Source organism: Cupressus sempervirens, chromosome 7 (assembly GCF_028749045.1).
Source record: "Cupressus sempervirens isolate cs-2001-9-10 chromosome 7, ASM2874904v1, whole genome shotgun sequence".
NCBI classification, from domain to species: domain Eukaryota; kingdom Viridiplantae; phylum Streptophyta; class Pinopsida; order Cupressales; family Cupressaceae; genus Cupressus; species Cupressus sempervirens.
The window spans coordinates 440,031,610-440,103,698 of record NC_143124.1 but is presented as its reverse complement, the minus strand read 5'-3'; positions in this window follow the sequence as shown (position 1 = coordinate 440,103,698).

Sequence of the window (72,089 nt, the reverse complement as noted above, 5' to 3'; positions counted from 1 at the left end):
CACAATCTCACACATTCAATCCATCAATTTGACTTTATACGCATATCATATACATTGTCAAGTTGGCTTGAATAAAACTTAAAACAATTAATATCCATCTCCTTTATTGGCTAGAACCAAAAAATAAATACATTTAACTCAATATATAAAAACAAAAAAATCATTTGTTATCTGACCCAGCTAGGTAGATACTAACTCAAAAATGATTTTCCTATGTTAACTAAGTGAGCTTGGTTAACAATGCAACTTTAGAAATTTCCATTGGTAATCAAGTGAGCTTGGTTAATACTAGTTCCATGCCAACTTTCTTTTGTTAACCGAGTAAGCTCAATTAACACTAAACTTTTGTAAACTTCTCTTTGGTGCCCAAGTGAACTCGTTAGACTCTATCTTTTAAACTTGGAAAAAACTAGAATGCTCGGTAGAAAAAGGAAATTGTGTTCATCACTCAAGTGAGTTTGGTAGACACTGAGTGGTAAAGATATAACATTTTGTGTAACTTCAAAGACAATACACAATTGAACAATTTTTTTCAAAAATCTCCCTCTTTGGAATTGATGGTAACACAACATGTCATAATATAATGAAATTTTAGAACTCTCTCTATCAGTGTGAGCTCCCTCTTACATCAGTCTCTCCCTCTAGAATGATTCTTTAATTTTAGTTTCTCTCTTTGTTAGCAAACTCTCCAAAAACTCTTCATCAAACTCTCCTGCTCAAATTCTCCCTCTTTGACATCTTTAAACATTTATATCAAAGTTTTCCTCATAGTCACATCTTACTCATTACAAGTATGACATGATCAAAATCTCCATCTTTATCAACTTATGCCAAAGACAATATTTAGTGAATTTTAGTGTACCTTGTGTACAGATACATATGCAATCTACCCTTTCATTACTACATTGGCTTGGCTGATTTTCAAGAATACTTAGTTGATGCATCACTAAACGTTGAGGAATAACCCTTAGCTTACCTCTTAAATACAAAAATGCATCCTTAGGTAATAGCTTGGTGAATATGTCTACAATGTGTTCTTTAGTATTCACATATTACAATCTCACCTCTTTTTCTTGCACCAATTCTCTCAAGAAATGATATTTTATTACAATTTGCTTTGTCTTGGTATGCATCATAGAATTCGTTGATATATTAATTGCAGTGGTGTTATCATAAAAGATAACTGCTAGATCCTTGAGTTCTACCTTCATACCTACAAATAGTTTCTTGAAGCAAACAATATTGGAACAATTGACTTCTATTGCAACATATTTTGCCTCTTCTATAGATTGAGAGATGCTATTTTTCTTCTTACTTTTCCAAGATACTAGTCTCCTAAGAAGAAAGAATGCTCCACCACTAGTGCTCTTCCTATCATCAATACTTTCTACCCAATCTACATGAATAAAGGCTTTCAAATCAAACTTACTTCATTTCTTGTACCATAGTCCATAATCTTCAATACCCTTTAGATACCTCATGATTCTTTTTATTGTCATCACATTATTTTCTTTAGGACTTTTTGAAAATCCTTCCACCATACCAACTGTAGGAGCAATATCAAGCCTAGTATGCACTAGATACTGAATTTTTCCAATTATGGATCTATATATGGTACTATCTACCTCCTTGGAATCATCATTTTTCAAATCTTATGTCTAGTAGACATAGGTATTCCAACTGGTCTTGAATCCTCCATTCCAAACTTCTTTAGTATCTCCTTGATATACTTTGATTGAGTAATTTAGATACCATCTTTCTTCTATTGAATATGCAAGCCAACAAAGAATTTAATCTCTCCAAACATTGACATCTTAAATTCCTTACACATTTCTTTAGAAAAATATTTACGTAATTCATCATAACCAGTAAATAGTATATAATCTACAAATATTTCTACCATCAATATCTCTTTCTCTTGTCCTTCTTTAATATAAAGATTGTTGTCATTTTTCCTTTGAAGACCAGTCTTTATTAAATAACTATGAAGTCTTTCATGCCAAGACCTAGGAGCTTTTTTAAGACCATATAATTCTTTTTAGAGTTTATAGACCATATCCTTTTTACTAGGATCTACAAAACCTTTTGGTTGCTCTATGTAGACTTCTACTTCTAGAATTTCATTCAAGAATGTAGATTTCACATCCATCTAATACACTTTAAATCCTTTATGTGAAACATAAGAAATTAGATTCCTAACACCTTATAATCTTACAATAGGAACAAAATTTTCACCATAATCAATACCTTCCTCTTGAGAATAACCTTTGCAAACTAACCTTGCTTTGTTTCTTGAAACTTCTCCATCTTCATTCATTTTAATTTTGAATACCCACTTTGTGCCAATTACATTATTATCCTTGGGTCTAGGAACAAGAGTTCAATTCTTATTACTTTCTATATGTTCTATCTCTTCATTCATTACTTCAATCCATTTTTCATTATCCAAAGCATATTTAATAGTTCTAGGTTCAAACAATAAGCAAACATGTACCTTTCAATTTGTTTCTTGTCATTGCACCTTCTGACTTGTCTCTAATGATCTACTCATGTGCATTGTGCCTTTTGACATATCTTGCAAGTATAGTTATTTTTTACTTAAAGCTTGTTCCACTTGTCTCATCATGATCTTCTGCATCATGCTTGGGTCCCACTGTCTATGACTTAGGTTCTTCAAACTCTAACTCAAGTTGCACTAGCTATAGTTGGTTGCTTCTGACTATGACTTGGGTCCTTAAGACTATGACTCAGGTTGCACTGGTTACAAATTAGGTACTTCTTGAGATTTTGAGGACTCAGGAGGTGAATTATGTTGACTTCCAATTGGATTAGGAAATATATTAGGTTCAAAGTAAACAAACTTTTTGTAGTCTTTAGGTTCTTTACTGCTCTCTTCTTCAAACTTTTTTGCCTTGTCAATCTTCACATGTGCACTTTCTATGATATGAGTAGTCATATTCAAATGTTTATATTCTTTGTTTCTTTCGGAGTATCCTAGGAATATGCCTTCATCACTTTTGATATCAAATTTACCTTTCCTAGACTCCTTCGGGATATAACATTTTCTACCAAATACTTTTAACTTACATTAGGTTTATAGCCATACCATAGTTCATAAGGTGTCTAATTTGAGTCTTTCTTTAGTTGTACTCAATTTAAGGTATAAACTATTGTACTAATTGCTTACTTCTAGTAATTGATTGCAACATTTTTCTATCATCAAGGTCCTTGCACGATCCATGGTAGATTTGTTCCTCCTTTCTTCTATACCATTATGTTGAGGTGTACTAGGGGCTAATATTTGTCTTTTGATTCCTTTCTCAGTGTAGAATTCATTAAATTCATTTAAGATGAATTCACCTCCTCTATCTAACCTTAAACACTTTAGTTTCTTTCTTGTTTCTTTCTCAACTCTATCTAGATACAACTTGAATTTTTGAAAAGCTTCAAACTTATCTTTCAAATGCATTATTATTAGCATTCTAGAATAATTATCAAAAAATAAAATGAAATACTTATCTCTATTGTATCCCTCTATGCTAATAGATCCATAAAGGTTTGTATGAACCAACTCCAAGACTTCTTTAGAATGATAGTTCTTGCTTTTGAAACTTGTCTTTCCCATCTTCCCAATTTGACAATTTTTGCACGTGTCCATATCAAATTTCCTTAGACTAGGATTACCTCTCACTATCTTGTTTTTTCTTATCTTGATCAGGTTATCAAAGTTTACATGCCACAACCTTTAATGACATAACCAACTTTCTTCTACTTGAGCAATGAAACATAAACTTTCACTTAAATCTAGGTAGAATAGGTTACCTTTTCTTTGATTACTAGACCCAACTAGATTTACTTTTACATCTAGCAACTTGACCTTCCTATTCATGAATTCCACCTTGAATCCAATGTTATTCAATTATGCCACACTTAGTAGATTATGCTTTAGTCCTTCAATTTAGTTAGCATTTTCACATATGAGTTCATTTTTTAGTGAAATACAACCTTTTCCTTTTAGGAAACAAGTTTTATTATTTCCAAATCTAACACTCCCACCATCATAGTGTTACATACGTTCAAATTTTGTTTTATCAACATTCATATGGTGAGAACAACCACTACCAATAATCCATGTATCATTTTTACTAACATGAGAAATAAGTGTCATCTTATAATCATCATCATCAAATTCAACTTTTACAGCAATGTAAACTATTTCATCATCATCACTACTATCAGAATCTTTAGCCATGAATTAGGTCTTCTTACCTTTATCCTTTTAGTCTTTTTAGTTTTTGAAATCCTTCCCTCCTTTCTACTTTTTTCTTTTCTTTTCTTCTTTTCCTTCTCTATTTAGAAACCTTGTAGCAATATGACCAACTTCTTCACATGAAAAATAGATTACAATAATTTTACCTTTGTACTTTCCTTTTCCTTTGGGATATCTTCTTGCAAGCATGGCTTCAATGAATTCAAGATCACTATCAGAAGTGTCTTCTTCTTCATTTTTAGATTATCTTCCTTTTGGTTTTCCACCTTTCTTTTTGAGTGAAAGCTTAGCTTCAAATGCAGACTCAATGTTTCTGGAGTTAGCAACATAGTTGTCATAGTTATCCAACTAAAAAGATGTCAACCTTCCCACTAGTGCATCCAAAGTTATGTCATTCTCTAGATCACATCTCATTTCTTGAATAGTTGATAATCTAATCACATAGATAGGAAGAAGAGTTCTAAGTACCTTTCTTACTACTATGAAATCATCAATTTTCCCTCTAGAGGCTTTGATTGCATAGATACCAACTTTGATTCTTTCACTATATTTTGCAAAATTTTCATCCTCTCTCATCTTCATCTAATCAAAATGACCTCTCAAGATTTCTTCCTTGGCTCTTCTTACATCGTCATCACCTCCATAGATAGCTTTCAGCTTGATCCACATTTCATGAGTAGTCTCACAATCTTTGACCTCATCAAATTTAGCATAATTAAGAGTAGATGCAATGTCGATCATCATAATGGTATGATTCTTCTTTTCATCATTTTTTTCAATAGTCAAAGTTCTAGTAGGAGCTTTATACTTGGCATTTAAATATTTTAGACCTAATTCACTGATGGTTTCTAGATGTAGCTTCATAAGTTCCTACCATGCCTTGAAGTTATCTTTGTTCAACTTGAGAATCTCTCTTTTGTAAGACATCTTGATCTTTAGCTTAGATCCTTGAAATCTTCTCTACAAGACCAAAATCTCTTATACCAATTGTTGGAAATATAAGAGTAACTAAGAGGGGAGGGGTGAATTAGTTACCACAAAAATAAGTCCTATATCCCTTAGATGTCAATGCAAATCAAAACATAAATTCTACTAAAATTGATTTATTGTTGTAACTCAGTTAACATAGAGACACTCTGTTGACACTAGCAATTTATTGTCACTCAGGAATCACTGGAATATCAATTGTAACTTGGTAAATACTATATTAAGTGTGATTAACCTTAATTAACTTAGTTGTATACACATAAAAGAAATAAGATGAATATAAGTGACACCAAGATTTAACATGGAAACCCAATTTGGAAAAAATCACCAATTCCAACTAATTATTTTTCACTCTTCTGAAGTGAACCCTATTAGGAGCCAACCCTATTATAGGTTACAAAACACACTATTAGGTGTGACCCTATTAAATTATTTAATCACCCTATTAGAAGTGTCCTTGTTAGGGGTATTTTGACACTTCAATCTAGAAATTCCACCTTGTTAGAGGATTTACAAATAGATGTTAGGATAACTATGTTAAGAGATTTGATTCACTACTATAATGGTTACAAAGTAATAATGACTTGACCTTATTGTTGATGCAACTATCTTTGCTGATTTTAGATCTCAAATTTGGCTTGAATACTCAATCATTCTTGATCAAATAAATCTTTGTAGCCCAACAAGGATATTATGCTTATCCTTCCAATTCACTTCCTCTAAGCATCTTCTTATCTTCACACACTCTCACACGTTCAATCCCTCAATTTGACTTTACACTTATATCATATACATTGTCAAGTTGGATTGAATACAACTTTAAAAAATTAATATTCATCTCCTCGGTTGGCTAGAGCCAAAAAAGAAATCCACTTAACTCAATATGAAAAAACAAGAAAATCCTTTATTACCCAACCTAGCATGGTAGATACTAACTCAGAAATGATTTTCCTATGTTAACCAAGTGAGCTTGGTTAACACTGCAACTTCACAAATTCCCTTTGGTAATTGAGTGAGCTTGGTTAATATTGGTTCCATACCAACTTTCCTTCATTAACTAAGTAAGCTTGGTTAACACTAAACTTCTATGAACTTTTCTTTAGTGCCCAAGTGAACTTGGTAGACACTTTCTTCTAAACTTAACAAACACTGGAATGCTCGAAAAACACAAGAAACTATCTTCATCACTCGAGTGAGCTCAATAGACATTGACTGGTAAAGATACGGCATTTTGTGTAACATCAAAGATAATATGAAATTGAACAATTATTTTCAGAAGTGGTATCTAATGTGTTAGCACAGACAAATTGACCTATCAAAATTGTCAAAAGTAATGAAATTGTTTCAAGTTTTAATGTGGCAATAAGTGTGGATATCCACAGAAAATTTGATGATGTAGAAAATTTTAAAGTTATAAAATTCCATGGAGTTGCAAAAATTGTCAAAGTTGCAAAAAATGATGGAAATGAAAATGATCCCAAGGTTTGAGAGATTTTTGAATCAGGAAGTCATCAAGTTGAAGATACCAATGCTTTCTACTATGATATTGATTCTTCATTGGATAATGATAAGATACCTTCCTCAAAACAAGATACTTCATAAGAAAATATGGATAGAATGCTTAATTTGTTCTCAATCTTGACTAAGGAAATGTTTATTTGTGGGTATTCTACAAATATATCAAACCATGCAATAATTGAGTCATGTAAAATCCATCCATTTGGGTTCCATTCAAAGGTAAGTTGTCTTGATTTCTTGTTAGCCTAGGATATTGAAATGGAAGGTAAGAATTATTTTGAACATGCTTCTTTGGGATATCATAGAGAAAAAACCCTGATTAATGATATTAATGAACCTTGTAATTCAAAAGGAAGGCTTATGATTAATTTTTTTTGTTCCCAAGGAGCCTAAAGTTGACAATTCATGGTTTGAGGCTAGTGATGGTGATAATACGAACCATAAAAATAATGTTCTATCTTTTATGTCTTGTTTGAATAGCTATATTACATTGTCAATTCTTCTATTTCCATGTGTGTGTGGAGTTTTGTACCATGAGATAAGACCACCAAAATGAGAAATTACAATGTGTGAGTGTACCCCTATGGTGGGGGACTCACTAGGTTAGGTGATATCTTTCCATTATCCCTCTTATTTTGATGACTTTCAAATTGAATATGATGTTGAAGGTAAGAGAACTTGTTTTTGGATTAATCATAGCCATGGAGAGTTACCACAACTTTTGATTTTGTGTGATTTGTACCCAAAATTTGAACCAAGATTGTCCAAATTCTATTTTTCTAGGTACAAAGACAAGTTATCATTTTTTAGAACTATATGGGTTGGGTTATTACCATTACACAAAATAAGAAATATACTGACAACCACCCCACATTCTTATTATTCAGAGTTTTTAGTATACAAGTTTTATTTTTGTCTTTTTAGTTAGGTATTAGTTTTCTTTGTGTCAAGTCTATTTTGTTTGGGTTTTGTGTCTTTTCTTTTTCTTTTTCTTTTTCTTTTTTAGTCTTTGACTCAAGGAGTCATTGTATTTGGTTTGGGTTGTTCCTAACATGTAGTCCACCCCAACTATTCTTGACTTTAGGGAAGAAGTATTTCTTTTTCAAAGCACTCAGATGATTTTGTTTATTGTGCCAACAAAAAATAGGTGTTGCTTATAGTTGTAGAGGACTTCTAGTCTTAAAATTAGAATCACTGATTAATAGCTCTTAACTCTTTACAAATTAAATTTTTGATTATCTAAGTGTTTTTCAAATCTAGGTTGATAGTAGTGAGGGATAATTCAAAATTTAACAGTTCACACAGAGGGTCTCTTCAAATGACTGGTAAGATCACTATTTGGCATGAGAGTTTCCTAGATGCTCATTAAAAGAGGAATGCAAGGGTTATCAAACTGAACAAAAAATATGGAAAATGACATCAATGTCTTGGCCACATAGTCTAAGCATGGTCAAGTTACAAAAGAAACAAAATTTCATTACAAGTGGTGCTAAATCTAAAGATCCTAGACAATTCAAAAAGGTAATCAAATAAAAGGGGATATGTATTCAAAAAGGGATATCCTATTCTATGAAAAAGCACTCCAAGGAAGAATCAAGTGAAAACACAAGAGCTTTGTGAAGAAATTTAATGAAGACTACTGAATAATTTAAAAAGCAAAGAATTGATAACTCACCAAGAGCTCTCAAAATGGATTATCTCATCTGGTCAGATAGTGATTAATAAATAGGTTTTATGAGGATTTCCAATGTTTGGACTAGGGGAGCCAAATATTTTCTCCAAGTTGCTAGATACTCATGATAGATCACACCTTGAGACATCAAAGAAAATTGGAACACTAAGCATACATTGAGCCTGAAGATTCGAGATTCTAAAGTTTTGACTTCCAAAGGACTTGAAGGTTGCCTAAAATATTTGAAATTAAGTTTTCACTTGACACATGTTAGAGGATTTCTTGTTGATTAAGAAATGTCTTTGTCATTTCTTTCTTTTTATTGGGGCTATTTGGAAGGTGTGCACATGTGCAAGGTGCCAAGCTATGAATGTGTGAATGCATCGAGGTGCACAATTTGAAAAGTCTTGAAGATACCCAAAGTGCCTAGGTCCACTAGTGTATAATTTGAAGATTCGGTGCATGAATTGTCCCTAGAAGGTGTGTAAGTGTGAAGGTGGGAAGTGTACAAGGTGTTCATGTGAACATTATAATTTTGAAATATTCATAAGTTCAAGAACTCTAGAAGGTGCGCATGTGCGAAGATGTGTAGGTGCACAAAGTTACAAGTTTTGAAGAGTAAAGTACATAGGTGCACAAGGTGCAAAAATATGCCTAAATCATCAAAAAGATCAAAGTAAGTACACAAGAGTGATCTAAAACCCTATTTCAGTAAATCCCAGAAACCATTTTCAAAACTAAGAACTTTGATTTTTTGGTGAATTGGGTACCTTACACAATTCCCTAAAGGTGTGCTAGTGCATAGGTACACAATTATAAGATATGGTGAATGAATTATCTCTAAAGGTGTTTAGGTGCACATATCTAAAACATCTATAGGCCCCCTTAGGTCCCAAACATTACCATGGCTTCCTAGTCTTCTGTGGCAACTAAGATCACACTCAAACCCATGACTGTCAAGTTCTAGGGAATGCCTAAGAAGTCACACTTTATGATTTCCATAGAGAATTAATAGTAAAGTATGAAGCTTTAGACTTAGTAATAGTAAAGTATGAAGTTTTGACAATTAGAAAAAATTTTGGATTTTTGGATCATGTCATCAAGGTGCATAGTTGTGCAAGTACACATGTGTGTAGGTGTGTAGTTGCACATGTGCGTAGATGCAGTTTTGAAGATGTATTTTTCCAAGGAGTGCTTTTCTCAAAGGTGCACCAACAATTTTTGAAGAAGAAGCAGTGCATCAATAGTTAACTACCAATTGCTATTTTAGAGCATTCCATGCATCAAAAACACATTTTGATGATAGTTCAACTCCTATAAATGCATAGAGAAGGCTAATATTCCATTTTTGGAGCTCTCAAAGACTCCCAGATCACCTCATGGCTTCTATCTTTTTATCTTTTCATTCTTTTATTGTTTTAAGTCATGTAAAGGCTCATGCACCCATTAATTGATATAAACAAGGGTGGAGACCTACTTAGCACCATTTAGAGAGTTAGTTTCTATGTAATTAGCTTTATTTTATTATTTTTTAAGAATTAGTTTGCATTATAAGAGCTTTCACTCTTAACATCAAGGGAGGAGATGATTTCTTTTAAATAAATTGATGTAATATGTACTTCAGGCTGTTATTTTGATGCAATAATATATACTATTGGTGCTCTCATTCTGAGTGTATTTATGCTTGTCGGAGTGTGTTATTTTTTTGAATGAATGTTCATGAATAATAATGGATACAATGGTTTTATTATTTTTTTATGATTGTGTGACCTTTTAGTATTGGTGTTTTCTTCAAGTTAACGAATTCTGCTAACATACCAAGCTGGAGAAAAGATCACCTATTGTTCCTACATAAAGTCTTGTCTTGCATGAGTGAACCTTCCATGGCCTTGCAAATTGATGAGACATGAAACATTTTTAGGTTTATACTGAGTTCTCATCGACAATTGCATTAGTATAATTGAGGAAGCATTGCTCCTACTATAATTGGCTTCCTACCCAATTTGTTCGACGATTTAATTCACCAATGTGTTGTTAGTTCATGGTTTATATCTATTAGGATTTTCCCTTTCAAGTTATTTTTTTTAATCTCTCATTACCCTATCTTCTTCTTTTTTTCTAACAATTGGTTAAAATAGGAATTCATATAGTTACATCAATAAATTGCATTCATCATAAAAAAAAATACTAAAAATATATCTCATTTGTGGCTACTTTTTAAAACAGCAACAAATAAAATAGATTATCCAAAATTGGTTGGAAGGAACTAGAAAAGTCCTCCTTGTGAACATGCACATTTATCTGCAATTGAGTGGATCATAGTAAGGTCGTAAGACCACCCAAAACCTTGGAGTTAATCCACAATTAGCTTTTCAAGAGAGGGGTTGGAAAGGATCCCTTTCATTCAGCATCATGGAAAAGGATAGCTCAACACTATCCTCAAGATTTAAAAAAAAGTATTTTATCCCCTTTTAATGTGTTTACGTCATTTTTCATTTCTTCCTAACACCTAGGTTGTGCATTTTTGCATTAGACACAAAGTTGTCATGAGCAACTTTTGCAATTTTTTCCCTATGTTGCTTTTAAGACTTGAAACACCCTTGATATGATAGGGTAAGGCATATTATTGTTAATTGGGACTATTTCACTCTTTTTCCATTATTTTTATCACCTTTTACCAATCTTTGACCAAGTTGCCCTACATGAGTAACATTTGCCTAAATGCACAAAAACTTCCTAAATGACCATGTCATCTTTACCAACCTATAAAATCAATCAAACCTATTGACCCAACACTTATGGGACTTTATTCTAGTCCTTAAGCCCAGGTGGTTGGTATCTAAGACCGCCTACAAGCCAAAATCAAGTGTAATCACTAGGTTGTCCTACACCACTCTTCTCAGGTTGGAACTATAATGTAATTAAATGCTTGACTAGCTAACTTGTGGCTTAGCTAGCTATATAAGAAGCTTGATTAGAGGTAGTTATGGGTACTAGAAAATAAGAGTAAGGATGATATGAGATGTGAATTAGTAGGATAGATGTGAATTTGGATTTCTAACTTCATTATTTCATTGTATATTGTTGAAACCTAGAGGGCCTCATAGTCAACCATGTTGACAGGCTTCTCTTAATTATTACATCAGTTTGGTTGCCAATTGCCTAGCTTTGTGTGAAAATGTGTTTCTTGTTAACTATATGCAAGTAGAAGTTTGGGATTTTTCCTTATGTACATTTTTTGTATGTTGCTTCCATGTGTAACTCTAAGGAGGATTCTTTGTAAGCTTAAGCTGAGCTGATTCTACTTAAGTTTTCCTATCTCCCTAAATTAGGTGGTATTAGAGAGATTTCTTTCCTATGGATTGGATCATGGGGAACCTTATGGATTAGTTTTAGGGTGGAAAATTTGAGATCTTACCTATAACTTGTAGAAGGTTACAATCTTGCAAGAACTATTGTCAAGATGGTTTGTGGTAGAGGAAATGGTTATAATGTTATAATGGATATATTGAGGCAGATTTCAACCATACTTGATGCTATGGAGATAGCCTAGAGAAGAGGATTATATCTTGAAGATGTTAGTGATGAGGAAGAAATAGTACCTAATCTTGACCCTGAACCTGAAGTTGAACAAGATGAAGAAAGGATTATGAGATTTTGGTCTAGAGAAAGTGCTAGAACTATTGTTGAAGTTGCTTGCTATGATGGAAAAATTGAGACTAATGTGGTATTGGATTAGATTTCTAAAATGGAGAATTATTTTGAGTATGAAGGTACTCTTGATAATAAGAAGGTTAAGATAGCAATTACAAAGTTGAAGGGTCATGCGTCTCTTTGGTGGGATCATTTGAAGATGATAGACAGAAAAGAGGGAAGGAAAATATTAAGACATGGATGAAAATGATTGGAAAGATGAAAAAAGAAGTTTTTCCTTATAGATTACTATCATGCCCAAAGTTATAGGCCAAAACACAACCATAATTTTTTTTTTAAAAATTGACAATGTTAAATTATACGTCAAGGTTCATCTGACATGACGGTCAGTTTTGAAATTTTATACTGGAATTAGGTTAAGGAAACCTAAGTGGTATAACTGTTATGACTTAGTGTGAAAGTATCAAATTTTTGGAGACATACCGGCCACTAGTCAACCATCTTTTAAGATTCACAGCCATCCTATATTATAATCTGAGAGGTAGGGAACTTTACCAATACATCACCAAATATTTTAATTCTTTCATTAATTAAAACCATGACATTGGGATGAATCTTGTATGTTTCCTTTTGAATCTATACCTAGAGAGGATAAGTTCATTCATTTGTCATTAGTTTCACTAACTTACTAAATTCACCTAAACTTCAACTAGGTAATGGTAGGTAATCATTTATTCTCCAATGCTCATCAAATAAATTTTGTATCCATAATCTATTGTAATTGCACATTATAGTTCTAGATGTGGAATAATGTAGATGACTTAGAATCTATGACTTAAGAAAGGATATATCTAGTTACATAATTAAATCTTTATTAAGTATATTAGCAATATGGTTAATGTGTATTTGTGAACATGACCCCTTGGCATATATATATATTTGACGTTAGATGATATGTAACACTATGCCTATACATATTAATCTCCTAACATAAACATCTCAATATGAAGAACATAAATAATGTTCCTAGATAGTAATATCTAGACCCACTAGTATTTAGCCTTTATGCAAGTATCATGATATACTTTATACTAAATATTACTACTACCAGAATTATTAATGTTAACTACCTAACAACCAATTTCATTCTTCCAACTATTACTAAATTTTTAAGATTAAACACAATATTCATTGATCATCTTCTTAGCAGATCACTTATTCAATTTTACTAATCCTCCAACCTTTAACTGTAATAACTTGAATTAATTAAACCTCTAATTTATTCAAGAAGTAATTATTACTTCACATTATTCATCATTTGACTCCTCAAGTCATGCTCATTCTAAGACTTATTATATTAATTAAATTTTCAAAACATATATTTATTATTTAATTATCTTCCTTCACAATTCTAAAATTAAATACCCTAATATAAGTTAAACATTAGATACCCATTGAACCTAGTTACTATTTAATTTAATTACAACATCCATAATTTAAGAAATTAATTAACCAGCTAAATAATTTATTAATTAATATTACTTGCTAACTACATTAAATAGATAAATATGCTTATTCTAATTATTAACTATTTACTTATTACTCACAACATGTATTACTAAGTGTCCTAGATTATCCAACTTTAACATTACTTACCCTGCCCATAAACAAACTTCTTCCTACAAACACATTTCCTAACTCTACTTACTAACTTACATCTAAAAATATTCACCAAAAGTATCCGATCTAAAATTATTAGCACTAACTAATCTAATTTTTACTAGCCATAAAAAAAACATGCATATTAAAATTGATACTCCCAACATCCTACTAAATTCTACCCGTAAATCTACCTAACACCATACTAATTTTCCCCTCCAAATTTGGCACCTAGATCTCACATTCATGGCTCCCCACTAACTCACCCATGCTTAAATATAACCATATTTAAAAACTGAAAATAAACTTTATTATTTATACTTTACTCACACCCCCACGTAAATTACGAACATTTCCCTAAACACTTAAAACTAGGGGTCTTATCTTCCATGATTAAAATGATGCAGGTTGTCATATCACACAACCCAATTCCAACTACCCCTCCCTCTTTCCATGTGCATGTTTCTCCTAGGCGAACGAGATATGGGTAGATTTTGTTTGCATAACAAGCACAATAAAATTGATTTTATTTCTACCATGTTGACTTGCCATGTTAACACCTAGGTGTGAGTGGAGGTAGGTGGGAAGGGAGTGGAAGAGTGTGCATACTCCCCAAGGCACCCTCCATAATAAATACCTTTTCCCATCTGGGTATGGCTGCCAGGTTGGCCAAAGGGTCAAGGAAGTCTCTCTTTTTTATATTTTTTTTTCATAAATTTGAAAAGAAACCTTCTTTTGGCCTAACCAATCTTGTCATATTAAATGTACAAGTCACTCCTAGTTGGAAGATTATTATTTTTTATTGTTATTATTTTATTTTATTTTTTGTATTGTTTTCCTGTTCAGTGATTTATTAGGGGGTCTGACAAAGGACTAGTCTTGTGACAATCTCTTGTAAAACCATATTAATAGGATGGTGACTTTTCTTTGATTTGATATGGGGAGGAGTATGTTATTTTATTCTCATATTATTATTTAATTGATTGTATCTTTTGAAGAGAGATACAAGTTATTATGCACTTTCGGGCCTTAGTTATATAGTTGAACTTATTGTCTAAATTTCTTCATAATTTCTTAGGATTGTTACAAAGTCAAATGATGATCTTTGGTCATTGCACATTCCAAACTAATGCATAATCTATGGAGTAAACCTAAGGGTTGTGTTCATAACAAATTTCTTATTGCTATCAAACTAAATTCAAGATACTTCTTTATCAACATAACTAAAATACCTTGCATGCAACTTTAGAAACAGCTAGTATTCAAATTCCATAATATTTTCTATTTTAGGATTTAAACTAAATATGAATCCATTATCGAACAAATGCATATTATACTCTTATATATGAAGCAAGATTAATTGTAGAATGCATCTACTTATTTCTATGAGAATGGAGAATAAAAGGATAACAAAGAGGTGGTTATATTTGCATCTTACTAATATCTACTATGATACTAAATCCATTTTCCCAATACATTCATATTCATGATAATAGATCTACAACAACAATACAATGGCATTCTCTCTTCTATTTCTCCTTTAACATACAACATGCTTATCACAATTGGACATAAGGTGGTAGACTCTTCTTGTCAACATTACATAATGTAAGATCTCTACACAAGATGATGCACAATCCTTCTAGTGACAAATGAATAGGAGCAATATCAACATTCTTACAATCACAAACAGAAACACATGACAAGATAGAGTTTTTTGCTCCATTATCAAACTAACTACAACAGTATTTCCTTCTCTTATGCAATGAAATCTTCATGACTTCCAAATATCCAAGTGCATCAAAAACCTGCAAGATCAAAATTATAGAACCATGGAGGCTCACCTCCCAACCTAGGCCTCAAGGAGGCCACCCACTGCGCTAGGGTAAACAAGGCTCAAACGGGATACATCCAAACAACATATCAAAACAAGAACTAACATGAACACAACATTTTTGCAACACATTTACAACCCCAACCAAGGTTTGCACAATGATTCAAAAATGGAATCATAAACATTGGGTGAAGGTGGACTCTCCAAGGAGGAGAATGCCATATCCTTATGCATTAACAAATCCTACAATTGCAATATGCCCAACAAGGCTTCCAAGAAACACATGTCATCCAAGGCTATCAATACATGCTCCTTTCAGATATCCTCCGTTATACCTCCATAGAACAATAGAAAGGCATATGGCTTTCAATGAAGCCCATACTCCATGAAAACTATCCTCTCACCAAGAGAAGGATTTCTCAACTTCAATGTAAAGCCCAACTAACCCCTTCACCCCAAGGCTTCTCTTCCCTCCCAAGGGTGAGTGAAGCCTTCACACCCAACACAACTTTCATTCCACCACAACATCTCAAAGAAAAAAAAATCAAAAGCAAGTAAATCTAACATGCTTATTTACATACACAAGCAACTACAACATACACCATATGCAAGAGACATAAATCCTACAAGAACACTCTTAAAATTTCCATCTTTCAAATTTCATGAGATGAGAAAATCGATGGCATGAAACACTAACCTCCTTCCAAGCTAATGGCTATGAAATGGTGATGAAGAGTTTTCCTTCCTTGGCTTCCAAGTTTCTTCCTCCAAACCCCAAGTGTCTCTACAATTAGAGAGTGGACAAACAACCACTAATTTTTGCACAAGCTCCCTAAAAGGACCTCCACTTCCATCCCCACCTACCCCTCTTACACCCTTGTACCTTTCTACCAATAGGAACTTAACCAAGTGGAGATTTGAGGAAAGAAGTCATGTGGTACTCTAATTTTCGAATTGGCTCGAAAATGACTAGTTTAGAGGGTCTCCTAGGTCCCCTAGACCAACTTATGGTTATATTTAGACCCCCAACCTATACTACTACCATGTGGGTGACTTATTTTCACCAAATTAACACTTGGGAACCACTCTTATGCTCTCTAAAGTCCCTACCAAGTTTGAATTCGAATTACAACAAGATGGTGACTCCTCCTAACACTCTCCAAGGTGGGTTAACTTAATTTCATAATGGGATTAAGTTTAGGTTAAGTGACTTCATGCCCAAAAATCCTATATGACATGTCATTTACACATAGATAACACAAGTGTCAAATGACACACACACATTAAATACTTTACACTTCACAATGACATGTCACTAATTAATCATGATCTTTAAACTTATAACACCCATGCACAGTCACATTACGAAATAAACACAATACAACAAGGTTTTGAATCTTCCAGAGATTCACCTTGGCTTTATCGTGTTCACATAGGTTTGAACCTTGTTTCCCTGAATAATTTCCATGGTTCAACTTTCTTGCACACTTAACTTAACCATCAGGAGCCCAATGAAATATTATAAAAATACATACATATAAGTGTAGAATGATCCAATATCACATAATTCACATTAACATATACAATTATCTTTCATCTAATCATTTCCAACAAATATTTAAAACATTTCAATATCAAAATATGTGTATCCACATTTATCTTTCTTAACATAATGAAATTACCATTATAACACTATTACAATACTTTCTATCATAACCACGAAACACTGAGGTCACATCTATTACATCACTAAAACAAATAAATTGTTTCTAGTATATGTTTTAAGTGGAGATCACTATTACAGAAACATGTAATTAGTATTTTTTTTAGTCAAGTTAAACATAACAACACTTCTAGCAATACCCCTTATTACATTATGAGGGTGTGTGTGTTCTAGGGTTAATCCCTCAAGCCATTAGAATGTTCTAAAATTATGTCATCATGATTTAAAAACAATCTACAAATGCAACCATTTATGTTTTCTTGATGTTATAAGCTACATCCATTGTTATTTCTTAGGAGAGAAAATGTTAATTCATCTTTCCTAATTTTGGCTAGTGAATCATTCTATAAATTTCTTGATCAAGTCTCTAGCTTGAACATATAGAGTTTCATTTTCATGTGATCTTATCTATTCAACCTAATGTTATTGAATATTTATTACACTGATAATAACCAAAATTTTCTTTAGTCTTTAATAGGTTCTCATAAATCATTATTAGTAACAAAAATTTCAATCATAACCTAATTAATTGATAATCATATTTATTTCATCAAGATCTATAATAGGGTACTAGTGTGGGCCTTACAATTACTAGGTTAGTTTGCTACGAAAGATGAAAACTTTAAGTAAAAATGACATGAGTGTGAAGGAATATACTAAGGAATTCTACAAACTAGATATTAGATATGGACATGTGGATGATGAAGTGGAAAAGGTGGCTAGATACCTGAATGGCCTAAGAATGTTAATTCAAGATGAGATCAGCTGTGTTAAGATGGACAGTATGGAGGAAGCATATCATTTTTCCTTGAAGGCTAAAGAAATATTGACAAAGAAACATGATCAAAGACAAAGAGGAAGAGGTGGTAGATTTCAGAGAAGTACACGCAAAACTCATGGAGAAGGTAGTAGAGCTAACAATTTAGTGCAAACTAAGGATGGAAGGATGAATCTGTTGTAATACCCCAAAATTAGTGCACTACCATACTAAATTAGTTATGGTCTATTTAATCATTCATAAGTCCTATTTCACTAGACAATTCTAATGTTGATAATCACTACTTGACCTAAGTGTCAAATGCAAAAAACCCTAATCTGCATTAATCACACTCTTTATTTAATTCCTAAGTATCAACTCAAATTAGCTACATTAAACCTATTAATTGATTCTAATTTAATTATAAGTGTTCATACTTTAATCAAATTAAAATTACCTCTTTAGCTAATGTACAAAGGAATTAAATGTATTTAATTTAATAAGATAATGTCCTTATTTTAATTATTGACTTTAATTATTCAATTAATTAAAATTATGAATTTATGAGGTCATGTCCTATTTTATTAAATTACATATTTTCTCCAAAATCTTCTCTTCAGTTTAGAAATGGAAATTCTAAGTGAACTAGAATTTGAAATGGAATTAACTTAGTTAACTATTTCTCACACTCAGAAGAGCCTCAGTTAATTCTCCATGACACTCAAATCTGAAATAGTTAACTTCACCTACATAGGGAATTTTCCATTCTAATTGAATCTCATCTTCAATCTTGATCGTTCATTCTAATTGATCTCGATCATCAATCGATCCTGAGATTCTATTTAAGGATCCTTCAATTCCTCATTACAGAGGTGGAATTGATTTTTGTATCAAATTTATGCTGAAATATCTATCTATTTTCTCATACATCCATAGCTTAAATTTCTTGCATTATAATATCATCTTAGTGTTAAAATGCATACATATAATATAGTTTTCTTTTCTTTATTCTTAGATTAATTGCATCTCATCTAGTATAACATTGCATTCTCATATAGTTTAATCAAATCCTTCGTACTAGAGGTTCCTAGCTTCTCATTCTAAGAGCAATAGCATAATCCATCTAGTTAGGAGGCAATAGATTAGTTTGCCAAATTGTTTCATGTGAATGACTGAACATTCATTTTGGGACAATTCCACATATAAGGATTATGTTGAAGTGTGTGTGAAGAGAAAGGCCCACATTTCCCACATACATTTCTAGCACCCACCATGGGACCGAGAAATCAAATTTCTGGCCTCTTTTTTTTTCCTACATTTTTTAATATTTTTTCACTATTGTTCATATAGTATTATAGATTCTCATGTGAGAAATCTCATTTTTGCACAAAGAAACTAAGATTTTTCCCCTTTCACTACACTTCCTTTCATGAAAAAGTGTATAATTGCATGGTCTCTCATGCGGTACACATTATTTCTCGAGTGGACCTATATAGGATTTTGCACAAAAATTTGCATTAGATAATACAAATGCATTTTTTAGAATTCGATTTTTCATCATGTTTTGACTAACAAGTTGTTTTTGAAGCAATTTCATTTCTAATTTCTAATTTTAAACAACTTAATTATGGTTTGTAGGACACTTGTTGAAGACACCTTATCATAAACACTTGAAACATTATTGGTTGTTTGATTGCAGTACATTTTTCAAAGATACACATGTCAAAGAAATCATTTCAAACCCACTTAAACATTGCGTTTTCCTTTATTGTTTTCTTACACATAGTATATATAGGACCAGTGAACTTTGTAGGGTGCAAGACAAGGGAATAGGGGAGTATTCTCTTTACTACTTGGAAGTGATGCCCAAGAGTAAATTAGAAACCTAGATGCCTTTGAAAGATGGTACCCAAGGGAGGCAAGCAAGTTAGTGGTTCTTCTGTATGAGTCTTTTCTATGAAGGGAGGATGATTTCCTTTAAGGAAATCAAAATCTTGAGAAAGGACAAGTCTGGATCAATAAGCTAATTTGGTGATGAACATGTCTTGTTTCTTTGTGTAAGGTGAAAAGGTAGAGGAGTATGTTATTTTCCCTTGAGGGAAATTAGAAACTTGGACCCTTAGATCTGAACGACCAGTCTGAGTCAACCTTTAGAGGGTCTGTTGGAGTGATCCAACGTCTATGAATGACCCAAGTGAGCACACTCCTTTCATTGGAGATTCTAACTTACTATAATAAAGAAGCTTTATAGAGTCAAAGACTCAAAAGCCATATTAATTTCTTCCTCTTGATTGTTGATATCACATATCAAGAGGAGGCTCTATCTATTGAACTAGTTGGTGCCAGCCCCAGTGCTACTAGTCACGTGTGTGCACTTTTAGATTTTGGCATGCGTTGTTGCCCTCAACTTCACTTGTGAAGCAACTGAGGATTTATATGAATGGAAACCAAGTAGAAACCTCTTGATTAGTTTCTACCTAGTTCACCTCCGAAAGGGGGCAAAATCTTTGTGCAAGGGGGAAGAATTTCTCCTATAGATTCTCACCGTAGGCATGTACCTAGATTTTGGAAGGTGGTATATGTGCTTGACCCTTGCCACAAGGGTGAATATTTAGTGTATATGTTATTGAGTCCTTGGAATACACCAAAAACATGGGTGCCCTCTAGTGGGGTGACATGATTGTGTGAGGTGAATGCATACACATAAGTTGTGAGACAAAGGTTTTTCTTCTTCTACCATTTTCGGTTATAGGGATAAAGCATGTCTTTTTTAGTCTTCAAACTTTTCCAAATTTGTCAAACAAATAGAAGTTCAAGACTCTCCTATCCCTCTGAGTTTATTTTCCCTTGATTGGATTATTTGCAACTATTGCTTGCTTCCTATGTCTATCTAAAAAAAAAATTCTTTTTGAAAACTAAAATGCTATCCAAAACTTGAAAACTATCCTAATATATGACTAAAAATTGTCAACAAAATCAACCATTTGTTTAGAACTGTTGAAAGCATTGAAAATCTCTTCAAAATCAAGTCAAATTTTTTCAACCTATCTAGCTTCTTGCACCTAGTTCTGTGAATTTTCACACAAAAAAATACCCTATCAGCACATCCTCATGTGGCTCTATGTAAGTCCTCGTGCAACCCTCTCCAAATCTCCACATGAGATTTTGCAAAACATTGTCTTTTATGCCAAAATTTTGTCATCTTGTTAGTCTTTCAACTCCTCATGTGGCTCTATACAAGTCCTCGTTTGAGAAAATTGGTCAAAATTTTTCATTCTAAGTCTTTGATTATTCTTTGTGCTTTCTCAAATGGCTCCCTAAGAATCCTCATACAGGATATTATCCTAAAAACTATCAAATTGTCATGTCAGATATATCGGTAGTCTAAGTCTAATCTATATCTGCAACATTTTACCACTTCTCAATCTACAAACAGTGTCAAATTGTGACTTCTTGATTAGTTGAAAACTTGCGACCTACATGGGAACTAGTCTCCTCACTTTTTTATCCTATTCTATCCTTTTGTGTTCATCATACTTGGTATCATGATAATCATAAACCTTGGTTTTTCTAGCCATTACTCAGACAACTTGTACCTAGGTATACAACACCCATATCTCACTTTTTGAGGCTATGTTCTAGTGTGGTCCTTGTCTAGGATTTTTCTTTTTGTCCTTGTTTATGACTTTGGCAACAAAAAGAAAAAAATTATTTTATCCCTATAGAATTTGATGAGGTAGATCTAGGGGTCATAATCACAATAGAGGTTTCTCCTTAGCTTATACATAGTCTATGTTAGTTACATTTAATGAGGAGTCCTCATGATTTCCTTCACCTGTTAGATCACCTCATGTTCAAAGAATGTTTTCCATAAACTTACAACAAACTAGGAAACCCTTGTATCAAGAGGATCCTAAAACTAGCAAAGGTCATACATCTCCAAAAAAAATAGTTGAATTCTTATTCAAACAACATTTTCAACCAACATACATTGAAACTTAATACATCCCTAAAATGGATGATCAAGACTAAGAATATGGAGAATATAGTGGAGAAAAAGATCACCACAGGAATGAAAGACATAAGGAACCTTTTACTAATGAGAATGAGGAAGAGGTAGAAATACTTCCCAAACATATCAAAAAATGTCGTAGAGACAAAAATTTCTAGAAAGTCATGGAAATCTTCCTTAATGAAGAGAAAGAAAAATACTTTTTCAAACTTGCTCAAGAGGGAGCCAAGCTACCTCATCACTTTAATGTTCAAACTATCATTACACCTAAAGAGGAAACTGAAACATCTAAATTGTAAAAATAATTGAATATCATGCAAGAATAGTTAGCCCAAATTATGAATGATAAGGACAAACTTACAAAAACATACACCTTAGATGCTCTTTATCCATTTCCTTTTGACAAGAGTATAGACATGCCTCCTTTTCCAAGAGGACTTGAGTTGCCCAAACATAATAAATACTTTGGAACTTCTTATCCCCAAGATCATTTGCAAGAATTTGATGCCTTGTCTATGGAATTTATGCATAATAAGACATATCTCGTGTGGTTATTTCCATGAAGTCTAGGTGTTAGGCTATGGAATGGTTTTCACCCTTTCCTACTAGTATCAAAACATTCAATGAGATTGCTAACCTGTTTGTCCAATAGTACTCCCACAACATACAACACCCAATTAACATACGAGACTTTTGTAACTTTAAATAGAAAGTTGGGGAACCTTTCCTCACATTCCTTTAGACATGGAGACAACTTTACACCTAATATTCATGAAATATTCTTGAAATAGAAAAGCTTGACATCTTCACTCATAATGTTTTTCAACTTCAAGGTCCACACACCTTTGAAGACATGGTCACACAAGCTATCTGGATAGAGGAATTCATGGTTTCAAAAGGGTAAATTAATCCTTTATAATGACACTAAACAAGGATCTACCTCTATTAAGGACAAATCCAAGTATGTGAACAAGAATTGAGAAGTTGTGCATGATGGAGCTATTGACAACATTACTCCTAAACCTACTAAGATAGCTTTTAATCTTACATACAATCTCAAAGCATCCAAGAATGTTGAGAAACCTCCTTCTAATAATAAAACATTTGCAAAAAAACCAAGGAACTCATCTTGGGTTATATGCCAAAAATGAGAATATACACCTCTTAGTGAACATTTAGATGTGGTCTATAAGACCTTGCTGCAAAACAAGCTCATTTCTCCATTGGATAACTCGCATCCTTATGATCCACAACCACGACCATCATGGTGGAATAAAACTAAATTTTTTGAATACCACCAAAAAAAAGGTCACAAAACTTGCAACTGTATTAACATGCATCACAAAGTCCAAGACCTTATCAACGATGGTGACATTGTTGTAGATGGACATAACAAGAACTTGGATCACAAGGCTTTCAAGGAACCATTCCTATCTTATGAAAAAGGAGAAAAATCAAAGAAAAAATCTCATAACAAGGTCAACTATACATACTCTAATGATGATGATGTAATCGACATGGTTGAACCTGTGGATTCTCAATATTGTGATGTTATCACTATTAAGGGCAAACAAGATAACACCAAACCTAAGACACCTTTTGTCTTAAGAGGCCCTATTTCCAACACATCTAACAATGAACCATCACAATCTTGTGCCAAAATTGTTACACATTCTCGTGCTTAATTAGTACTCAAAGGCCTTGCACCTTCTGCTCCTAATCTAGAACAACACAAAGAAAAACCTCTTGCTAGACCATCTAGAAAAGGAAAAATGTTACAACATCATCTGCAACTACTAGCTATAGTATCCTCAATCAATTAAAGTGAACAAATGCTCAAATCACAGTTTTTGAATTGCTAAAATCTCACCTACTCATAGGTAGATTCTTGACAAAGCCCTCACTAAGGAAAATGCACCTCAAGATCTTGATCTTGATAGGTTCTAATCTATGGTAGGTCATTTGACCTCACCTTACTATATGTCCTTCACTAAGGGGAAGACAATTCACTAAGTCATCCACATAACCAACCACTACACATCGATGTCATGATACACCAAAAATGTGTTCGTCGTGTTCTTATTGATAATAGAGCTAGTCTAAACATTGTCTCTACTGCTCTACTCAAACAATTGGACTATTCTGAAGAGTCCATTTATCCCCATTACAAGATAACTATCAAGGCATATGATGAAGTTGAACATAAATCTTTGGGTCTTATTGTCTTTTTTCTCTGTGTTGGTCCTATAGAAAGGAATGTCACTTGTAAAGTCCTTGACATTCCCTTAGCTTACAACATTTTGCTAAGAAGACTATGGATACATGAGATGTGAGTTGTACCCTCCACTTATCATCAATGTTCAAGTTCCCATTTCATGGCTCTAAAGTTACCATACCTACAAATACTAGCTATACTTGTAACATGCTAAAATTTGTTGAAAGATTTGTACCTACTAGTAAGGAATCTACAAACTAGCATGATAACAAGCTGAAACAAATCGAGCAACCAATCAAGCTAAAAGAAATTGGAATGGGTAAATATCACATAGAACCAGTTTTTTCTTTGATATCTCTTCCCAAGTCTCCTTCTCATTATGGGAGGCCATCTAAAATGAAGAGAAATTTTGTGTTGACACCTCAAACTAAGTACAATAGTACCTTTGTCAAAGCTATTGTACCTCTCAAAGAGGAAGATGAAAACAAAGCCATTGTCACATGGATATGCAAAGAGGAAACTCTAGTTGACCTCACAAAATAGTATCATGAAATTACTAATGAAAAGTATGGTCTAGGTCTAAAACTTATGAAATGCTTTGGTTATAAGGGGAATGATCCAATCAGATGCAACAAAAATGGTTTGGTTGATCCTGTCAAAGCAATAGCTAGAAGGAATCGAGATACATCCGGTCTAGGCTTTAAGAAGATTCCCTTCCATCTAGGGATTAACAAATTTATACTAGAACCTAAGATTTCACCTAAACATGAGTCATAAGCTAAGTCCAATGGCCATGAAGATAACACTAATAATGAGGATCCTTATCCTTATCCAATTCCTGATGATCTTCCTAAATTCTTCATAGAACCAAATGACTTTGTACCATGTGTTAGCACTATGGATGGTGATAGTGATTCTTCTGATGATACCACTAATTCACATCATATCCAATAAGAACAAAGAGAGTTCAGTTAGGCTTTACTCATTGAGAAACTTTTTAAAAGTCTAGAGGATGAAGGAGAATTTGTCCCTATCATTGTTGGGGAATTCTATAGTTTGTCCCCATGTAGCATAGATTCTCGAGAGTATGAAATTGACTCTCTCTTAGAAGAAACTACATAAAAAGACATAGATCAAGTCCATATATGAAAATCAACTTGACATAGGTAAATCATCTAGGGTTAGGTTGGACAAATCTTATCAAAGTAGTGTCATCAAGTCTTTAATTAATGATGTTAGCACCAAAAGATATTCGAACAAACTTATGGATGAATTCACTCTACATCTTGAATTTCTTGACCACACATATGATGATTATACTGTGAATGCTATCAAACCTTCCGCATCTCTTTCACTCACCTATCTTGAGCTCATAGAGTAGAATTCTAATGCATCTAGTGAAGTCCCTATATTCCATAATGGTTATGCTCTTGCCTACTAGTTAAACATTGTCAAACCTATAACATCTTCCACCAATGAAAAAACTATCAATGTAAGTGAATCTAACATCAAATATCTTAGTCACACAATCATAAGGAAAGGAAATAAAAGGTTTGATGGTGAAAACCACATTGTGGCAGTATCAAAACCTAAAATATTAAAATAAATGACATACCCAAAGGTGAAAACCTCAGAGGCACCTATGGATGAGATATTTGATGCACTTCCTAGTCATTTTTAGGAAAGATCGTCAGTGTTGGTAGAGCCAACACAACTAATCAAATTGGGAATAGAATAACATCCTCACATGATACATCTTGCATGGTCATTATCTCCTAAAGAAAAAGAGTATTTCATTGCTTTCTTCCAAGAGAAAAAGATAAATTTTGTGTGGACATACTCAAACATGCTAGGCTTGGATCCTAACTTCATAATACACCATTTATCTATTATGCCAGGAGTTAAACCAGTCAAATAGAAACTTAGGAAAATGCATCCTCATGTCACATTACTTGTCAAATCTAAATTGGAAAATCTTTTGAAAGATGGTTTCATCCATCCTATTGATTATGCTAAATGGATATCAAACATTGTTCCAGTCGCCAAGCATGAAAAATCTATCAGAGTCTATACAGATTTCTAAGAATTAAACTTAGCATGTCCAAAGGATGATTTAACACTCTCCAACATTGATATGATAATGGATATGATGATAGGATATGAAATTTACTCACTCATGGACGAATTTTCTAGTTATAATCAGATCAAAATTGCAATAGAAGATTAGGAAAAGACTGCTTTCACTTGTGCATGGAGAACCTTCTATTAGAACATGATGCCATTTGGTCTTTAAAATGTTGGTGCCATGTATCAGAAAATAGTTACTACAATTTTTCATGACATGATTCATAAAATAATGGAAGACTATGTGGATGATACTTTGGTTAAGAGCACAAAACACAATACTTACCTTCAAGATTTGGGACCTATCCTAGACTACATGGAGAAATTTAGTCTGAAGCTCAACTCCAAGAAATGTGCATTTGGTGTGACATCTAGGAAACTACTTGGTTATATTGTTTCTACAAAAGGAATTGAGGTTAATCCAAAGAAAGTTCAAGAAATCATGGACACGCCTCCACCCCACAATATCAGTTAGATGAGAGGCGTACAAAGAAGACTGCAATCCATTCACAAGTTCATCTCACAATCGATAAATAGGTCACAACCTTTTACTGAGACTCTACACAAAGGTGTGAAATATAACTAGAGCTTAACACAGATAAATAAATACCTTACTAATCCACTAATCTTAATGCCTCCTATCTATGGGAAGCCTCTTATTCTATACATCTTGGCAACAAAGTCATCCCTTGGTATTTTGCTAGCTCAAGAAGATAATGATAACAAGGAAAGGGCTATATATTATATGAGTCGTACGTTGATTTCTTATGAAATGAATTATAGCATCATTGAGAAGGCTTGATTGGATGTTGTCTTTTCTTCCCAAAAGCTAAGATACTACATGCTCACTTATACTATGTGAATGGTTGCTAAAATTGATCCACTAAAATACTCACTCAGCAAGATAGCTCTAATAGGAAGGTTAGCTAAGTGGGTCATGATACTAAGAAAGTTTGACATTCAGTATGTTGAACGAAAGGCTATCAAAGGAAAAGTGATCACTAATCAATTAGCAAAAGTACCAATGCATATTATTCTTCTGCTAAATGTTGACTTCCCTGATGAATCAATTCTAGTGCTCACACATCAAACTTGGGTGATGTTCTTTGATGGTTCCTTCACCCAAAAGGGATTCAATGTTGGGCTCTTATTCATAACACCACAGAGGTAATCAAATCCTAAGGTGTACAAATTTTTTTTCCTTGTACAAACAACATTTTAGAATATGAAGCTTTGATTAATGGCATAAATATTATAGGTGAATGGAGAGTGGATGAATTAAATGTCTTTGGTGATTCATATCTTATAATCAACTAGGTAAATGATGTATATTAGAAAAAGGATGAGAAATTGATCCCTTATAAATGCATGGAGGATGACCTAAAGAAATACTTTGCTCATATCACTTTTCAAAAAAATTCCTCGAATAGACAACAAAGTGGTTGATGCAATGGCTACTCTTTCTTCCATGTTATAGATGCTAGAGAATGATCTTCAACACAAGTTCCTAGTGGAAATGTTACTCTACCATGCCTATAATTTCATTGAATCTCAGATAATCTATTTTATTATGGTACATGACTCATCCCGCTACCACCATATATATTCCTAGTTGGGTGACCAAACCATTCCAGACAATCTAACTCAAAATGAAAAACATCACCTTATTTGCAATGCTTAACAATTTGTTATTATTGCTAACAACTTGTTTAGGAGAGGTCTTGATGGAACACTCCTTAGGTGTCTAGAAACTAATGAGTCCAAATATTCCTTAATGGATGTACATGAGGGTATTTTTGTATCTTACTCTAACGGTTTGATAGTAGCTTGTAAAACTTATTAGAGCTAGTTACTATTGGTTGAATATGCAACAAGAGGCAATCAAATATGCCAAGTTCTGTAAAAAATGCCAGCTCCATGGGAATTTGATTCATGCTCTAGCTAGAGATCTCATTCCATCTATCATGCTATGGCCATTCCAATAATGGGCCTTTGAACTTGTGGTTCAAATTCACCTATCCTCTTCAAATGTACACAAATTCATCATTATAGCTATTGACTACTTCACTAAGTGGGTAGAGGAAATCCCTCTCTCTATAAAAAAAATGGAAAAATTGTAGCTCTGTTTATTATGAATTACATCATATGCAAGCATGGTGTACCTTCCTCCATTATTACTGATAATGGAGGACAATTTAAGAATAATTATCTTAAGGAGTTATTCAAAAAGTTCAAAATCACACAAAATTGGTCTTTTATTTATTATCCCTAGGGTAATGGTCAAGCAGAGGCATCTAACAAGGTGATCCTTAAGATCTTGCATCATATAGTTAATAAATCTAGAAGGGACTGGTACCTTTAGATTAATCTACCTTTATGGGCTTATAGAACAAGTATCAAAAATCCGATAGGTACAACACCCTTTGCTTTGGTATATGGAGTGGATGTTGTGCTTCCAATTAAAGTTGAGATTCCCACTTTGAGAATTTCCATGAAGGGCCTCATTACTGATTATGACTATAGAATACCTTGACTTTAAGAGCTAGAATTATTAGATGAGCATCAACAAGTGGCACGTGATCATCTTTGAGCTTAACAATAGTGTATGTCTAAAAGCTACAATAAGAAAGTTAAGCCATGTGACTTCCAACCAGGTGATCTTGTTCTGAGAGAAAACCCTAAGAATCAACAACAATGGGTACAAAAAGGGAAGTTTGAACCCAACTAGCTTGGTCTATACATAGTTACTATAGTATTTGGATCTGGTTCTTACCAACTTTCAACAATCGAGGGAGAGGTGCTAAAGGATCCCATCAACACTCTCCATCTGAAGCAGTTATATAGCTGATTTGATTTCAAAAGCTCTTTGTGTATACTTAAAATCCTGAAAAAATCATTACCTTGATGAAAACCTAGCAATAGGCACCTTGGTAATACCAAAAACATTTGAAATTTCAAAAATACTAGAAATTGAAAAACAAAAAAGTGTCACTGACGAAAACCTAGCAAACAAGCATCATGGTAGCCAAAAAAGAATCTTTGCCAAGAAGGTGAAAACCTGGTAAACAAGCACCTCTTATTTCAAATGCTATAACTTGCAGTGCATCTTCTAGCTCTTGTACAATTTCTTTCTAGCTTTAGTTTGTTGCATTCATTCATGTATCCATGGATTGAATCTTGTCATAACTTGGGGGCAACACCCTATAGTGTCATAGGAGTCTCTTTCGCAATAGTCACTAGTTGTTCTAACTACGTCTACCTAGTATTGCTAGTGTCACTTTAGAGATTCCTCTCATGGAAAATCTTTCGTGATAGTCACCAGTTGTTCTAATTGTGTCTGCCTACTATCACTTGTGTCACTTAAGAGATTCCTCTCATGGAAAATCTCTCACAAAAGTCAGCAATTTTTCTAACTAAATCTTCCTACTATCACTATTGTCACTTTTGAGATTCCTCTCATGAAAAATCTCTCGCAATAGTCACTTGTTGTTCTAACTACATCTACCTACTGTCACTTGTTTTAGTTTAAAGATTCCTCTTGAAGAAGATCTCTCCCATATTAGTCAATATTTTTTTCTAACTACATCTACCTATTGTCGCTTGTATCACTTTTGAGATTCCTCTGAAAGAAGATCTCTTTCACATTAGTCATCAGTTTTCTAATTGTATTTGTCTACTATTGTCAACCTACTGAAGAGATTTTTTTCATATACATTTTGAATATTGACACTTGACCTCAATCCTATAACACAAAAACTAAACTGAAAAAGATGAACTTCTTTGGGATATGTTGAGCTTTTCTTTGTTTGTTTTGCTTTCATTTTATCATGTCTCTTTGAGTGACTCAATATTGTCACTTTCGACTAGAGAAGTGAGGACTGGGGGCATGATCTTTTCTTTGCTTTTAGTTTGTGGTTTAGTTCTAATAATTTGAAGCATTCATATAAAAGGGGTGTCCACTGTAAGAGCCTCTATCTCATATTGGATGGCCATGTGTACCTTGACTCCTTTTATATCAACTCTTGATTAAGGTTGTTTCTTCTCCTTGCTTGTTGGAGTGAACTCTTTATGCTATAGTAAATATAGATACTTTTCCTGCTAAGTGAACATATGGGTCACTACAAGTATCCTTAGCACATTTTTTTCTCAAGTTAGAAATGCAAGGGTCATTATGGATAAAATACTTAATGATTACTTAGCATAAGATGGATCTCTCATGTGTCTGGTGTGTCTACATGCAAGAAACAATTTGGCCATCCTAGCGTTTATGCTCTGATGCTTATGTTTGCTTTCTAGATCAAAAGGGACAAATTTATTGGTCATTCTACCTTCTTATCCCTTGAACGCTTGCATTTAATCCTGAAAAAACTAGAACATGTCCTATTCATATTTATATGGTTGCAATGTTAGTGGGAATTGTACGACATGTGGGATTTCGTTGAATACTCCGTGATGATAATTGTTGAAGCTTGGTAACCAGACTTAGGGTTGCATTGCATAAGCATATGGTTTGATCACTAATTTACTTGAATCCTTCATGATGAGGAATTGTTAGCTTCTTCAAAAGTATCACATATCTTTATGACTACATAAGCATTTTTTTTTTGGTTTGTCCTCTTGATCTTCCAAGGATACCTATCACTATCAACAAAATAGAACACTCCATGAGATGTTAGTTCATTCATCACATTTTACATTTCATACATATTTCCATAATTCATCTCATCTACACTACATTCATACATCATATCAAATGTGCATGCATAATCATAACATAAACATCTCATATACAAAAAACTATAATCAGAAAGAAAGATGACACATGTAAAAGGTACTCGAATCAAAAGTCTCATATATATATATATGGAGTCAAATGTATACATCATTGTAAAATTGGATGCTACTTGAGTGCTATCGATCTCAAAATGATACAAAATGGTGTTGTCACACCAATCAATACATATCCAAAGAAAAATTAGAACAAAAAAGATCTAACTCTCTCCTTCCCCCTCACCTCCAGCTTGAGGAGGAAGAGGAGGCATAGCTGGTCTTGCTAGGGGTCTTACACCCCCTGACTCTTGTGTATACTAGGAAAATCAAAGCATTTACTCCCCCTCATATGGCACTACCATTTCATATACTAAAAATAGTATGTCACTCTTGCTGATTGCAGCCAAATCTCATCCTATTAGTGCTATGATCTTCAAGCCTCTTGCTCCAACTGCTCTTATAAATCGTGGATCTCTTGATCCTGCTAAGCTATCTAGGTATCCCTCTTTCCAACCTATATGTGTAGCTCTACCAACTACCTTTGTGTTGTCCTCACATGCTCTTGGGACATCCTTAAAGCCTCCTAATTCTTCTCCAGGATATCTCTGCCCTATGGTCCTATAGGCTAATCATGTATCTCCTTGTCACCCACACCCTACTTCGTTGGTTGCTCTACCTCTGTATGTAGCCTCTAGGTGTCTCCTCTAATGGCTCCTAGGGAACCCATCTCACCTTGAGGATGTCTCTATCCTATCACACTCCCACTAGTATCTAGATGTAATCTCATCTTTCATGGTGGAATAGGCCCTGGCATGTCCTCTACCTGACTCTCTCCTACTGTGGTTGTTGCAATGGTGCTTGTGGTGCCTATACCGAATGAACGAGCAAGGCCATCTCCACTAGATATGCAAACTGAGGGAAAGGATGACTCACAAAATATGCCTGGTAAGCTAGAGTCATCCCACCATCTACTAACACTAGTAGATAATCCCACTAGATCACCACTATGGTACACACGTCGATCATTGACTATCCTAGGTCTAATCTTGTCGACCACCCCTGATCTACATCTGTAGCTAGCCACACATACAAACAATACTCTTGTGATATATCTTGTGGTTGACCATATTATTGCCATACCCATGTTAGTGGGAACCTCTCAATGACCTGCACAAAGCAACCTATTAGAAGTCAAGATGTAAACATGTATCCTAGCTCTCGATTTGCATCATCCTAGGCCTCTATTTCCCTCCATGGTCTCCACACCATAGCTACCAGGTCATCCAATCAAGCTCTCCCTTGCTCAATCTTCTCGAGAGCTACCTAGGTCAAATAGCCTCTATATTTGCATATGTAAGGCCCCATAGGTTGCCTCTCATCTGCAAAAATGGGTTTCATCACAAGAAAATGCTCCCATGCCCATACCTAAAGAACACAGACCCCAGCAGCCATGCTCTTCCTATCATGATAGACAATCTCATGCATCCTATAGATTATTTGGGTGAGCATGCACTAACTCCATCTGTAATGCTTAGGTGCCCCTAGCATCATTAGTAGCATCTATCCCCATCCGCACTCTAATCCATGATGACCTTTGTCTAGCATTAGGAAGCAGCAAATGAATATGCCCAATACTATTGGCAATTTGTGGGTGGGCCTGTATGTGTGTACTAGCTCATCCCATGAGATGGCTCTACCCATGAACAAATCCTCCTAAATATGGCCCTCAATGCCTCTATACCTATCCATGGTACTGTGTCATAAACAACTCATGGCCCATGGAATGGGATGCAAAGTATCCCATAGATATCCTCAGGTGTGATGGTCATCTCTCCCTGGGGTAGATGGAAAGTGTTCATCTCTAAATAGAAATGCTCAACCAATGCAGTCAAAAGGTCATGATTCACCAGTAATCCTAGAATCTAACAAAGATATGATAGTCCCAAAGCATCAATATGTGTCATGTCGGCATCATCTAACTATCACAACAAAGCTCCATAAGAGAGATAATGGGATTTGAATCCAACATCAAGAAAGGTAACCTGCATGCATGAAAACAATAGGCAAATGATCAGTCTTAGATAGTCGAAATGACAAAATAAACTGCAAAATATTGACAACAATCAAATTTCAAACACTCAACTTGCAATTTACACCAGATTTTAGCATGAGAATTCATCTTCTCGTGCAATTTTGCACATCTTCATGCAAGGAAACATTTTCTCACGTGAAAAGTGATCAAACAATAAGTGAAAAACCACTATATTTAGTGCTTCTCACATGAAACATGGGTATCTTCCACACAAAGCAACCCACATGACTAGTCAAAGAAGCACTTGCCTAGTACTTCTTCACATGAAGGACAATTGGACTCATGTGAGGAGAGGCATCCTGACGTGAAAATTGACATTACAAATTCAAAAATGACCTAAAATATGCTTTAAATGACTTGAAATGCATGAAAATTAAAATGTGAAGCAAGATTATCAATTACTCACCTGATATCCATACTTTGTTAGCCTGCTATGTCAGCTAGAGAGCTTGAATCAATCCAATGCATGGGGACTAGCATCTTTCTCCTTAGAGCTCTGTTCTCCACAAAAGACAAAAGCACAAATGAATTGAAAATGACCCTTTGGCCCCTTATATAGGTTTTGACCTAATTTTTCAAAGTGCTCCAATTTACGTGAAAATCACCCCTGGCTAATTTGGCTACTCTAATTCCATTTTTTGGGATCAAATTTGAAATCTGACACACTTAAATAGCTCAAAATCGCATTCTAAAATTTTGGGACCAATGCGATCAAACACTTGTGTAGTCCAGTTTTGATACTTTGTGCATCTTGGGCACTTTTCAAAATGACAATTTCTTCAAATTTTTCAAAATTTCTAGAAAAAGTCAACTTAGGTCAACTTTGGTCAAATTTGGTCTTTTGGACCTCGAAATCATTCCAAATTTACTCCAAATTTTCTTCTGATTCTTCTGATCTCTTCTATATTCTTCTAAATCTCAAATTTTTATAGTATTCCTTAACATTCTACTCTACATCACATTTATGGTGTGTCATCTTTCGATTTCACTCCCAAGGGGGCAAGATGATTACATCATTGAATCTTTCTAAACTGGCTTTAACTCAATCTCAATCTTATGTCCTCATCACTCAGGGCATCTCATTACATATGGCATCTTCTTTCCCTCTATCTAGCATCATGTCATCTATCTTATCTTTTCATCAATTGATCAATCTTATAACAATCCTTGTCAGAGTTCGATGGACAAGTATCAAGACAATCTAAACCCCAACTCCTAAGGATAAAGCCTCATTCTGGGGATGATTCTATGACTTATGATAGGTCTTTTTATCTATTTTATGGACCTATATTGAGGTGTTCTATCTGGACTCTGGGGGATTAAGCTTCGCTCTGGAGATAATTTCAAATTCTTATGAAGGATTAAGATTCATTCTAGAGATAATCCTAACTCTTGCTAAGAATTAAGCCTCATTCTGGGGACAATTCTAAGCTCTTGCTTTTGGTCACTATTCAATGGATAGGTATCATGATATTCTAACCTTAACTCCTAAGGATTAAGCCTCGCTCTGGGGATAATTTTATGAATCGTGATTAATCTTGTCATCTTCTGAAGAATAGGTATTGGAACAATCTAAACCCCAACTCCTGAGAATTGAGTCTCATTCTGGGAACAATTGTGTAAAGTTTAACAATATTTGTCTTATCTATTTTGGTATCTACGTGTTCTATCTAGATCCTCTAAGGTTAAGCTTTGTTTTGGAGATAACCTTTAAAAGCTTATCAATCTCAGTATCTAGGTGTTCTATCTAGATCCCCTAAGGTTAAGGTTCGTTCTGGAGATAACCTAAAAAATCTTATCAATTGGTCTTTGTATCACCAATTTTAGAAATATCTCATTTCTTGATCTATGCTTCATACTTTTGATTTCTTTGAATCAAGTGTGTTGCTCGCATATTCATTCAAAGAGGGGCAATTGTCATACCCCAAAATTGGCACATTACCATGCTAAACCAATTATGATCTATTTAATCATTCATAAATCCTATTTTACTAGGCAATTTTGATTTTGATAATCACTACTTCACCTAAGTGTCGAATGCAAAAAAACCTTAATCTACATTAATTACACTCTTTATTTAACTCCTAAGTATAGGCTCGAATTAGATACATTAAACCTATTAATTAAGTTTAATTTAATTATAAGTGTTCATACTTTAATTAAATTAAAATTACCTCTTTAGCTAATGTACAAAGAAATTAAATTTATTTAATTTAATAAGATAATGTCCTTATTTTAATTATTGAATTTAATTATTCAATTAATTAAAATTATGCATTTATGAGGTCATATCCTATTTAATAAAATTAAATATCTTCTCCAAAATCTTATCTTTAGTTCAGAAATGGAAATTCTAAGTGAACTAGAATTTGAAATGGAATTAACTTAGTTAACTCTTTCTCACACTCAAAAGAGACTTAGTTAACTCTTCATACACTCAGATCTAAAATAATTAACTTTACCCGCACAGGGAATTTTCCATTCTGACTGAATCTCATCTTCAATCTTGATCGTTCATTCCAATTGATCTCGATTGTCAATTGATCTTGGGATTCTATTGAAGGAGCCTTCAATTCATCATTATAGAGGTGGAATTTATTTTTGTATCGAATTTATGTTGAAATATCTCTCTATTTTCTCGTACATCCATAGCTTAAATTTCTTGTATTATAATATCATCTTTGTGTTAAAATGCATACATATAGTGTAATTTGCTTTCCTTAATTCTAAGATTAATTGCATCTCATCTAGTATAGCATTGCATTCTCATATAGCTTAATCAAATCCTTTTTGCTAAAGGTCTAGTTGCTAACTTCTCTTTCTGAGAGAAATAGCATAATCCATCTCGTTAGGAGGCAATAGATCGATTTGCCTTATTTTTTTGAGTGAATGACTCAATGTTCATTCTGAGATGGTTCTGCATATAAGGATCATGTTGAAGTGTGTGTGAAGAGTGAGGCCCACATTTCCCATATACACCTGCTAGTAAAAGAGGTAATTAATCTAGAGGAAATTATATTAGTTACTCTTGGAGTAACAATGGGAAAAGGGAAGAAAGATCTTGATTTAAGGGTACTTGTTAAAAATGTGGAGAAGAAGGTCATAGAGCTTTTGAATATATTAATTCTAGAAAAAAAGATGGAGGTAATAGTAGAAGTGCTTTGGCTTGTGAATAAGTTAATGAAAAATCTAATGAACCTGAGAAGGGTGAAAATTTGATGGTGAGAAGAATCTAGTGGAATGTAGAAACTGATGAAGAACCTTTCCTGAGAAAAAGTTTATTCAAGATGAGATCTAAGATAGCTACAAAATGTTGCAAGGTAATAATTGATAGTGGAAGTTCTGATAATTTGGCATTTGAAGTTTTGGTTAACAAATTGTAGTTGCAAATATTGAGACACCCTAGTCCTTATCATGTTGCTTGGATCCAAAAGGAGCATAAATTACGTGTAAGTGAACAATGCCTTGTCAAATTTAAAATTGAGAATTATCATGATGATGTATTGTGTGATATTATGCCTATGTATTTTTGTCATATTATTTTGGGTAGACCTTGATAGTATGATAGACAAGCTTTGCATGATGGTATTTTGAATTAATATACTATTTGGGTGAATGGAAAGAAACAATTATTATTACCTTTGGTGGAAAATTTGAGGGAAAATCATTGTATTACAGTCAGAGTATGTTTAGTTGAGGGTAATAAGTTTGCAAGAGAAATGAAAGAACATAGTATTTTCTATGCTTTGGTTGCAAGGAAATCTAAGAAACAAGATGAATTAGAACATGCATCTAAGATTGAACCTTTGCTAATAGAATTTCATGACATCATTTCTGATGATTTACTTGATGATTTTCCTCCTATAAGAAGTATGTCATTTTATGGATTTGATAATTGCAGCAAGTTTTCCTAATAAAGAACCATGTAGGTTAACACCTAATGAGAAGATTGAGATGAATAGACAAGTGCAGGAATGTATGGGGAAAGGATTAATTAGAGAAAGTTTGAGTCCATGTGTTGTACCTATAGCATTTGCACCTAAGAAGAATGGGGAATGAGAATGTCCACTAATTCTAGAGCTATAAAAAAGATAACAATGAAATATAGATTACCTTTTCCCAAGATGGATGACATAATGGATAGTTTAACAGTAGAAAAATATTTTACAAAGATTGATTTAAAATCATATTAGAATCAGAGAAGGAGATGTATGGAAGATTCCTTTTAAGACTACTGAAGGTTTGTATGAATGGTTGGTTATGCCCTTTGGTCTAACTAATGCACCTAGTACTTTCATGATGTTGATGAATGAAGTTTTGAAAAGTTTCTTGGGTAAGTTTGTGATTGTATACCTTGATGACATTTTGATATTCATTAAGAGTAAGAAAGAGTACCTTGAACTTATCAAACAAGTATTATAGAGATTGAAACATGAAATTTTGTTGATTAACTTGAAGAAATGTTCATTTATGAAAGAAGATATTGTGTACCTTGGTTTTATAATTTCAGATGATGGATTGAAGATGGACCCTAAAAAGATAAGAATAATTCTAGATTGGCCTACACTTGAGAATGTTGGAGAGGTAAGATCATTTCATGGATTGGCAAGTTTTTAAAGGAATTTTATTAGGAATTTCAATTCTATTTGTAATGTTATGGCTAAGACTATGAGAGGAGATAAAAGGGATTTCAAATGGACACATGGAGTACAAAAGAGTTTTGAAATATTGAAACAAAAGATTAAAAAATTACCTATACTTGCTCTACCTAATTTTAGTAAGGTTTTTCAAGTTGAATGTGATGCTAGTGGAAGTGCAATTGGAGCTATTTTAAGTTGAGAGGGAAGTGTTGTAGCTTTCTCTAGTGAGAAATTAAATAATGCTAAGAGAAAATATTTAGTGTATGATCATGAATTATATGTTATTATTCAATCTTTGAAGAAATGGAGATATTATCTAGTGCCTAAGGATTTTGTATTATACACTGACCATAAATCTTTGTAGTATTTGGGAAGTTAGAATAAGTTGAGTTCTAGCTAATTTTTTCCTTTTCATTAAAACACAAGAGTAGATAGTTAAGCAAAGTTGATGATGTATTGAGTCAAAGAAGTAATTTGCTAATAGAGATGAGAGCTGAGGTACTTGCCTTTGATGACTTCTAGTGTTTGTATGAGACTGATATAGATTTTTCACAACCGTAGAAAGCTTGTAAGGAATATATAATGAGTGATAAGTGGAATAATTATTTCATTCAAGAAGATATGTTATTTAGAGGAATTCAATTATGTATACCTAGAGGATCTATGAGAGAGAACATAATAAAAGAGAAACATACTGTTGGACTTGCTAGACATTTTGGGATTGATAAGATTGTTAAACTTCTTTTTGAGAGATACTTTTGGCTATAGATTTAGAGGGATGTGCAATGAATGGTTCGAAGTTGAAGAATTTTTCAAGTATCAAAAGGAACTAGTTAGAATATGGGATTGTATTCACCTTTACCTGTACCTATAGAACTTGGGAAGATGTGAGCATGGATTTTGTTCTTGGATTGCCTATAACTCAGAGAGGTAATGATTCTATTTTTGCATTGGTTGATAGATATTCAAAGATGACAAATTTTATACAGTGTAATAAGACCTTTGATGCATTTCATGTAGCTAAGTTATTTTTTAAGGAAATTGTGAGATTGCATCATCTGCCTAAGGCTATTGTATCAAATAGAGATACTAAGTTCATTAGTTATTTCTAAAGAATACTTTGGAAAAATATGAATACAAAGTTGAAGTTTAGTTCTAAATTTCATCCTTGAATAGATGGACAAACTAAAATAGTGAACATAAGTTTTGGTAACTTACTAAGATGTTTGGTCAAAGATAAGTCTACTAATTGGGATTTAGTCTTGGCACAAGCAAAGTTTGCATACAATAATTCTATGAATAGAAACACTAATAGAACCACTAAAAGGACACCATTTGAAAGTGTTACTGGATTTCATCCTAAAGGAACCACAAAGTTGAGATAATTTCCTACTAAGACAAGAAGGATTGTTGAAGCTAAGGACTTTGCAATTTTCATGAAGACCTTACATGAGGAAGTTAAAAGGAATTTGGAAGATAGTAATTAGAAGTATAAATAGAGAGCTCAAAAAAGGAAGAGAAACAAATCTTTTGAATCTGGTAATGAGGTTATGGTTCATTTTCAAAAAAGAGAAAATTTCTAGTTAGTACCTACAGTAAGATGAAAATGAAGCTTGGACCTTGTAAGATTTTGAAGATATTTCATACTAGAAATGTCTATTAAGTGGAATTGCCAAATAATATGGCTATATCACCTATATTCAACATTTTAGATATCTTTGAGTACTATGACTTAGAAGATGAGAATGATAGTAACTTGGATTATCCTAAAAGTAGAAAGAAGACATTGAAAGGATTCTGAGTATCAGAGTAAGCAAGAGTACCAAAGGAAAAAATTACATGGAATACCTAGTTTAGTGGAAAGAAAAACCTTGTTGAAGATAGTTCATGGATTACACAATTTGAGTTGGATCTTTATGATTTAGCATAAAATACAAGAAGTTCTTGATATGGACATTAGTTATTTATTAACCCTAGGTTTTTTATGTAGGAGCATCTTGGTTCTTTGAGCAATCTTGCATCAACCAAAAATATATCTTATTTTATGTACCAATCTGTTGTTCATGAAGTAGTCATTATTATAGTTCATGTCATGTTATATGAAATTAACCTATTGATGAGGACCTATTCTTGATCCTCCTCCTAAGGGTGCAAGCTTTGATCATTTGTATTTCTCGAGTTATGAACAGTTCCTTTTGGTCTCTATTTTGTTGCGTTTCCTTCTAGCAAGGCATGTTGTTTCTTTTGGTGCGGTTTCATATGGTAACGTGATGTGTTGCAAAGTTATGAATTGACACCTAAGACACATGTGGATCTTCCTTCAAGTGCACATTGCCTTATGTTTTATTTAGCATTAGTTTTGGTTTACTCTTCCTAGGTTAGACCTATAATGTAATTAAATGCTTGACTAGCCAACTTGTGGCTTAGCTAGCTATATAAGAAGGTTGATTAGAGGTAGTTAGGGGCAATGGAAAATAAGAGAAAGGATGATATTAGATGTTAAGTAGCAAGATAAATGTGAATTTTGATTTCTACCTTTATTATTTCATCGTATATGACCAAAACCTAAAGGGACTCACAGTCAAGAATGTTGATAAACTTCTCTTAATTATTACATTAGTATGGTTGTTGATTTCCTAGTTTTGTGTGAAAATGGGTTGTTTGTTAATTACACTTGAGTAAAATTTTGGAATTTCACCTTATGTACATTGTTTTTATGTTGCTTCCATGTGTAACTCTGAGAAGGGTTTTTTGTAAGCTTAAGTTGAGTTGATTCTGCTTAAGTTTTCCTTTGCTCCCTGTATTTTTAATGAGGTATCTAATGTAATAAAATAACTTTTACAATGGAAGAGATAATATGAAATATTTTATAAATACTTTATAATAACTGAGACTAATGGTCCACTTTGAGGAGGCAACCTCCAAATATCTCCAATGAGAACAAACTTCACAATATGATGTTGAAATAAGACTCACAACCTCCTATATATACTTAATTATGCTACAAGAAACCTAGTGTCTTAATTTTTTTCCCCTTATTTTTTTGACAAACCAAACATTTAGCCACAAATTTTTGAACATCACCTTTTAGCCCTTCTCAAAAATAATCTTGCTTGACCCGATGGTATGTCTTCAAAAATCCTTAATGACCACCAACTAGGGACTCGTTTAGCTTTGTGAGAATCTTGTGTTTAAGATTGGAAATTTTGCAATGATACAAGTTCTTTTTATACCAAAGAATATCCCCCTTTAAAAAAAACTTATTTGAACTAATAGGATCACTTTTTAATTAATGGATGAGATTATTTGTTGCAACATCATTTTTCCACTCTTCTTTGGCTTCTATCACCCAATTTTCTTGCAATATTGAAAGGACACACAATAAGGCTTCATATTTTTCATCCTTCCTAAAAAGTTCATCAACCAGAATATTTTCCTTCCCTTTCTTGTATACAATTTCAAAGTCATATCCCAACATCTTAGTGACCCATTTTTGTTTCTCTTCTAAAAATATTCTTTGTTCCAAAAAAATATTTTAGGCTATCATGATCTGTCTTAATCTTGAAGTATTGATCCATTAAATAAGGCCTCAATTATTTAACTACATGAACATTGTTAGCATTTCCTTCTCATAAATAGGTTTGAGTTTAATTTTACCTTTTACTTGATGACTCTCAAAAGAAATTGGTCAACCCTCTTGCATGAAAACTACTCCTATCCCATTTCTAGCAGCATCACATTCCATAATGAATTCCATGGTAAAGTCTAGAGTGGCAAGTACTAGAGTTGTACACATAGCCTTCTTCAATTGCTCAAATGCTACATTAGTGGATCCATTCTAGTGAAAAGAATCCTTCTTCAATAGATTTGTGAGGGGTGTTGCTATATGACCATAAATCTTCTATAGTATGCTATCAATCCCAAGAAACAGAATAGGCCATTGCATGATAGCCTTAATTTTGTTAGGGTCATGCTCTACTCTTTCTTGTGAAAATATGTGTTCCAGATACTCCAACTCCTTAAGACCAAAAATACACTTGGATAGCTTAGGATAGAGGTGATGATCTTCGAGCAATTGTAATGCTTGATCCATATGTTGTAAATGTTCTTCCCAAGTCTTTCTATTTAAATAAATATATCCTCAAAAAACACTAACAGTAACTTTCTCAAGAACTTCTTAAAAATGGAAGTCATCAAACTTTGGAATGTAGATGGTTCATTGGTCAAATTGAATGGCATCACCAAAAATTCATAATGACCCTCATGAGTTCAAAATATTGTCTTACAAATATCTTCCTCCTTAATCCAAATTTGGTGATAGCCTGATCTAAGATCTAACTTGGTAAAATACATAGCTCCATTTAATTCATCTAAAAAATCATCAATGACTGGAATAGGAAACTTATCTTTAATGGTGTATTTCTTGAGCACTCTATAATTTGGACACATACGCCAAGTTTCATCCTTCTTACACACCATCACCATAGGTGAGGAGTAAGTGCTTTGGTTGTGCCTAATAACTCTTGCTTCTAGCATTTTCTCAACCATTTTTTCTATCTCACTTTTGTATGTGTTGGTACCTATTGTAATACCCCAAAATTGGCACATTGCCATATTAATCAATTCAGGTCTATTTAATCAATCCTAAGTCCTATTTTACTAGGTAATTCTAATTATCACTACTTGACCTAAGTCTCAAATGTAGAAAATCCTAATATGCATTAATCTCACTCTTTATTTAATTCCTAAGTATTGACTGAAATTAGCTACATTAAACAAGTTAATTAAGTTTAATTTATTTATAAGTCTTCATACTTTAATTAAATTAAAATTACCTCTTTAGCTAATGTACAAAGGAATTAATTGTATTTAATTTAATAAGATAATGTCCTCATTTTAATTATTGAGTTTAATTATTCAAATAATTGAAATTATGCATGTATAAGGTCATATCATATTTTATTAAATTAAATATCTTCTCCAAAATCTTCTCTTTAGTTTAGAAATGGAATTCTGAGTGAACTAGAACTCAAAATGGAATTAACTTAGATAACTATTTCTCACACTTAGATGAGACTCACTTAATTCTCCATCACACTTAGATCTGAATCAGTTAACCTCACCTTCACGAGGAATTTTCCATTCTAACTGAATCTCATCTTCAATCTTGACTATTCATTCTAATTGTTCTTGATCATTGATCGATCTTGGGATTCTATTTAAGGAGCCTTCAATTCCTCATTACAGAGTTTGAATTAAATTTGCATCGAATTTATCCTGGAATATTTATTCATTTTCTCATACATCCATAGCTTAAATTTCTAGCATTATAATATCATCTTAGCTTAATATGCATACATATAGTATAATTTTCTTTATTTTATTCTTCAATTAATTGCATCTCATCTAGTATAATATTGCATTCTCATATAGCTTTACAAATCTTTCATACTAGAGGTCTAGTTGCTAGCTTCTTGTTCTACGAGCAATAGCAAAATCCATCTAGTTAGGAGGCAATTGATTGGTTTGCTAAATTGTTTTGGGTGAACAACTCAATGTTCATTCTAGGATGATTTTGCATATAAGGATCATGTTAAAATGTGCATAAAGAGTGAGGCCCACATTTCCAACATACATTTTTGGCACCCACTGGGGGGCCAAGAAATCAATTTTTTGGCCTCATTTCTTTTCTTTTTCTACATTTTTTAATATCTTGTTGCTATCATTCATACAATTTTCTAGATTCTCATATGAGAAATCTCATTTTCATGTGAGGAAACTAAGATTTTGCCCCTTTCACTTCACTTTCTCACGTGAAAAAGTGTATAATTTCACAGTTTCTTTGTGCGGTACACACCATTTTCTCATGTGGACCTGTGCAGGATTTCGCACAAAATTTTGCATCAGCAAATGCAAATGCAGTTTTCAGAATTTAGTTTTATAATCATGTTTTGACTAACAAGATGTTTCTAAAGCAATTTCATTTATGATTCCTAATTTTCTACAACTAAATAGTGCTTTGTAGGGAAATCATTGGAGACACCTTATCACAAAACTTGAAACAATACTAATATTTTGATTGTAGGACATTTGTTGAAGATATGCATGTAAAATAAATCATTTCAAACCCACCTAAGCATTGTGTTTTCTTTTACTACTTTCTTACACATAGTATAAATAAGGCTTGTGCAATTTGTAGGGTTCAAGATAGAGGAATAGGGGAGTATGCTCTTTACTACTTGGAAGTGATGCCCAAGAGTAAATCAAAAACCTAGACACCTTTGAAAGATGGTACCTGAGGGAGGCAAGCAAGTTAGTGGTTCTCCTATATGAGTCTTTTCTATAAAGGGATGATGATTTCCTTTTAGAAAATTAAAATCTTGAAAAAAGGCAAGTCTAGATTGATAAGCTAACTCAATGATTAACATGTCTTATGTGTTTGGACAAGGCGATGAGGTAGAGGAGTATGCTCTTTCCCCTTTAGGGAAATTAGAAACTTGGACCCTTAGATCCAAACCATTAGTCTGAGTCAACCTTTAGAGGGCCTGTCAAAGTGATCCAACCTCTAGGAATGACCCAAGTGAGCACACTCCTTTTGCCAGAGATTCCAACTCACTATAATAAAGAAGCTTTGTAAAGAAAAAGACTCCAAAGCCATATTAATTCTTCCTCTTGATTCTTGATATCACATATCAAGAGGAGGCTTTATTTATTGCACTGGTTGGCAACAACCCTAGTCTTGCTTGTCAAGTGTCTATACTTTCAAATGTTAGTGTGGGTTGTTGGCCTTAACTTCACTTGCAAAGCCACTAAGGGTTAATATGAACATAAGCCAAGTAATTAGCTAGTTGTCTAAGGAAACTTGGCAACAAAGAATATAGCCATTTCCACATAACCCATAATAGATCTAAAATAAACACGTAATTAAAATCCACATGCAAGAGAATAGACAACATACCCATAAAATGTGACACAAGATATACCCTGGGAAACCCTCATTGAGGGAAAAACCCAGCCTCCAAAAGCATCCATCACCATGTATTATTCAGCAAAAATACCATTGCCATACAACCATGGAAGCCTTCATGGCCATAGCCACAACCGAGAAAACTATGTGAACAAGCATGAATCCACACATCCCATGCCATGCTTTCAACCTTCACAAATGCTCCCTTGGCTAACCTGTCAAGCCTTGTCCTGCTCGACTCTTGCCTTTTGTCTTCTCCTTGTCACTCTCTCTCTACAACAACTACCCTTGTGGCTGCTTATATAGTAGCAAGTCCCACAAAACCACTAAGTGGTATTACATAAACCATGTGCTACCTAACCCACTGACCCCACATTTAATATTGGGCATTTAATTCTTTTCCCCAATATTAAATAATTACATAAAATATTTTTACAATGTTACAATACAACTCATCAAGAATATTCCATGGGAATCTTTACATGTTGCATGCCCATCTAGGTACAACATTACATAATAAAAATAAAATAATAAAATAACAATATTATGCAATGTGTGCAACACCCATTATCTCAACAATCTCCCACTTGTTGTATACATTGCATAGGGTCAATCCGTAGCCACATAAATGAACAAGGGAATAATCCCTCCCAGCACATCCACCATCATGGATCAAAATACACCAAGTGCTCCATCCTGGTACCCACAACAAAATCAAAGTATCCAGCATCTCAAACATGAATGATCTCACCTCCTATTATGCCACTCCCACTGGACATATATAGAAGCCATCCAAAGAGAAAACCACCCAACCTGTTGCATTAGAAGATCATAAAATTCTATACCAACTGAAATTCCAAGCACAATAACCTGATCCAAAGGTAATCACATGTATCCGTAGTTGTCAAAATATCCATAGTTGAAATAGCACCCACAGCAAAGTGCCAAACCCATCCAACTATCCATACCTCAAAGGTATAACAAGTGAATCTCATATCACCGACATATCCAATTTGTAACCTGCAATCACAAGCCTCAAGAGTAATACCTACCACATATATACCAAGAAGCTCCCACTGCAAAAGATAATGTCAAATCTATAACCAATCCACTCAACACATCTCAAAAAAGTGAATCCATGTAGAATCAAGGACATCCACAATACATAAACTAATATCCTACAAGAAAAATTCTCATAACAAGTCTCCAATAGTCTCCAAGTTCTCCACAACCAACAAAGGAAAGAGAAAGAAATAACCATGCCATCTCTCACATGACATACATGAGCACAAACCAGTGATCACAATCTCCAACCAATCTCAAATCCAATGTAAGCAAAACTAAACATCTAGGAAGATAACCAAGACCAGAGAAACCATGCAAATCATAACCTGTATCATGTCCTTCTACACACACCTCTAGATGTGAACTGTGCAAGTATGATCTCCTCCATAAAACCCCAACAAGAAGCCTCAAAAACACCCAAACCATACCATATAACTCATCATGGGTGTAAGTCTCTCACAAGAAGACCAAACTCAATAAAACCATTCCTAAACCAAGGAATAACCATTCCTAATCCAAGGAAAATGCCCAATATAAAACCATCTCTCAAACTCAACCGGAATAACAACATATGCACATGTGGATAACCAATGCTAAACCATCTCTCAAATGAACCCTCTAGAACTAAGTCATGTACCATAGCTCAAGATTCATATCCATGAAAGACAAGCATAACTATAATGCAACTGAGAGAAAACAATGGGCTATACCTCTCAAGTAGCAAACTGCCGAGTAGACCAAGAGTGGGGAATGAGAATGCTCATCAAGATACCCAAGTCTCCAACCAAGACTCATCTAAGAAAAATCTCCTCTCAAGTCCATATCAGGTGACTGCCCCTCGGACTTCCTGCTGAAACCATCAACCGTCCCAACAAATACTTCTCTAATCCAAGAGAAATCAACGTCACCACCGTCTCTAAGTATCCATGAGCACCTGTAACCAATCAATCCATGCCAACTCCAAATGCAACATATAAATATCATGAAGTATCTAGCTTATGATCAGTGTACTCAATACCAAGAAACTAAACCAAGATCAATGTCAAAGTTCCAACCATGGCCTCAGGAACATAAACATGACAACATGATCTTACCATCTCAACTAAAGAGATAACATGCTCCATATGAACACACCATAACATGTCACAACTCTAAATGCGTATCAAGAGTATACCATGACATAATAATGAAACCATCCTCACACCAAGGATAACATGCCAAATAAAAGCATAAACCACACCTTTGCCAAGAACCCTGTGAGTCCTCAAGATGCAACCATCTCCACACACCATGAAAAAAAACCATCTCCACATACTAGGAAGAACCATCTCCACATGCCATGAAGATAACCAAGAACTCCATGAGTCCTCAAGATCTAACCATCTTCAAACACCATGAAGATAACAAGGGCACCATGCAAATGTTAAAGATGCTTCTGCAGCAACAGGATCTAATACAAACCTCCAATGCCAACAAACTCCCACTCAAATGTGGTACCAAGTCACCTATGGCATCATAAAATCCATCCTCTCCAAACTAAGAAGATATAAACCAAACCAGGAACTAATCCTGCACTGTCACCCCATCACTGTCACAAGCTCCCACTAAACCATGTATCCAAGCTATCCATGACATAATGATGAAAAAATATCTTCTAACCATGAGAATCAACCAAGGCATCAAACTATCAAAGAAATCAAAGTGCACATCATGAGCTCCTCAAAAGAAACCAAATAACCATGATCCTCAACCAAGAAGATATACCACCATAACTGAATCAGAAATCCAAGCTAATGAACATCAAGGATGTACCTGTATAACCAATCATGTCATGCCAAAATCCATTGCACCATGATCACATTCATGAACCGAGCATCTATCTCTCAAAGTGTCCAACTTGTCAGCATAGTCAACCACAATCCTCCACCATGACTGTACCTGGTAACAACATCTCATCCCTTCTACATGAAGATAAAATCATGTGACTTAGGGCATAGACAACCCAAATCCAAGCCACCAATCTGAATATGCATCAATAATAAAAGATCAATGGGCAAAGACAACCCATAACCAAGCTATTAATGCAACCTGTAAGTATAGACCGCTTACAACACTGCACAACTTGTAGATCCAACAAGTCATCATACATACCCAAACCAAACACTGATAACCATATCATCATGAGACCAAATTGAAATATGAACTGAGTATATAATGACATCAAAACTTAAATCTCCAATGCCATAAACTCATAATGTTACCATAGTCAAAATATATCTATAAAATGTTTATATCAATATATCAACAAATAAATCATATCAAACCTGCACCAAATCTAAACCAATGTGTAGAGCTCTCCAAGAGCTTTCTGTTGACTACTCGAAGTCCAAAATCTGACTCCGTATGCCCAAGTTATGCCCTAATTCGTGCTCAAAATAAATAACATCTAACTTTAGGGCTCTTAAAACCTAACAAAATTTCAAAATCATAGAACCAAACCTACACCATGTTGTAGTGCTCTGAATTAGCTTTCCAAAGCTTGTAAGAACTCTAAAATTTGATGTTCTGAGAGAAAGTTATGGCCATTTTACTAAGACAGTCTTTTTACCATTTTTAGTACGATTTTTCATTTTTTATTTTTTCAGTGACGAAAATTCTGACGAGATTAAATTTGACGGCCATCATGGGCTAAAACCAAAAAACTATTTCATTTCCTCTAAACATGGCCAAACTAGGGCATATTATATATCAAAATTTATGAAAATGTCAACCCGGATCCAATGGTGAGGTCTGTTTTTACCCAGGAGGTCATTTCTGCATGCTACCCCCCAAAACCCTCATTTAAATGAAACATCTGAAAAACCCTTTTGTCCAAAAATTTCCCATGCCCAAATATTTTAATATCCCATCATAACAGCAAACCCAAAAGCCTCAGATCTGCAATAAATCATTCATATACCTTTCCCTTTCTTTTATCCTCTCATGCATTCCCATGGATTCAATCTAGGGTTACAATAATAAAACCATAGCTCTAATACCACTTGTAAGGAAACTTGGCAACAAAGAATATAACCGTTTCCACATAACCCATAATAGATCTAAAATAAACACGTAATTAAAATCCACATGCAAGAGAATAGACAACATACCCATAAAATGTGACACAAGATATACCCTGGGAAACCCTCATTGAGGGAAAAACCCAGCCTCCAAAAGCATCCATCACCATGTATTATTCAGCAAAAATACCATTGCCATACAACCATGGAAGCCTTCATGGCCATAGCCACAACCGAGCAAACTATGTGAACAAGCATTAATCCACACATCCCATGCCATGCTTTCAACCTTCACAAATGCTCCCTTGGCTAACCGTTCAAGCCTTGTCCCGCTCGACTCTTGCCTTTTGTCTTCTCCTTGTCACTCTCTCTCTACAACAACTACCCTTGTGGCTGCTTATAGAGTAGCAAGTCCCACAAAACCACTAAGTGGTATTACATAAACCATGTGCTAAAACCATGTGCTACCTAACCCACTGACCCCACATTTAATATTGGGTATTTAATTCTTTTCCCCAATATTAAATAATTACATAAAATATTTTTACAATGTTACAATACAACTCATCAAGAATATTCCATGGGAATCTTTACATGTTGCACGCCCATCTAGGTACAACATTACATAATAAAAATAAAATAATAAAATAACAATATTATGCAATGTGTGCAACACCCATTATCTCAACAAGTTGCTACCCAGTTCACCTTCAAAAGGGGGCATAATCTTTGTGTAAGGAGGGGGAAGAAAATCTCCTCTAGATTCTCACCATAGGCATGTACCTAGATGCTAGAATGCGGTATAGGTGCTTGACCCCTACCACAAGAGTGTTCATTTAGTGTGTATGTTATTGAGTCCTTGGAATACACCAAAAATATGGGCACCCTCTAGTGGAGTGACACGATTATGTGAGGTGAACACATGCACATAAGTTGTGAGATAAAAGCTTTGCTTCCTCTAACATTTTTGGGTTTAGGGATAAAGCATGTTTATTTTTGAGCCTTTGAACTAGTCCAAATCTATCAAACAAACTAAAGGTCAAGGCTCCCCTATCCCTCCGAGTTGCTTTGCCCTTGGTTGGATTGTTTGTGACAACTACTTGCTTCCCATGTCTATCTGAAAAAAAGTCTTTTTGAAAACCAAAATACTGTCCAAAACTTGAAAACTTTCCTACTATCTATCTAAAAATTGTCAACATAATTATCTTTCTATTCAGAATAGTCAAAAACATTGAAAATATCTTCAAAATCAAGTCAAAATTGCCAATCTAGTCCCCTTTCTCACACCTAGTTTTACAAATTTGCACACGAGAATGCTTTCTATTAGCACTTCCTTGTGTGGTTCTATGCAAGGCCTTGTGTGACTCCCTATAAATCTCCATGTGATATTTTTCCAAGCACCTTCTTTTATGCCAAAACTCTATCTTTTTGTCGATCTATTTACTCCTCACACAACTCTATACAAGTCCTCACACGAGAATGAAAAAACTCTCTAGAAATTGTTGGTTTAAATCTTCACTTGGTTCTATGTTTTCTTGCATTTTTCTATGATAATCCTCGTGTGCTATCTTGTCCTAAAAACTATCAAACTATCTATCAAAGCTATTTGTTCTCAGTCTAATCTATATCCGCAACATTTTACCACTTCTCTATTTGCAAATAGTGTCAAACAGTGACTTCTTGCTTAGTTGAAAACTTGTCACCTACACACAAACTAGTCTCCTCATTTGTTTATCTTATTCTATCCTTTTGTGTTGGTCGTACTTGGTGTCATGATAGTCATAATTCTTGGTTGTTCTAGCCATTGATTAGATGCCTCATACCCAAGTATACAACATTCTTATCTTACTTTGAGGATATGTTCTAGTCTAATCCCTATCTAGGATTTTTCTTTTTGTCATTGTCTATGACTGTGGCAACAAGAAGTAGAAACGTGTTTTATCCCCTTAGACTTAGATGAGGTAGAGCTAGGGGTTGTAATTGTAGTAGAGGTCACTTCTCAACTTACACACATTATGGGTCTAGTACATCTAGTGATGAGTCTTCACAATCTCCTTCACCCATTAGATCACCTCATGTTCAGAGAATGTTTTCCATAAACTTACAAAAAACTAGAAATCCCTTGTATCAAGAGGATCCTAAAACTAGCAAAGGTCATACATCTCAAAAAAAAATAGTTGAATTCTTATTCAGACAACCTTTTCAATCAACATACACTGAAACTTATCACATCCCTAAAATGGTTGATCAAGACCAAGAACATGGAGAACATAATGGAGAACAAGATCACCATGGGAATGAAAGACATAAGGAACCTTTTACTGATGAGAATGAGGAAGAGGCAAAAATACTTCCTGAGTATATTGAAAATTTTATAAGGACAAAAACTTCCAAAAAATCATGGAAATATTTCTTAACAAAGAGAAAGAGAAATATTATCTCAAACTTTTGCAGGAGGGAGCCAAGCTACCTTGTCACTTTAATGTTGAAACAATCATTACACCTTAACAGGAAACTAAAATGTCCAAGTTGCAAAAAAAACTGAAGGTCATGCAAGAATAGTTAGCCCAAATGATGCATGATAAAGACAAACCTACAAAACATAAACCTTAGACACTCTTTGTCCATTTCCTTTTGACAAGAGTACAGACATGCCTCCTTTTCCAAGAGGTGTTGAATTACCTAACTATGATAAATACTTTGGAACTTCTAATCCACAAGATCATTTGTGGGAATTTGATGCCTTTTCTATAGAATTTATGCATAATCAGACATATCTCATGCATCTATTCCCAAGAATTCTAGGTGATCAATCCATGGAATGGTTTTCATGCTTGCCTACTAGTATCAAAACATTCAATGAGATTGCTAACCTATTTGTCCAATAGTACTTCCACAACATACAACACCCAGTTAACATACGAGACTTGTGTAACCTTAAATAGAAAATTGGGGAACCTTTCCTCACATTCCTTTAGAGATGGAGACAACTTTACATCAAATATTCATGGAAGATCCTTGAAATAGAAAAAATTGATATCTTTACAGATGATCTTCTACCTGATTTTGGGTATAGAGTTCAACTTCAAGGTCCACACACCTTTGAAGACATGGTCACACAAGCTATCTGGATAGAGGAATTCATGATCAAAAGGCATGAGTTAACCCTTTAGAAGGACACTAAGCAAGGTTCAACCTCTAAGTAGGAAAAATCTAAGTATGTGAACAAAAACTAAGAGGTTGTGCATGAAAAAGTTGTTGACAACATTACTCCTAAATTGGCTAAAGCAACATTCAATATTATAGACAATCTCAAAGAATCCAAGAACATTGAGAAATCTCCTACTAACAACAAGACAATTGGAAAAAAAACAAAGATCTCATCTTGGGTTACACACCAAAAATAAGAATACACACCTCTTGGTGAACCTTTGGATGTGGCCTACAAGACCTTGCTGCAAAACAAGCTCATTTCTCCATTGGATAATTCTTGTCCTTATGATCCACAAGCATGACCACCATGGTAGAATGAAACTAAATTTTGTGAATATCACCAAAAAAAAGGTCACAAAACTAGCAACTATATCAACATGCATCACAAAGTTCAAGACTTAATTGATGATGGTGACATTGTTATGGATGGACATAACAAGAACACAGATCACAAGACTTTCAAGGAGTCATTCCTATCATATGAAAAAGGAGAAAACTCATAACAAGATCAACTAAACATACTCTAATGATGATGATGAGATAGTCCACATGGTTGAACTAATGGATATTGAGTATTGTGACATTATCACCATCAAGGAAAAACAAGACAAAACTAAGCCTAAGACACCATTTGTCATAAGGGATCCTGCATCCAATACATCTGATAATGAACCATCACAATCTTGTGCCAATGTTTTTGATAAGATAAATAGGTTTTATAGGGACCCTAGAACTCAAAAGTAGCTACAAACCAAGGCTAATAATAAGCCAAAAAGCCTAGCCAGAAAAAACAACTCTAAAGGCTAATAATAAGCATGAGGCCCAGCTAACAACAAAGGCCAACAAAAAGGCTAGATCCAACTATCTTTAGAAAAACTAAACAAAAGCTAGAATGAAAAGCCAAAAGAGAAATAGAAAAAACACAAAAAGACAAAAGAAGAGGGCTACTCTTCATTCTTCTTCTTGAAATCCTACATGGTTTGGGCAGCCTCATAAATCTTCTGATGCTTCTTAGCCTTCTACTCCTAGACTTTCTCTGTTTACCAGTCCAAACTAGTAAAGTTGATGTCAATGGCCATATTATCATTAGACCTAGCTCTTTCTTTTTCCTTTTTGTCCTCACCTACCAATAGGCCTCTATCTTTGAACACACTAGTTAAAGTGAGAATATTGTCATTGATCAAATTTAGGAGAGAGATGATCTGACTAGAAAAAATTATGATGATAGTTTTCAAGATTCTTAATTCTCCTTTCAACCAGACTGGCTCTATTTCTTTGATCCTCATGGTTCTCCTTTTCAATATTCCTGTTATTGCCCTCCATCTGACAAACCTTCTCTCTGACCTCATCCAGCTCATGGTAGAGCCACTTGATTGATCTTAAATTATCAATCATGTTGTTACAATCATTGTTGAGAAGGTTCATACCTGTCTCCCTTGCATTATCAAAGATGGCCATAATAGCCAGGTCTATGAGCTCTTCAAGCCAAGGCTCTTCATTATTTTCCACCAGAATCTGAGGATTCATTGCTTCTCTATAAATTCTCAATATCATAGTCTTTACATTGAAATTCCTCCAAGATTTTCTCCTATTTTTGACAAGCACTTCCCCCTCTTTAGCACTAGTGTTATCATTTTCCTTCTCCTCGGAGTGAGATTGAGGATGGGGATGAATAGGGAAAAGGGGGAGAATTGAAACCTCTAGTCCCTGATTTGAAACCCTTTCAATATTTGCATCATCCCTCTTCCATTTTTTCCCAGCATGGTCCTCTTTAATCTCCTCTTATGTCTCCTTGTCTCCATCATCAGAAGCCATGTCCTCCTCATCCTCATTATAATCCATATCATCTTTACCAAAGATTTGGCCATAGTCCCTTGGGATCTTTCTTCTAGGGGTTAAATCAAAGGACTACTTCTTGACATGACCCTTACTTTTCTTTCCAGAAGAAACATTCCCCTCCTCCTTTGAGCTTATCCTCTTAATTTCATTAGAGTCAGAAGAGTAGCTAGAGCTATCATCATCTACATCCAACGAAGGATTGTTGCTAATTTTCTATGCTTTGAAGTGCTCATGGATTAGCAACAACAATCCCTCATGTAGAGTAGGGTTGATAATGGGTTTCTTCTTAAAGCTAGTGATAGCCTTACTCATGGAGTTAAGTAAGTAGTAAGGGCAAGAATTTTTCCTATCATGGCAAAAATGATTAAGAAGAATGAAATGGTGGGTTCTTACTCATTTAAACCTAGGCTCCAAAGCAATATATTCAATGATAGCATGCAACACATACCTCTTGAGCTTCTTGATGGAATCTATCACATAAAAAGTCTCACTTTGAATCCATTCATTTCTTCGGTGCTCTTCACAAAACCCTTCATAGCATTGGTAGAGAGTTTTTTATCCCTGTAAAACTTGAAACCCTCCATAGGAATCTTAGTGACCGCAGCAAAATCCTCCTCAATGATCAAGAAAGAGACACAATTCACTTTCACCTTGTTGTCTTTCCATGAATTCACCATACTGTTGGTGACCTCAAGATCTAAACCATGAAGCTTGGCAATGTAACTAGCAATCCCTCCCTTTTTCAAATTTTTCCATACTTTTCCCCTATTCCTCCATTTCTCCAAATCCGCCACTGGCTCCTTTCTACAACATTCTCCCACCATCTCTTTAGTATTAACTCCAACAATTCTCATAAACTTCGAGCTCTATAGCTCCTTTGCAGACAAAATTTTGGCATTGTTTCTCTTATATGTGCCAAGATAATTCACCTTACTAAAATAGAAGCAGCAAATGACAATTTTGACCCACAAAACATGTCAAAAAGACAATGATAGCCTTAACTAATTTTGTAAACCAAAAAGGCCTTTATTACTTGTACTCATATCCCATATTCCTTTAATATTCATTATTACCATTAGATCTCCACCGTACACCCCCAAATTTTTTCTAGGTCGATAAGGGTCTTGGCTTCCACCAAAATATATATTCTTGATTTCCATGTAATAAACTTGTCAGATCCCACACCTTTATTGGCAAACCAATCTACAACTAGATTTGTTTCTCTGAATGCATGTGTGATGTGGACAGTCTCAAAATTAGCAAGGGTGTCACATGTATGATATTTTCCATTGATACAATTAATTATGTTATTGGAATTCCCTTCTAACCAAAGCTTAGTTATTCTGACTTCAAAAGCCAGTTTAACCTCATGGCAGGCTGCTCTGGCTTCCGCAAAATAATTGGTTTGGGTTCCCAATAGAAGTGAAAAAGTTGTGACTCCCTCACCAAAATTATTTCTTATAATTCCACCACTTCCCGAGGGACCTAGATTTCCTTTTGAGGCACCGTCAAAGTTGGCTTTGTGTCATCCCTCTGGGGGAAGAAGCCATCTGGCTTCCTATCTTTTTAGCTTCCTATCTTTTTCCTCTTTAGTCTTTATGCCACCAACTTCAAACTTGCCTCCCTTCTTGACTTGGTAGTTTTCCTTAATGTTTTTATAAATCTTCCTCCCAAGTACAAGAGTTGGATCCTCCCTATCCCTAAAAATTATGTTGTTCCTTTCCTTCCAGATACTCCAGCAAAAGTGAGGCAAAATCCAGGTACTTAATTCCTGTAAAATAAAATATTTAAATAGACTTTTCCATTAACTGAAGAAATCTAGGAGATTATTCGACATGCATTAGTAAATCTCAAAATTTTGGGTTAGGAATTCCCAAACCTCCCTAGAGTAAATGCAATGAATGAAAAGATGGCTTATCAACTCTAGTTGGTTTTTAAAAAGAGGACATCTATTAGGCATGACATGTCCTCTCTTTTTAAGATTTTCTTGAGTGAGGATTTTATTCTGAAGGGCCAGCCAATAAAAGATGTTGATCTTGGGAGTGAGACTAAGAAGCTAGGCACTTGCCCAACGGGGTATCTCCCTCCTACACCAAAGAGAATTATAGCCTGAAGCAATAGAATAACTACCGTTAGGATTATCCCACCAAATCATTTCATCTCTTTTATTACTAAGAACCATAGAATTTAAAATTAACATAATCGGTTTCAAATCTTCAGATATGAGGGGGAGATCTCTCCATCCCTGGCCAATCCTATAATCACTAACTTTAAACCCAAACTGTCATGTACATTCATTCACCCATACTTCATAGGCAGGATTGTTAATAAGGGGACCTTGAAATAGCCAACTATTAGACCGAAACTAAATATCTTATCCATTACCTAGTTTCCAAGAAACCTTGGCCTTTGCCAGGTCCCTGGCCTTTAGGATACCATTCCAAATAACTGATCCTTTTGGAATATCCTCATTGTTTAAAATGAAATGAAGAGAAGGCCTTCTGATATATTTATTAACCAAGATATCCCTCCATTCACCAGTGCTATTGAAGATGCACCATATTTTCTTGGCCAAAAGAGCCTTATTGAGATGGGTTAACTTTCTTATGCCAAGGTTGTCATACCTCTTTGGAAGACACACATTCTCCCAAGAAACTAGAGGATAACTTTTTCTCCCTTCAAGGCTAGTCCATAGAAAGTCTCTCTGAATTTTTTCCATTCTCTCTACAAATCTCCCAAAAATTCCATACAAGCTCAAAGCATACATAGGCAAGTTCTGTAGAATAGATTTGACCAACTGACATTTTCCAACCTGGCTGAGTGAAGCACCTTTCCACCCAACCAACTTTCTACTAAATCTATCCAAAATCCCATTCCAGAAGGAGTCTAGGGGAGAATATCCCAAAGGGAGCCCAAGATAGGTAGAGGGAAGCTTTCCCACTCCACACCCAAGGATCCTAGTAGTTTTCCTCTGTCTGACTTCAGGGGTATTAACAAAGAAAATCAAGCTCTTTTCCCAATTGATCAGCTGACCAAACCCTCTAGTGTAAGTATCAAGGATCTCCTTCATAGCCTTAGCCTCCCTCATAGAATACTCCTCCTCCCCCACCCCCCATAATTGTATCATCCAAAAAAATTTGGTGGGAGAAAGGCTCACATTTAGATGAAGGCTTGATCCCCTTGAGACTTCCATCTTTCTTATTGTGCTCAATAAGCCTACCAATACATTCAGCCAAAATAATGAAAAGAATAGGCGAGAGGGGGTCTCCCTGTCTAAGACCTCTAGAAGGTTTAAAGAAGTCTGAGGGAGCTCCATTGATCAAAATAGCAAGAGAAGAGGTAGAAACAAGCTGAAAGATAATCTTACAGACTTTTTGATCAAATCCAAAAGCCTAAAGGACTAACCCAAGAAAAGACCAGTCAACCCAATCATAGGCTTTAGAGAGATCCAGTTTTAGCAACATACCTTCACATTTACTAGCTTCCAAAGAATGAATAACTTCATGAACCAACATAATTGAATCTAAAATCTTTCTTCCAGGGACAAAGCTAGTTTGTTGTTGAGAAATAATTAGAGGGAGAATTTTGAGCATTCTAGAAGTAAGTACCTTTGAGATGATCTTATAAAAAAAGTTGCATAAACTAATAGGTCTGAATTTGTCCAAAGAGTTAGTGCCCGAAGATTTAGGAATGAGGACCAAGAAAGTGGAATTAATCTCCTTGAGAATACTTCTTGCACCAAAGAACTCCTGAACAACCTTCACCACATCTACCATTACCACCTGCCAATACATTTGAAAAATGAAGGTAGGAAACCTATCCGGACTTGGAGATTTGTTAGCAAGCAAGGAAAAAAGAGCATCTTTAACTTCCAGTGCATTAGGAATAGCCCAAAGCATTTTATTGAGGTGGGGTTGGATTATCTAATAGATACAAGAAATAATGTCCTCCTGATCCACCCTTGATAACAAGGGGTCCCATAATAGAAGAGAAGAGAAGAATGACACTGCCTCAACAGAGATATCAATAACTTTGGTCAGCAAAACCTGCCGCCTCTTGATATCAGAGATTTTTTTATTAGCTCTATGCTTAAGAGTAGAGAGGTAAAAAAACTTTGTGTTCTAATCTCCATCCTTGAGCCAACTTATCCTTGATCTTTGTCTCTAGAATTTATCCTCCTTATTGATGATATTGTGCAAGTTTGAAAGAATAGTCAGCTCAGCCTCCCTATTCATCTCATTGTAGCCTTCCTGCTAGATATTGTCTTGAATTGAGGTTAGTTTGTCTAATATATCCTCCTTATCATGAAAGATATGACCAAAGTCTATCTTGTTCCAAACTTTAATCATCCTCTTCATATTGCTCAATTTCCTAGTAACTCTAAACATAGAAATTCCATCCACATTAATCCCCCACTAGAATTTCATTTTTTCTAGAAGCTCTGGGTGGGAAGTCCACATTTTTTCAAACCTAAAAAGGGAAGTTCCTTCTTTGTTCAATAGGAACAACTAAAAGGGAGATAGGAGAGTGATTAGAGCCAACTCTAGGTAGTAGAGATAGCTTACAAGAGAAATATTGCAACCAATCAAGAGATATTAAGGCCAATGTTGTTACGCATTCTTGGGCCAAGTTAGTACTCAAAGGCCCTATGCCTTCTACTCTTGAGTTAGAACAACACAAAGACAAACCTATTGCTGGTCCATTTGGAAAAGGAACAAAAATTGCAACATCGTCTGTGGCTACTAGCTACAGTATCCTCGATCAATTATAGCAAACAAATGCTCAAATCATCATCGTTAAACTACTCAAAATCTTGGCTACTCATAGGTAGATTCTCAACAAAACCCTCACTAAGGAAAATGTACCTCAAGATCTTGATCTTGAGAATTTCCAATCTAGGTAGGTCATCTGACCTTACCTTACTAAATGTCCTTCTCTGAAGAGAATGACAAATCACTAAGTCATCCACATAACCAACCTCTACACATTGAGGTAATGATACACTAGAAATGTGTCCATCATGTGCTCATTGATAATGGGGCTGGTTTAAACATTGTCTCTATTGCTCTACCCAAATAATTGGACTATTCTAAAGAGTCCATTGATCCCCGTTGCAAGATAAATATCAAATCGTACAATGAAGTCAAGAAAAACTCCTTTGGTCTTGTTGTATTGCCTCTCTAGGTTGGTCCTGTAGAAAGGGATGTCACTTGTCAAGTCCTTGACATTCCCTTAGCTTATAATATTTTTTTAGGAAGACCTTGGTACACGAAATGCAAGTAGTGCCCTCAATTTATCATCAATGCATAAAGTTTCCATTTCATGGCTCTAAAGTCACTATACTTGCAAGTACTAGCTATACCTATAACATGATAAAATTTGTTGAAAGATTTGTACCTACTAATAGGGAATCTATAGACCATCATGATAACAAGTTGAAGAAAATTGAGCAGTTACTCAAGTTGAAAGAAACTAGAATGGGTGAATATCACATAGAACCAGTTCTATCTTTAACATCTCTTCCTGAGTCGCTTCGTCATTTTGGGAGACCGTCTAAAATGAAGAGACTTTTTGTGTTGAAACCTCAAACTAAGTACAATGGCACCTTTGTCAAAGCTACCATACCAGCCAAAGAGGAAGATTAGAATAGAGCCATTGTTGCATGGATATACAGAGAGGAAACTCTAGTTGACCTTATAGAATAGTCTCATGAAATTACTCCTAAAAAGTATGGTCCAGTTCTTAAACTCATGAAACTCTTCAGCTATAAGGGGAACGGTCCTATTGGAAACAAAAAAAATGGTTTGGTTGATCCTATCAAAGCTATAGCTAGAAGAAATCGAGATACATCTAATCTAGGCTTCAAGAAGATTCCCTTCCATCTAGGAATTAACAAATTTATATCAAAACCTGAGAGTTCATTGAGCATGAGTCACAAGTTGAGTCACTAGATGACCATGGGGATGACACTAATGATGGGGATCCTTATTTGATTCCTAATGATCTTGCTAAATTGTTTGTAAAACAAGACAAATTTGTACCATGTGTCAGCATTGTGGATGGTGATAGTGATTCTTTTGATGATACTACTGATTCACACCATACCCAACAAGAACAAGGAGAGTCCAATCATACCTTGCTTGTTGAGAAACTTTATAAAAATCTAGATAATGAAGGATAATTTTTCCATATCACTGTTGGGGAATTCTATAGTCTGTCTCCATGTAGCATAGACTCTCGAAAGTATGAATTTGACTCTCTTAGAACCAACTACTGACAAAGATATAGATCAAGTCCATGTATATGAAAATTAGCTTGAAGAAGGTAAATTGCCTAGGGTTAGGTCAATTGAGTCTTATCCAACTAGTGTCATCAAATCTTTGATTAATGATGATAGAACTCAAATGTATTCAAACACACTTGTAGATGAAGTCACTCTAGGTCTCAATTTTCTTATCCATGTATTTGATGAGTATAACATGAAAGCTATCAAAACTACCACATCTCTTTCACTCACCTATCCTGAGCTCATAGACTAGAATTCCAATACATCTAGTGAAGTCCCTACATTCCAAAATGAGTATGCTCTTGCCTACTACTTAAACATTGTCGAACCTATAACATTTTCCACCAGCAGACAAAGTGTCAACATAACTGAAGCTGACATCAAATATCTCAATCATACAATAAAAAAGAAAAGAAATAAAAGGTCTGATAGTGAAAACCACATTGTAGCAGTACCAAAACCTAAAATAGTAAAAATAAAAGACATATCCAAGGGTGAAAACCTCTCTGAGGTGCCTGCGGATGAGATATTTGATGCACTTCCTAGTCATTTTCAAGAAAGATCATCAGTGTTGATAGAGCCAACACAACCAATCAACTTGGGAATAGAAGAACATCCTCACATGCTATATCTTGCACAGTCGCTATCTCTAGAAGAAAAAAAGGAATTTATTGCCTTCTTACAAGAGAAAAATATAAATTTTGCGTGGACATACTCAGACATGCTAGGCTTGGATCCTAACCTCATAATGCACCATTTATCTATTACACCAGGATTTAAACCAATCAAACAGAATCTTAGGAAAATGCATCCTCATTTTGCATTACTGTTCAAAGCTGAATTGGAAAAGCTTCTGAAAATTGGTTTTATATGTGCCATTTATTACGCTGAATGGATATCAAACATTATTCCAATCTCCAAGCACAACAAATCTATTAGAGTCTATACATATTTCTGAGATCTGAATTTAACATGTTTGAAGGATGATTTTCCACTCCCTAACATTGATATGATAGTGGACATGATAGTAGGATATGAAATGTACTCACTCATGGATGGGTTTTTTGGTTATAATTAGATCAAAATTGCACCAAAAGATCAAGAAAAGGCTACTTTCACTTGTGTATGGGGAACCTTCTATTGGAACGTGATACCATTTGGTCTTAAAAATAATACGGCCATGTATTAGAGGGTAGTTACTATAGTTTTTCATGACATGATGCATAAAACAATAGACAACTATGTGGATGGTACTTTGGTTAAGAGCACAAAATGCAACACTCACCTTCAAGATTTGGGACCTATTTTGGATCACATGGAGAAATTCAATCTAAGACTTAACCCCAAGAAATGTGCATTTGGTGTAACATCTGGGAAACTACTTGGCTACATTGTTTCTGCAAAAGGAATCGAGGTTGATCCAAAGAAAGTTCAAGAAATCATGGACATACCTCCATCCCATAATATCAGTCAAATGAGGGGCTTACAAGGAATACTTCAATCCATTCATAGATTCATCTCACAACTAGCAGATAAGTCACAACCTTTTACCAAGACTCTACATAAAGGTGTGAAATATAACTGGAGTCAAGAGTGTGATTAGAGTCTAACACAAATAAATCAATATCTTGCTATTCCACCAATTTTGATGCCTCCTATCTATAGGAAACCACTGATTTTGTAGATCTCAGCAATAAAGTCATCCCTTGGTATTTTTCTAGCTCAAGAAGATAATGATAACAAGGAAAGAGCTATTTACTATGTGATTTGCACACTGATTTCTTATGAAATGAATTGTAGCATCATTGAGAAGGCTTGCTTGGTCATCATCTTTGCTTCCCAAAATTTGAGATATTACATGCTTGCTCATGCTACATGACTGGTTGCTAAAATTGATCCATTAAAATACTTACTCAACAAGGTAGCTCTAATAGGAAGGTTACCAATGCGGAATCTTCTTCCACTAAACATTGACTTCCCTGATGAGTCAATTCTAATGCTCACACACCAAACTTGGGTGATGTTCTTTAATGGTTCCTTCACACAATAGGGATCTAGTGTTGGGCTCTTATTCATAACACCATAGACGTATTCACTACCTAAGGCATACAAGAGTATGTTTCCTTGTACAAAAAATATCACAAAATATGAAGCTCTAATTAATAGCATGAAGATTGGAGTTGAATGGAGAGTGGATGAGTTAAACATCTTTGGTAATTCATAGCTCATAATCAACTAGGCCAATGATATATATCAGACAAAGGATGAGAAATTGATCCCTTATAAACACATGGTGGATGAGCTAAAGAAATAGTTTTCTCATATCACTTTTCAACAAATTCTTTGGGTAGACAAAAAAGTGGTTGATGCCATGGCTACTCTTGCTTCCTTGTTACAAATGCTAGAAAATGATCTTTGATATGAGTTCCTACTGGAAATGTTACTCTACCCTGCCTATAACTCCCTTGAATTTTGGATGATCTATTCTATTGTACAACATGACTCATCCCACTACCATCATATATACTCTTACTTGCATGAAAAAACCATCTTGGACAATCTAACTCAGAATAAAAAAATGTCACATTATCCATAATGCTTCACAGTATGTTATTATAGTTGATGACTTGTTTAGGAGAGGTCTCAATAGAACACTCCTTAGGTATCTATAACCTTATGAATCTAAATGTTCATTAATCAATGTACAAAAGGTGTTTGTAGATCTCACTCTAATGGCTTGACACTAGCTCTTAAACTTATTAGAGCTAGTTACTATTGGTTGAATATAGAGCAAGAGGAAATCAAATATGCCAAGTCCTACAAACAATGCTAGCTCCATGGGAATTTGATTCATGCTCCAACCAAGGAGCTAATTCCATCTATTATGTTGTGGCCATTCCAACAATGGGCCTTTGATCTTGTGGGTCAAATTCACTTGTCCTCTTCAAATGGACACAAGTTCATCATTATAGCTATTGACTACTTCACAAAGTGGGTAGAGATAGTCCCTCTCTATAGAAAATGGGAAAAATGTAGCCTATTCATTATAAATCACATCATATATAGGTATGGTTTACCTTCCTTAATTATCACTGACAATGGAGGATAATTTAAAAACAAGGACCTTAAGGAATTATGCAAAAACTTTAGAATCATGCAACATTTGTCTTCTATTTATTACCCCTGAGGTAATGGTCAAGCAGAGGCATCTAACAAGGCAACCCTTAAGATCTTGCATTGCATAGTTAACAAATCTGGAAGGGACTAGCAACTTCAAATTAATCTAGCTTGATGGGCTTATAGAACAAGTATCAGTATTCCAACGAGTACAATGCCTTTTTCTTTGGTATATGTAGTGGATGTTGTGCTTCCCATTGAGGTAGAGATTCCTACTTTGTGAATCTCCATAGGCAAATAGGCATCATGGTAGCAAAAAAAGAATCTCTATCAAGGTGAAAACTTGGTAAATAGGTGCCTCTTGTTTTCAATGTTATATGTTGCAATGCATCTTTTGGCTCCTGTAAAATTGCTTTCTAGCTTTAGTTTTTTTCTTTTGCTCACGTATCCATGGATTGAATATTGTCATAACTCGGGGGCAACACCCTACAATGTCATAGGAATCTCTTTCATGATAGTCAAAAAATGTTCTAATTGTGTTTGCCTACTATTGCTAGTGTCACTATTGAGATTCCTCTCATGGAAGATCTCTCCTATGTTAGTCACTAATTGTTCTAACTGTGTCTATCTACTATCACTAGTGTCACTTTAAAGATTCCTCTCACAAAAGATCTCTTTCATGAAAGTCACTAATTGTTTTAACTGTGTCTACTTACTATCACTAGTGTCACTATAGAAATTCCTCTCATGGAAAATCTCTCACGCCAGTCACCAGTTGTTCTAACTACATCTGCCTACTATCACTTGTCTCACTTTGTAGATTCCTCTCATAGAAGATCTCTTTCACAATAGTCACCAATTGTTATAACTATGTTTGTCTACTATCACTTGTGTCACTTTTGAGATTCCTCTCATGGAAAATCTCTCACATCAGTCACTAGTTGTTCTAACTATTTCTATCTACTATCGCTTGTGTCACTTTTGAGATTCCTCTCATGGAAAATCTCTCCTGTGTCAGTCACTAGTTGTCCTAACTGCATCTATCTATTATCACTCAGTTTCCTACTAAGGTTCTTCTTATTGAATATTTCTCTTTGACTTTAGTCACCAGTTGTTCTAATTGTGTCTATCTATAGTTGTCAACCTACCAAATAGATTTCTTTCATCTATGTTCTGAACATTGACACTTGATATCAATCCTACAAAACAAAACAATGACCTCAAAATGATGAATTGGTTGGGATATGTTGAGCTTTTTTTTTTCTTTATCATGTCTCCTTGAGAAAATTGATGATGTCTCTTTTGACTAGAGAAGCAAGGACTAGGGGCATGATCTTTTCTTTGCTTTATGTTTGATGGTCTAGTTCCAATGATCTAAAATGTCGATATAAAAGGGGTGTCCACTATAAGATCCTATATCTTGTATTGGATGGTGGTGTGTACCTTGACTCTTTTTAAATGGATCACTCAGTAAGGTTGGTTCTTTTCCTTACTTGTTTGAGTGAACTCTCTATGCTACAGTAAATGTTGATACTTGTCCTACTAAGTGAGCATATGGGTCACTGCAAAGTATGCTTGGCACAATTTTGTCTTAGGGTATGAATGCAAGGGTCATTGTGGATAGAATACTTACTGATTACTTAGCATAAGAAGGATCTCTCATGTGTCTAGTGTGTTTGCATGCAAGAAACATTCTAGACATCCTACCATTTATGCTCTGATACTTATGTTTGCTTACTAAATCAAAAGGGACAAATGTTATGGTCATTCTAGCTTCTTGCACTTCAAATGCTTACATTTAATCCCAAAAAAACTAGAACATATGTCCTATTCATATTTCCATGATTGAAAAGTTAGTGGGGATTGTATGACATGTGGGATTTCGCTAACCACTCAGTGATGATAATTGTCAAAGCTTGGTAACTAGACTTAGGGTTGCATAGGGCTACATTGCATAAACACATGGTTCGATCACTAATTTACTTGTATCCTTTGTGATGAAGGATTGTTAGCTTCTTTAAAGTATCACATTTCTTCATGGCTGCAAAAGCATTTGATTCTTTGGTTCATCCTCTCAATCTCCAAGGTATACTTGCCACTATCAATAAAATGGAACACTATATGAGATGTTAGTTCATTCACATGTTGCATTTCATACATGATTTCATGATTCATCTCATCTACACTACATTCATACCTCATGTCAAATTTGCATTCATAAATCATAGCATAAACATCTCATGTACAACAAACTATAAAGAGAGAAAGTGACACATGCGAAGATACTCAAATCAAAATCTCATATATGTGTGTGTGTGTGTGTGTGTGAAATCAAGTATACATCAATGCAAAATTGAATGCTACTCAAGTGCTATCAATCTCAAAAATGATACAATAGGGTTTTGGTATGCCAATCAATACATAACTAGAGAAAAATTAGAACAAAAACAACTAACTTTCTCCTTCCCCCACCTCTAGCTGGCGGAGGAGGAGGAGGAGGCATCTCTATTCTTGTTGGTGGCCATGCACCCCCTAACTCTCATGCATACTAGGAAAAAATTAAGGCACCTGCTCTACCTCATTTGGGACTATTACAACATAGGCTGCATAATAATAAGATGCCCTCAGTGATTGTAGTTGGATCTTGTCCTGTTGCTACTCTAATCTCTGAGCCTCTTGCTCCAGCTTCTCCCACAACCTATAGATCTCGCAATCCTGCTTTGTAGTCCTAGTATCCCTCACTACAAGTTGTATGTGCAACTTTGCTAACTGTCATTGTGTTCTCCACACCCTATCTCTTGACCTCCTTAGGGCCTCCTAGGTCTATGCCAGTAGATCTCTACCTTGTACCCCTATAGTAGAATGATCCTACATCTCCTCGTCACCTAGCCCCTACTTGACTGGTTGCTTCTCTGTACGAGGCCTCTATGTGTCTCCTCCTATCACTCCTAGGGAGCCCATCTCACCTTGAGGCCACCTCTAACCTATCCCACTACCACTAGCATTAGGATTTGACCCCATCCACCAAGGATGAATAGGAATCTATCAAGTCCTCTATCTAGCTCTACCCTAATGTGGTTATTGTAGTGATGGTTGTGGTGCAGTCACTAGCTGTATGGGTAAGGCCATCCCCACTAGGTCTATGAATTGAGGGAATGGATGACTTGCAAAGTATGCTTGATATACTAGAGTCATCCCCCCATCTACTACTAGAAAGTAGTCCCATTGGATCACCACTATGGTATGCATGTTGACCATCAACCATCCTAGGTCTAATCTCACCAACCACCCCTAATCTACATCTATAGCTAGTTGCACATACGAGAAGTACTCCTAAGATATATCTTGTGGTTGACTATATTGTCACCACACCCATGTTAGAGGAAACCTCTCAATGACTTATACTAAGTGACCAATCAGTGGTCGAGAAGAAAACATATACCTAAGCTCGTAGGGTGCATTATCCTATGCCTCTATCTCCCTCCATGGTCACCATATCATCGCTACCACATCCTCCAATCAAGCTATCCACTACTTAGTCTTCCCTAGAGTTGCTTGGTTCAACTAGCCTCTATACCTGCATATATCCATGGGCTACCTCTCATCTACAAAAATGGGTCTCATCATAGGAAAATTCTCCCATGCCCATACCTAAAGAACATAGACACTGATGACCATGGTCTTCCTCTCATAATAGATGATCTCATGCATCTAATGGAACATGTGGGCGAGCATGTATTGACCCCATCCATAATGCTTAGGTGCCCCTAACATCATCTATAGAATCTATCCCTATCCACACTCTAATCTATGTTGTCCTTTGTCTGGCATCAGGAAGAAGCTAATGAATATGCACAATATTGCTGGCAATCTATATGTGGGCCTATATGTGTGTATTAGCTCATCCCATGAGATGGCTCTACCCATGATCAAATCCTCCTAAAATATGGCCCTCAATGCCTCTATACCTATCTATGGTACTATTTCATAGACAACCCATGGCCTTTGGAATGGGATACATAGAATCTTATAGATATCCTCGGGTGTGATTGTCATCTCTCCCTATGGCAGATGGAAGGTGTTTGTCTCTAAATGGAAATGTTCAACCAATGTAGTCAAAAGGTTGTGATTCACCAGTAATGCTAGGATCCAAAAAAGATATGATAGCCCCAAAGCATTAATGTGTGTCATGTTAGCATCATCTAGTTGTTGTAACAAAGCTCCATAAGGTAGATAATGGGATCTGAATCTAACATTGGGAAAGGTAACCTACATGCATAAAAACAATAGGAAAATGATCAGTCTTAGATAGGTGAAATGATGAAAGAAACTAAAAAATATCCATGACAAAATAAAAAATTTTGAACAATAAACTTTCAATTTACACCAAATTTTCATGCAAGAATTAATCTTCTTGTGCGAGTTTTCACATCTTCGCGCAAGGAAAAACTTTCTCACATGAAAAGAAATCAAACAATAAGCAATAAAATATTATATTTAGGGCTTCTTGCCCAAAACATGGGCATCTTCTACGTGAGGAAACCCATTAGACTAGGCTAAGAAGTATTGGCCTGGTACTTCTTCATGTGAAGGGCGATTAGGCTCGTGTGAAGAGAGACATCCTCGTCAAAAAACCAACACAGTAAATTCAAATTTAACCTTAAAAAATGCTAAAAACACTAGAAATATATGAAAATTTCAAAACAAAGCAAGATTATTGATTACTCACCAAGTGTCCATACTTCACTAGCCAACTGTGTGATCTGGAAAGCTCAAATCGATGCCTATGTATGGGGACCACCATCTTTCTCCTCAGGGCTCTCTTCTCCACAAAAGACAAAAATACAAATGAATTGACAATGACCCTTTGGGCCCTTTTATAGGTGTTGACCTAATTTTTCAAAGTGCTCTAATTGGTGTGAAAATCACCCCCTACCTAATTTGGCTACTTTGAACTCATTTTTGGGATTGAATTTGAAATCTAACACACTTAAATAGCTCAAAATCACATTTTAAAATTTTGGTACCGACATGATCAAACACTTGTGCAGTATATTTTTCTCATACTTTGTGCATCTTGGAATCTTTTCAAAACACATTTTCTCCAAATTTTCCAAATTTTCTAGAAAAAGTCAATTTTGGTTACTTTGCTCAAACTTGGTCTTTTGTACCTTGAAATGACTCTAAATTGACTCCAAATTTTCTTTAGAATCTTCTGATCTCTTATATATTCCTCTAAATATTTGATTTCTTCATTATCTCTCCATATGTTGCTCTGCATCACTGTTCTAATTTGTCATCTTTCGATTTCACTCCCAAGGGGGTAGGATGATTACATCATTGAATCTTTCAAAACTAGCTTCAACTCAATCTGAATCTTATGTCCTCATCACTTGAGGCATCTTGTTCCCCTCTATCTAGCATCATATGTCATCTATCTCATATTTTGATTAGTTGACCACATCTTATAGCAGTCCTTATCAGAGTTCGATGGACAAATACTAGGATAGTCTAACCCTGACTCCTAAGGATCAAGCCTTGTTCTAGGGATGATTCTATGACTCATGATAGATCCTGTTATCCCTTTCATGGACTAGTATTCAAGTGTTCTATTTGGACTCTTTGGAATTAAGCTCTGTTCTATAGATAATTCCAAACTCTTGCTAAGGATTAAGCTCCATTCTAGAGATAATTCCAAACTATTGCTAAGGATTAAGCTTCATTCTAGAGTCTAACCCTAACTCTTGCTAATAATTAAGCCTCATTCTAGGGACAATTCTAAGCTCTTGCTTTCGATCATTATTCAATAGACAAGTATTAGGATAGTCTAACCCTGACTCCTGATGATTAAGCCCTGTTCTAGGGATAATTCTATGAATCGTGAATAATCTTGTCAACCTCTAATGGACAAGTATTAGAACAATCTAAACCTTGACTCCTAAGAGTTGAGTCTCATTCTAAGAATAATTCTATGAATTTTGACAATCTTTATCTTATTAATTTTGGTATCTAGGTGTTCTATCTAGATCTCCTAAGGTTAAGCTTCATTCTAGAGATAACCTTAAAAAGCTTATCAATCTTGGTGTCTAGGTATTCTATTTGGATTCCCTAAGGTTAAGCTTTGTACTGGACAAAACCTTAAAAAGCTTATCAATCTCAATATCTAGGTGTTCTGTCTAGATTCCCTATGGTTAAGCTTCATTTTAGAGATAACCTCTAAAAGCTTATCAATTGGTCTTTGTATCATCAATCTCAGAACTAATATCACTTCTTGGTCTATATTCTCATGCTTCTAATTTCTTTGAATCGAACATGATGCTCGCACATTCATTCAAAGAGAGGCAAATGTAATACTCCAAAATTGGCACATTTCCATGTTAACCAATTGTGGTCTATTTAATCAATCCTAAGTCTTATTTTACTAGGCAATTCTTTTTCTAATTATTGCTACTTGACCTAAGTTTCAAATACAAAAAAACCCTAATCTGCATTAATCACACTCTTTATTTAGTTCCTAAGTATTAACTCAAATTAGCTACATTAAACCTATTAATTAAGTTTAATTTAATTATAAGTCTTCATACTTTAATTAAATTAAAATTACCTCTTTAGCCAAGGTACAAAGGAATTAAATGTATTTAATTTAATAAGATAATGTCCTCATTTTAATTATTGAGTTTAATTATTCAATTAATTGAAATTATGCATTTATGATGTCATATCCTATTTTATTAAATTAATTAACTTCTCCAAAATCTTCTCTTCAGTTCAAAAATGGGAATTTTGAGTGAACTAGAACTCAAAATGGAATTAACTTAGTTAACTCTTTCTCACACTCAGATGAGACTCGGTTAACTCTCCATTACACTCATATATGAATCAGTTAACTCCACTTGCACAGGGAATTTTCTATTCTGACTGAATCTCATCTCCAATCTCGATCATTCATTCTAATTGATCTTGACCATTGATCGATCCTAAGATTCTATTTAAGGAGCCTTCAGTTCCTCATTATAGAGGTTGAATTAATTTTGCATCAACTTTATGCTGGAATATTTACCAATTTGCTCATACATCTATACCTTAAATTTCTAGCATTATAATATCATCTTAGCTTAATATGCATACATATTGTATAATTTTCTTTATTTCATTCTTAGATTAATTGCATCTCATCTAGTATAATACTATATTCTCATATAGCTTTACAAAATCCTTTGTAGTAGAGGTCTAGTTATGAGCTTCTCATTCTAAGAGCAATAAAAAAATCCATCTAGTTAGGAGGCAACAAATTAGTTTGCCAAATTGTTTTGGATGAATGATTTTCATTTCAGGATGATTTCACATATAAGGATCATGTTGAAGTGTGTGTGAAGAATGAGACCCACATACACCTATAAGGTATGATGTTTGGTGGTTGTCTCCCTAGAAGCAGTTGTATGGAATGGTCATGAACACTCTTAGGAGGAAGTCCTTTAGGCATATCTCCAAGAATTACTAAGTGATGATCAATTATTACCCTTAAATCTAGATGAGTAAGAGCATTAGAATGAGAGACTTCTAATGAACATATTTTGGCCATAAATTCATCCGCTCCTTTCTTAAGAAACTTTTGTATTTGATGAGAGCTTACCCTCTATGGGGATTTCTCCTTCAACCCCCTTAGCTCCACTACCTTTCCTTTTGATTGAAACCTCATGTATAGTTCTTGGAAGTTCATCTCAATCGTTCTTAATGTAGTAAGCCATTTTACCCCAAAAATAATATCTATCACACCCATTGATATCACATACATTAGGGATTCAATTTGATAATCTCCCATGGATAATTTGATACTATGAAACTTCCCTAAACAACTAACTATACCCCCATCTACAATCAAAACCTGAAACTCTGGGCCTGGATATATAAAATAATTTAGAAGAGTTGCCAACTTTTTGTTAATGAAATTATGAGTACTACCTGAGTCAATCAATGCTATTACATTTTTTTTCTTTAAGAAACCCACTACCTTGAGAGTTTATGGTGCACTGAAACCTGAAAGTGCATGATAATAAATGATTGGTTGAGAATCATGTGATTCCTCACTAGAATCCCTATCCTCCTCTAATATGGGTTCATCATCTTCTTTCTCACTTGGACCTTCAATATAAAACAACTTATTTTAACTACATTTATGTCCTTGACTATATTTTCTATCACAATTGAAACACAACCCTTTTCCTCTTTTCTCCTCAATTTTTTATGGAGTCAACTGAGATTTTCTCTTGTCATATTAGCCCCTTTCTTTGTAGGAATCAAGAACTTCTCCTCTTTCCTATGTGCCAATATAAAAGATGCATTTATTAAGCTAGGATGAAACATGCATACCTCATGTTGAACGTGATCTTTGAGGCCACCTAAGAATAAATCGTTCAGGTTCTTTGTTGGTGTTTTAAAATGCACTAAAACTACTAAACGACAAAATGCTTAATACCAGAATGACAATACATACACAATCTAAAGACTAGCTAATTCTTATTGACAATTGCATATGCAAAGTATTTGGACCCAACTTCAACAAAACCACAGAAGGTTTTCTACTCTTTTGGCTCTACAAAACCAAGGTCGGTGTAC